At 47.3% G+C, this 58530-nt stretch overlaps 2 protein-coding genes across 2 annotated transcripts; one reads left to right on the plus strand and one right to left on the minus strand.

Moving 5' to 3' along the window:
* The first annotated feature begins 3094 nt into the window (after positions 1–3094).
* HSPB1 (heat shock protein family B (small) member 1) lies at positions 3095–4570 on the plus strand. Its single transcript, XM_059693514.1, has 3 exons — positions 3095–3615; positions 4104–4167; positions 4260–4570. Exons 1-3 carry the CDS (start codon positions 3246–3248, stop codon positions 4447–4449), a joined length of 624 nt encoding a protein of 207 aa, XP_059549497.1. The 5' UTR covers positions 3095–3245; the 3' UTR covers positions 4450–4570.
* A 14274-nt stretch (positions 4571–18844) lies between these two features.
* YWHAG (tyrosine 3-monooxygenase/tryptophan 5-monooxygenase activation protein gamma) lies at positions 18845–40995 on the minus strand. The gene is made up of 2 exons (XM_059693515.1): positions 40685–40995; positions 18845–22231 (listed from the first exon to the last, which is right to left on the minus strand). Exons 1-2 carry the CDS (start codon positions 40769–40771, stop codon positions 21575–21577), a joined length of 744 nt encoding a protein of 247 aa, XP_059549498.1. The 5' UTR covers positions 40772–40995; the 3' UTR covers positions 18845–21574.
* Positions 40996–58530: the final 17535 nt, after the last annotated feature.

Consider the following 58530-nt stretch of genomic DNA (forward strand, 5'->3'; position numbering starts at 1 on the left):
GAAGTTCTGACCCTCAGTTTCCTCATCTCAGTAATGGGACTCTGATAGGATACTTGGACATGCTCTAATGCTCATGCAACTGGGTAATTCTCATTAGTCTAAGTCTCAATATCCAAAATTAAAGGCCCTCTTTCCTTAAGGATTAACACGGTGAGCATCAGGCAGTTCACATGCATTCTTGCATCTGAGATTCACCACAATCCTGCAAGGTGGGTGGAATGCTAGCCACATTTTGCAGATGGGGACATGTGGGCTCAGAGAGGTCACCAGGCCAGTGAACAGCAGCACCCAGAGTCAAGCCCAGCCTTGTTGACCCCAAAACCCAGTTTTCCCCACAACCCACCCCCTCTTACCACGGGTAATGGGGTGTAATGGGAACGCCCCAGAGCTACCCATGTCCCCTCCCTTGTGACTGGCAGGGTGACCCAAGTCCCTCAAGAACTGGCTCATTGCAGATGAATGTTGAGTTCTCCGTTCTGCCGCCCACCTGCCGTGGGCAGAGCGCTCGTGTTGTTGCGCTTCAGGTTGTACAGCTTCCCCTAGCTGGGGCAGCAGGACAGATCCTCCCTGCCTGGTTTCAGACAAGATGAAGGGAGCTATGAAGGGAGCTTGTGTCTACAAAGTGCCCCCACCCAGAGCGTGGCTGGGCCTGGCAGGACCACACTTGAAAGCACCCATGACTACACCTGACAGCTCCCTCAAGGGTGGGGCACCTGGGCTCCAGTCTGGGCCAAGGTGGGCAGGCAGGGGCAGATGAGGGCCCTCCCTGGCTCCTGACTTCATCCTGACTTTATGGGGCTGGGAGTGCCAAGGAGTGAAAGCCTGGGGCTTCTTGAAGCTGAGACCCTTGGGGGGTGCAGCCAGTAGTTCCCAACTGAGATTCACTGGGCTCATGACAGGATCCAGCAAGGGAGATGGGGCAGAGGGCAGGGGTACTGTCTGCCTCCCACCCTTGGCTCAATAGAACCCCAGGGGCTCAGAGGTCTTTCCGGAGGTGACCTCAGATTTGTATGGCCCAGTCCCAGCTCTTCCCTGATGGAGAGCAGAGGGGTAAGAAGAAAAGGCGTCCAGGAGCTCTCTCTCTTGAAGAGGAAACTGAGGCTTAGAGATGGCGTGAGACTTGTTACTCCTTGTTCATCAAGGTACGTGGCCTGGAGTCTGGCTTCCAGCCCCTCAGTGTCCTGGGAAGAAGAGCCCTCCTATTCTTGTTGGCAGGGAGGGTCTCAGAAAGAGAGGAGGTAGGGAAACTCCAAGGTAAGAGCCCTTGAGGGTAAGAGCCCTGAGCAGTAGAGGCAAGAGGCTTACTCTGCTAAGTGTCCTACAGGAGACAGTGGGACAGTCACTCTCAACCTCAGTCTCCTCATCTAAGAAGATAATAGGACAGAGTCTCGAGAAGGAAGGCTGGACACGGAAACACCTCTGAAGGCAGGAGAGAGGGAATGTTAGGATTACGGCAGGAGCGTAGGGGCACCACTCTCTCCCAGAGGAGAGATATTGGGGACTGGATCCCATAGGTGGTCAGGTAGGAGGTGGGGTCAAGGTACAGGCCTCAGGTTATGAGCAAGATTGAGCAAACTGTACCATCTGGAGTCCCCGCCCCCTTTGTACTGTGGGAATCAAAAACAAAAGGGGCTTTGTGATTATAATTTGCAAAACGGGAAACTGAGGCCCAGAGAAAGAAGGGCCTTCTCTAAAACCACACAGTAAGCCAATGGCAAAGCCCAGACTGGACTCCAGCTTGCTGCATTTCAGGTTCCCTGTCCTCAAGGAAAAACAGATTTTACAGAGCAAGAGCAGAGCGGAATTTCTGGGCGCCTTTGACAATCCAATATGGAGTCACTGTCAGCTAAGACGGAGGTATGTCAAGACTGAGGTAATGGGGTGTAATGGGAACGCCCGTAGGAGGGGCCCAGAAGGCCCCAAACCACAAGTCTGGACACACAAAAGGATTCCTTTTGGACACCGCTATGCGTGAGACCTCCACCCCTGGTGACCGTAAGAATTCAGAGCTCCTACTACCTCAGGCTTGGCTACACCACAGGTCATGCTCGGATCCCTGCCAGACTTCTACTCCACCAGATGCATGCCACCACGGTAGCCACCTGGCTAGAGACTGAGGCCTGCCTCTCCGCCTGCAGACTCCCCCAGTGACGGAAACTTTGCTGTGCTCATGTAACCTCCCCCTCTCTTTGGATAGCCTGCGTGGGAGTCTATTGGCTTATTGGAAGGTCTCCCCTAATGAACTTGGCATTGTGGAAAGAACCTGGCATTGTGTAACTCCTTTCAGGGCTGCTCACAGCATAGATATCATGTAGAGATTGACAATAACCTTCCTCCTGACCCCCCACCCTCAGCACTGGACCTGGGGTTTCTCATCTGGGCCAGCCCCACTGCTGGGGGCAGGGGGAAATGGTCAGACCCATACATGCCACTGCCTCTGCAACAGGGATAGGTTACCTACGCCCTCTCCTCCCTCCTCCCTCCTCCCTCTCTTCAATTCTAGGTAGACAATAACAGTAATTAATTCTCATGTACCAGGCCCTGGGCGAAAAGTCTTGCTTGCATGAAGTCATTGAATCCTCACATCAATCCAATGATGTGAGCATCGTCATCATCATCATCTCCATTTTCCAGATGGGGAAACTGAGGCCCAAGGAGTCTAACTTGCACAAGTTCTTCCATTAATGGCAAAGCCAGGATTTGAACGCAGGCAGTCTGGTTCCATAGCCCACACTCCTAAAAACCACACCAGACTGCTTCTTAAAACATTCTATCACAGATAACTGGTTCAGATTTTGGCTCCGCCACTTCCTAGCTGTGTGGCCTGAGACGAGTAGCTCAACTTCTCTCATCTTTGTCCACCTGGACAAAAGAATGGGACCGTCCACAGGCAGTGGCCCGGGGCGTTAGCGCCCAGGCCTGCGAGTGTCCGGCAGTGGGCACTGCATCAGCATCAGCACTCCCGTCATTTGTTTTTTTTTGAACCAGAGAAGGTTCCAGATGTGGGCAGAACCTTCCTCGCCCCGCCCCTGCCCCGGTATGCAGCGGGAGGGGCTGCCCCTAACTAGTCATTGCCATTAATAGAGACCTGAAGCACCTCCTGCTAAAAATACCCGGCTGAAGCCCTTTAAAAGCTCCGCTGGCTCCAGCGCCGGGCAGTTCTCCGAGCCTCAGCGAGACGCGCAGAACCCAGAACCGAGCCAGCATACCCAGAACCGAGCCAGCATACCCAGAACCGAGCCAGCATGACCGAGCGCCGCGTGCCCTTCTCGCTCCTGCGGAGCCCTAGCTGGGACCCTTTCCGCGACTGGTACCCGGTGCACCACCGCCTCTTCGAGCAGGCCTTTGGCATGCCGCGGCTGCCCGAGGAGTGGTCGCAGTGCTTCAGCCACAGCGGCTGGCCGGGCTACGTGCGCCCGCTCCCCGCCGCCGCGGTCGAGGGCGCCCCGGCGGTGGCCGCGCCCGCCTACAGCCGCGCGCTCAGCCGGCAACTCAGCAGCGGCGTCTCCGAGATCCAGCACACGCCCGACCGCTGGCGCGTGGCCCTGGACGTCAACCACTTCGCCCCCGAGGAGCTGACGGTCAAGACCAAGGAAGGCGTGGTGGAGATCAGCGGTGAGAACCCCACCCCAGCCCGGCCCAGCGGGGGTGAAGCTAGCGGGGCGGGCGGGGAGCCCGGGCCGTGAAAACTTAGCCTCCTGGCCCCGAGGACACCCGCCGGTGCCCTCTTCTCCGGAATGGGGGGTGAGGATAGCTCCCAACGGAACTTCTGGCCCCCAAAACCGCTCTCTTAGGGGAAGAGGTGCCCTCTTCCAGCGGAGATTTTACGCCCCCTCAGTCCCACCCCCAGCGTCCAGGTTCCCCGGCGCTGTCCCTGCCTCTTTCCCGGCCCGTGGAGGGGGCGTGTGCGCCAGGCAAATGGAACTTTACCGAAGTCGATGAGGGCCTGGGACAGTCCGGGAGCGGGTGGGGGGGGGGGGGGGGCAAAACTCTCCACCAGTTTGCGTCGGCCATGAGCCCTGGCCACTAGGTGGGGCGTGTTTGGATGTAGCTAGCTGAGAGGCGGCCCCTCGCTCACCCTCTGACCTCCTTCCCTCCCCCAGGCAAGCACGAAGAGAGACAGGATGAGCACGGCTACATTTCCCGCTGCTTCACTCGGAAATACACGTGAGTTTGGGCACTCGGTGGTGGGGGTGGGGGGGGGGGGTTCGCGACTCAGCTGTGTGTGTGACTCTTGTCCTCCTTTTCTGCGCGTCCAGGCTTCCCCCTGGTGTGGACCCCACCCTGGTGTCGTCTTCCCTGTCCCCTGAGGGCACGCTCACCGTGGAGGCCCCTATGCCCAAGCCAGCCAGCCAGTCATCAGAGATCACCATCCCTGTCACCTTCGAGGCTCGTGCCCAGCTTGGGGGCCCAGAAGCTGGGAAGCCGGAGCAATCTGGAGCCCAGTGAAGGCCTTTGCCCTGCTTCAAACCCGCATTAGCCATCGCTGACCATCCCCACCTGCCAGCCTGTCTGCTCTTTTGATACGTTTATGTTCTGTTTTTCTCAAATAAAGTTCAAAGCAACTGCCCGCCACTGCCTCAGACCCTGGTGTGTGTGTAGGCCTAGGAGTTGGTGCTGTTTGCTGGCTCACGCATTCCTCATATGTGCCAGGGCCCTGCAGTGTACTCAGCCCCATGCTGGGCCCTGTGGGTACAGTGGTGTCCAACACAGGGCACAGCCCTGCTCTCCAGCCCTGTGTCCATTAAAAGAGAAGTAATGATTGTGACCAGCAATTAAAACTCCAAAAGCCAGGTGTGGGAGCCAGGGAAACCAGGAGAGGCTCCTGGCCGAGGCTTGGGTACTCAGGGACACCTAGCTGGGGGTAGGTAGACGGGGACCGCAGTTCCCCTGGGGATGGGAACTTCCTGGGAGCTCAGAGTCCGATACTGACTTCATCATGACTTTATTATTCTCCTAGAGAGGGACAGGGCCATTTAGCTGGTAGGGGAGGTGTGGTGACTCCAGGTGACTTTCTCAGGAGAGGTGGGACTATTCAGAGCACCTATTCCCCATCGCCCCAGGCCCATGCATGCGGGATGGGGCCTGGGCTCTCAGGCCTGAGGGTTTCCTCTAGATCAGTGGTTCTCAACCTTCCTAATGTCGCGACCCTTTAATACAATTCCTCATGTTGTGGTGACCCCCAACCATAAAATTATTTTCGTTGCTACTTCATAACTGTAATTTTGCTACTGTGATGAATCGTAATGTAAATATCTGATATGCAGGATGTATTTTCATTGGTACAAATTGAACATAACTAAAGCATAGTGATTCATCACAAAAACAACATGTAATTATAGATGTGTTTTCCGATGTTCTTAGGCGACCCCTGTGAAAGGGTCGTTCGACCCCCAAAGGGGTCGTGACCCACAGGTTGGCGACCCACAGGTTGAGAACCGCTGCTCTAGATACTGAGGCCTAGGTTTTGGTGGGAGAGAGGCAAAGACCCTGACAGAAGGGTTAGTTGGTCGCTCCAGGAGGGCCTACCTTGACTGGGCCAGGCAGGAACAGTCACACCTACCTTGGCCCTCTCCTTTGTCTGCCCTTGCCCAACCCACTACCCTCTTACCTGGCCCAAGGAGGGTTCTGAGGGACCTGGGAGAGGGGAAAAGCAGGCTTTGGAGCCCAGTCTCAAGTCCTCAAGAGCTTGAGAAACCCCACACTATCTCCACAGACGAGGAACCAGAGCCTGAGGCTAAGACAAGATACCCCTTTTCTAAGCCCACAGCCTTTCACAGGTGCTTGAGCGGAGCAGCATCCCACAGGGAAGGGCCTGGGCATGCATGTGTACACGCACATGCCACCCGCGACACGGCCCAGCTTCCTCATTTTCCCTCTCTAGCGCGGGCTCCTGTTGGGATACCATAATATGGAGCAGGCATAAAGCCAAAGCAGGTCTCAGCCCTCAGAGGCTTCACCAAACCTGGAGGGAAGCCAAGAGGAACATAAACACATGGAACAAAGGATTGTGCTGGCCCAGCTGGCAGCACAGGTCTGGGCCTGAAGGCCAGGGCACTACCCAGTCTACCCACCCTTCCACCTTCCACTCATTTCTTGAGCTCCAGCCTCCTAAATCTGCCACCCTCCTTCCAGACACACACAAACCACATCTCTGGTGTCTCCTGCACACCTCCATGATCCCGCGGCAACAACCCAGAGTCAGCCTGTCTAGTTCTCGCCCCTGCTCAGATCACCCGCTCCCTTGTGGTTGGCAGTGGGGTGGCCCTAGCCTCCACGGGTGTGGCTGCATCCCCCTGCCTTGTCAGAGAGAGCTTCCAGCTACTCCAGCAGTGCCCTTGAAGTGTGGGAAAGCTGATGCCAAGCCTTTGACAAGGCAATAATCCTCATCAGCCCTGGGAAAAGATGTGGTTAGTCCTGCTTAACTGGGCACAGCAAGCCTCAAAGAAGGGAAGAAACTTGCCCTCGTCCGCACAGCTAGTCCAGGAGGGGCGGCAGACATCTGTGTGGCCATAGGGAGGGCAGAGCAGGTTAGCTCAGGTAGGAAGGCGGAGGACGGGGTGGGGAGGGGGTATTCCACAGCTTAAAGTGCTGCAAATGAGGCGTGGTGGGCCCGCAGGAGGAGGAGGACAGGGATGCCGTTGAGCCCAAGGGCCACAGCCGTCCAAGGGAGCCAGGCTGCAAAAGGGCCTGGAGAGAGCGTCTAGGGGTCTCAGAGCCAGAGGCCAGAGCCATGGTCTGTGGCAGGCAGGGGTCAGCACCTGGGGTGCTGTCAGTGCTATAGGAGTGGGGTCCAAGAGCAGCAGCTTTGAGGTGCCCAGGGCCTAGAACAGGGGTGGGCAAACTTTTTGACTCGAGGGCCACAATGGGTTCTTAAACTGGACTGGAGGGCCGGAACAAAAGCATGGATGGTTTGTGTGAACTAATATAAATTCAAAGTAAACATCATTACATAAAAGGGTACGGTCTTTTTTTTCAATAGTTTTATTCATTTCAAACGGGCCGGATCCGGCCCGCGGGCCGTAGTTTGCCCACGGCTGGTCTAGGCCATAATCTGACACACAGCTGAGCCATGGTGTAAGTGGGAGGGAAGGAATTCACTCCCTGCAAAGGAAACAGGCCCCAGTCTCCATGGGAAACTAATGTAGGAAACTGAGGGTGATGGCCTGTAGCCTGCCTGGGCCACACAAGGGACAGAGGCCGAGGGGATCTGAGGTGGGCCGGCCCTATGCCCAGAGCTCAGCTTGGAAGATGTGGAATCTGAGGCAGCACCTCTGGGCAGAGTAGACAGGGCTGCTGGCTCAGGCCTGGGGGTCTCCATGGAGAGGGGCTGGCACTGGGCTTTGGGAGACCTGGTGAGTCCCTGCACTCCTGCTGTGATGCAGCAGCAGTTCCAAGCCTCTCCAGGCATTTCCCTAATTTTCAATGGGCCCTTCTCTAAAGGCCTCTGATGTTCAAGTCTGCAGACGCAGACATTGGCCTTGATTTGATGGATGTAGCATCTGGGCCTCTCTGCTCAGCCAAAGGGCATCTGAAGGGCAATACTCCATGCTCCAGGCTGATGACAAGGGCTCCCTTGAGGACCTCAAGTCCCTGTGGCTGCCGGTCACCCCTGGCTGGTGCAGTCTCCCCGAGGGATCTGTAGAGCACAGAAGCCTTCCTCTGGCCCAGGCTGACTCCCAGGTCTCTCCTTTTCTCTATCCCTCCCAGTTGTGAAATCTGCCCTCCCTGTTGGCACCTCCTCTGGCCCAGCACCCAGCCAGTCGGTCCAAGTCCCTGCTCTCAAGGGGGCAAGTGTAGGAAACAGCTCTGTGACAAGCAGCATTATGCATCAGAGAGAGGCTGGGACAGGCTGTGGCGTCTCAGTGGGGTGGGGAAAAGGGATTTCCAGAAGTGACCCTCGTGCCCATATGCCAGGGGGAATATCATGGGCAAAGGCTAGACGGCTGGTGCATTCAGGCTGGAGAAGCAGCAAGTACAGGAGAAAGAGAGGGCAAATGAGGGAGGTGATGGGGCCCTGAAGGCCATGCTTTGTAGGTTATGGAGTCGGGAATTGGTTTAAGCATCCCTGCCTTAGAAACCGCATCCAGGTCTTACAGGAGAATGTTTGGTAAGGAGCCAGCCAAGAGGCAGGGGGCAATGTGCTGCTGAGATGTAGTGGACCTGTAATGCCAGGAAGAGAGGGAAAGGGAACCAGGTGCCTGGATGTAGCAGCAGCAGGCTCTGCAGTGTGGAGTGACAGACGGAGGTAGAGGTATGGGGAGTGGGCAGGGGAAGGAGATCTGCTGAGGCCATGGTTCATTTCCTGGGGCTTGCTGACTTCATTGCCTCTGTAAGGTGGAGCAGACCCCAGACCTTGGCTGCTGGTGGAGTGAACTGTTTCCAGATATCATTATTTCCCTGCTACAGGATCAACCTAATGCAGGCTGCTCTCTGGAGAGGGTGGGGTGGGAGGCAAAAGTTGCCCAGAGGCCCCCAGTCCTGGGTCCGAATGGTATGGCCAGAGAACATTTGTGATGGGGGACAACCAAAGGAATAAAGATGAGGGTCAGGCCCAGAAACTGGCCACTGGGTTACAGAGACCTTAGGCCCTGGGTTTTCTAGAGGCCACCAAGCTTTCCGCCCCCCTGACAGAGCCCAGGACAGGGCAGAAGTCAGGCTGGCCAGGGTCCTATCTTAGACTCCCTGCACCCCACCCCACCCCACATGCACATAGTGGGACTTGGAAGCTTGGGACACCCCAAAGCTCAGGGCTTGGCCTCAGGCCCAGATTTGCACAGCAGCAAGGAGCTGCCAGCCCAGGACCAAACCAGGGAAGGAGAGGGAGGAAGCTGCATGGGTGAGGGCACTTAGCAAGCCTGGGCTGGTCTTCGCCAGAATCGGGCACTGGGTAAGATGGGGCTAAGCCCTGTCCTCGTGCTGCTCTCCCAGGGATGTGGGCCCAGGGAATGTGGAGGAAGCCCACCGTGTGCCTTCTACCCCCAAAGTGTGTACTGCCTATCAATCAGCCAGTGTCCCTGTGTGCCAGCCGTAGGAGCACAGGGTCCCGTGGGGGAGACCCACAAGTAAGCAGGAACTCACTCCATGCCTGGCATAATTCTCTTAGTCACGGGCTCTGGGTCCTCTCCCCCCTCTTCCACCTGGCCAGGTGACTTTGGACTTCACTGTGTGTATGCATATACACACGTATACACGACCCTCCCTCCATATATATAACCCTGCCCCCCAAGGATGAACCATATTCTCATGGACTTCTTTTTTGATAGTTCTGCCAACTTCTAGTTTGCTGGGAGAACTGGCAGCATGAAAAGTGGCAGGAATCCCAGGGTTAGCTGAGAAGGGATAGCTCCAGATCAATAGCAGAATCGCTGGATAGCCTCAGGTAGGAGCATGGAGGGTGGCAGAGCCCTGCGGGCCAGCCTGCCACCTCACTCTCCACTGAGGGTCAGACCGAGAGCTAGGGCTCCCAACACCCGCCCAAAGAGAAAAGGTCATGTCTGCAGCTCCTGGGGAAAACTGCAGTTACGGGAGGGTTCCTGGCAGCATAAGGGCCCCCTCCCGCCCTGCCTTCCAGCCTGGCTCACTTACCAGTCTGCTATACCGCCCTGCCCAGCCTAAGGTGGTGGTGGTTGGATCAAGATGCAGCATCGGTGGTTCAGGGACTGCCTCAGCGGAGGAACTTACATCCACCCCCGGGGGTTAACAGGGCAGAACCTGAACCTGCCGGGAAGGCTTGGACTAAATAATAAATAGAATAGAGGGGGCAAGAGCAGCGCTATTTTTAAGAGGCATGGCCCGGGGTCCAGCCCTGCTCTGGGCGGTTTCCCTTCTGAGGGATCTGGGCGACCTCTGAGGCCCCTCCTGCCCTGACTGCCTGTCCGTGTGGTGCAGAATGGGGATCGAGGTGGAATGAGGAAGACTGGCGGCCGCCCAGGGTCGGTCCCCTAACAATGGTAGGAAGGCCGAAGTCCCCGGGGCGGGGGGGGGGGGGGGGGGGCCCAAGGAGGCAAGGATAACCAACAAGAGGCCTTCAGGGGAAGGCTTCAGTCTTGGCCCTGACCCCAGGGCAGACCTGGGCAACCCTTTTCTTCTCACATCGTTTCCCTTCTACAAGACGAGTCCTTTAAGTCTGCTTTCGGGATGGCTGTGAGAGTCTGTGTTCAGACGTGGCGGGGGGGGGGGGGGGGGGGGGTTGGGGGGGGGTGGAGAGACAATGGGATAGGGAGACTGAGAACTTAATTAGGTGAATGGATGACAAGAGCGGTTATTGTGCCCTCTCCCCACCAAGCCCCCTCCCTCTCTGATCCCCACCTGACCTCTCTCTGAGCCATGGTGGCAGAGCTATCCTTTTACAATCCGCTCAATCTACCCTAGGCCCGACCCCCCTGAAAGCCTTGAACCCTGTGAGTAGTCTCACAGGCCAATCCCTCAGCAGGGGTTCTGGAGGCCCAAGGCAATGGCCTCTGGGTGAGAAAAAGAGTGATTCTGGAGGAGTAATCCATTACCACTAAGCAGGCAGCAGGCCTGGCCAGCTCAGGCCTCAGACCGTACTAGCCAACTCCAGAAATAAAGCCCTGGCCCCACCGGCCAGGGGGATGGAGCAGGGCCAAGGCAGCCCTGAAACTGCCTCCTGCAGGGTGTGCCAGGCTGAGCCCCAGAATTCTGTCTGCTCCTCCCCTACCTCTAGGCCAGTGGTTCTCAAGCTTCCTCATGCCGAAACCCTTTAATACAGTTCCTCATGTTGTGGTGACCCCCAACCATAACATTATTTTCGTGGCTACTTCATAACTGTAATTTTGCTACTGTGATGAATCGTCATGTAAATATCTGATATGCAGGATGTATTTTCATTGGTACAAATTGAACATAATTAAAGCATAGTGATTCATCACAAAAACAATATGTAATTATATATGTGTTTCCCGATGGTCTTAGGCGACCCCTGTGAAAGGGCCGTTCGACCCCCAAAGGGGCTGCGACCCACAGGTTGAGAACCGCTGCTCTAGGCCCTGATAGGACAGTAAGTGACTGCCCCCTGGTGCTCTACAGAGACATCCAGATACCTGACTCCACTCACCCCAGAACATTTGGGAATCTGTCTCCAGCTCTGGGTCCTGCCAGGTCCGGAGAAGAAATGGGCGCAGAAGACCTGGTTTTGGAAGACACTGACACCCCCTAGCCTGGCACCTACCATGCCTTTTTCTCTGCTCTGGGCCTCAGTCTCTGAGAGCCCTCAAGCCTCCTGAAAGTTCCCTCCTGAAGGACCCAGCTCACCCCCCTGGGAGCCACCCCTGCCTCTGCCTTTGAGGGCCTGGCAGCCAAGGCCTGGACCCAGAGTCCCTGCCCCACCCTGCTGCTTAGGTATTGACCACAGTTTCTGTTACTAATCACAACTGTCATGTGTTGGGCACCTGCTAGCTGTCAATCACTCCTTAGCTTATTAAATCCTCACAGCAACCCTATACTTCTGAGAGGCAGAACAGGATTGTGGTTATGCTTTTGGATACTGGTGTCAAATTGCCTGGGTTCAAATCCCCATTGGTCCACTTACTAGCTGTGGGATCTTGGGCAGGGTACAATTCTTAGTTTCTTTCTCTGCAAAATGAAGCTGATTATACGCATTAATACACATGAAGCCTTTAGAACAGTGCCTGGTTACTAAGCATATTAAGCACCAGATCAGTACTAGGCGTTTTTATAAAGTAGATTGCATTATTCCCATTTTACAAATATGGAAATGGTGGGATGAGAATTCACATGCTGAGCTCTTAAGCTTTCTATCACTAACAGCCCTTCATTTGGCAAATGACATACATTGCTGAGTGACAGAAATCTCACCTTTCTAAACAGTCAGTAGCTACTGAGAATGATTAAGTCCTAAATCTAGGTTTGATTGTGCCGTGGGCAACCCCTCCCCCCTCCCAGACCTCAGGATTATACAACAGCTCTATGTTGGGAGATGAGAAGGGCAGAGATTGGGGTGTCTGTGCTCCCTAACATTTCTGACAGCTGATTCTGGGGGAGAGCCCCGGGTGGCCACCATTCAATTTAAAGTTATTGTGAACGTCTACCCAGGAGTGCGGGGAAAACAAGGGAATTCATCGGGAGAACAGCACACGCACAGAGGATGGGGTCAGGCAGCAGGTGAGGCTAGAGCAGTAGAGGGGGGCCAGGCTGTGCCGGAGAACCTTGAGTGCCAAAGCGCAGGGGCTGTCCTCACTGCCCTCGGGACGGCAGGTTTTCCCTCTCACCCGGGGCTCTGCCATAGGACCAGTGTGTGAGGCGACAGGGCCCAAGCCAACCCCCTTTGAGCCCTTCCAACTGTTTTGTACAGATAATGCTGACCTCCTGGGGCACAACAAACCTACACAGGACCTTAGAGGGCGCTTCGTTAAGGAGGGGAAACTGAGGGCAGGCACGGGGTTTAGGGCGCAGCAGGAGCCTGAGGCTCCGCCCTCCCACACCAGCCCCTTCCGCCGATCAAGGCAATGGGCAACGCCAATACAAGTCGCTGAAGCCGTGTTAGGCTTCATGATGCCCTGCAGAGCTCAGGCCAGGTTACCCCGGGTGACAAAGACGCACACGGAGGGCGGTGGCGAGGGCGGAGGGCTGTTGGAAAAGGGAGGTTGCAGCCCGGAAAACGGGGGAAGGAGGAAGGGGTCCGGAGCGAATGGGAAGGGGCAGCTGCGCGGGCAGATCCTGGCGCAGGAACCCAAGTCTTAGCAACAGGCCGACCATTGGAGGAGCGGACAGATTGGCCTGCGATTGGCTGTCGCCAAAGCCGGTTGGGAGACGGGCGGGTCCGCGCTCACAGACCTTGTCTAGCGGGTCCCGGAACCTTCCGGCCCGGAGTCATCAGCGCCCCACTTGTTCGGAGCAGAGGTTGGCCCGGTCTTGCGGCGGGACCGGTGCGCACGACGGGAGAGCGCGTAGAGCCGTGCAGCTCACCCACGCAAACTCACCCGTGTGCCCTTGGGCCCACGCGGACAGCAAAATCCTTCGCGTGGGGTCTAGGTGTTTGGGAGGTGACGAGAGAGAAGCCAGAGGACAGCGCGCTGGACTGGAGGGCGCGGCTATTGTCTTGGGACCTTGGCCAACCCGTGTTGCATGAAGGCTTGCAGGAAGCGGCACCGGCTGAAACTTGGGGCGGGCGGGGCTCCGTGAGGACCAGCTGCAGAGCCGGCGGCGCCCAGTGGGGGACAGCAGATGACAGCACCACCGGAGCAAGCCCCTACCTTGCGGGGGGCGGGGGGGGGGGGGTTTGGTACCGGGCTCAGACCCTGTCCAGGATTGGTGCTGAATTCCCCCTCCTGATTCCAGGACCTTGCAAACCATTCGGAAAACCATATAATGGGACAGAGGCGGCCAGATCAGTGTTCTCTTGTACACATTGGGTGCTGAAGCCTTGACGGATGGGCCAAGGCTATTATGTTTGGCTACCCAGGTTCATTTTGGCTTCTATCACCACGAGGCTAAAGAAACTTAAATCCTAATATGCCCCTGGGAGCAATTATTACTCCCTTTGCTATCGTCTGGCAGTGGGATGTAGTATCTGCTTGATCCTAGAGATCTGGACTGCATTTAGGGAGATTATATGGAAAGGGACTCACCCAAGAGAGTCAGCCACTAGCTGCTCATCCTATATACTGGCCATTACTTCCTAAATCTTGTCTCTATTTCAAATGTAACCTAATCTAGGGCAAGAGAATATTTATCATTCTTAAGTCTTCCACTATTCAACCTAGACTAACTCAATACTAACTCACAACTTTCCCAAAAGGAATGTTTTTAAAACTGAGCAGGCAAAAACACCTATAAACCATGACATAAATCCATATACTGGGAGGCAAGGATTTTTGGAAGGCAATATGCTTTGATAGAATTCAAAATGTGCTTCCCATCAGGCTTTAAGGAACTGACCATGAAAACCCCATCCCTAAACTCTGGCTTCAAGCTGAGAGAAAGTGAAAAGAGGTATAAGGTGTTGATGTCTCTTCTTGGCCCCCAAGGAAGACCCAGTTAGTAGAGTGATTTGCCCATCATGGGAGGAAGAACCAGTTTACACTAAGATCATGTTAAAACAAGCCTAGATTCATTCTAGGGATGTAGATTCAACACGAAGGCAGCCAACCTCTGACATGCCTGCCTATTCCTAAGAACTCCTAAGTACCTGGTGGGCCGCACTGTTTCACCACCTCCCCAAGATCCAGGCAGAACAGCTGCAAGCCACCAGGACCCACCAGGCCAAGTGAGCGCAAGTCTGACATGGCTCACTGACTGGGCACCTAATACTGTTTCCATCCAGGAGAGGTAGGAGAGGGTTTTCAGGAGGCAAAACACCCCAGGTGGCAGGTACTCTAGCCTGTTGTTCAGAACTGCAGCTTAGTCTTCCTAAGCTTGGGTAACGCCCTGGTGCTGGCTGCTGCTGAAGATGACCTGATTCAGAGGGAGGGTGCTGGCCAGCCACTATTCCGCATGGAGCAACTAAGGCTGGAGGGACAGAATAAATCTTTATGCAAGAGGAAAAAAAGTACCCCAAGATGGCTGGGAACAAATTAAATGACACAGGAGGAAACCACTGGGCAAACCCAGAATGTGGGCCATTCCATAAGACCATTAAGCAGCCTGGTTCTTGAGAAGAGGTGAAAAGAATAGTCTAAAGAAACATAATGAAATCCAATTAATTAATTTTAATTAGATCCTATTTGGTCTGTGTGGTGTGTGTGTGTTTTTAATTATTATCTAAAGTTTTACATATGTCTCCCTTTTCCCCAATTGACCCTGCCCCCCGGTCTGTGTGTTTTGGGGTGGTTACAAAAAATGTCATTATTTTTCAAGGCTCTACAAGACGGAGAAATATAAAAATACAACAAAATTTAACTGTCGTATCAAGTAGTGGGTATTTGGTTGTCACTGTGCCATCCTTTTCAACTTTCGTCTTTGAAAATTTCCAAAATAAAGAGCTGGGGGATAAGAGGCCCAATACCATCTAGCTAGCTACCCTTTAACTTGGGGTTAAATCTAATTCAAGAGGTACTTATTGGGTTGACTAAATTTCAGTTATCCATATTTAAAATCACAAAGCAAAGCCTTTTATGAACCTAGAGCCACTGAGAGTTCAAAAGAAGCAAAACTCTTTCTTTCTCAAAGCCAGAGTTAAGTCTACTGTCGCAAACTGAGCCAGACTAGGAAGACTGGAGAATAGTGATTACCTCTAAGAAAATGGGTGACTTGGGAAACAGGCATAGGAGAGTTACTGATAAACCAGGAGTCACCAAACTACTGTCAAGATAGTAAATACCTTAAGCTTCATGGGCAACAGTGTCACTTTGTACTTTTTTTCTTCACTACCTTTAAAATGTAAAAACCATGCTTGGCTCACCCTAATGGGTGTGGCTCAGTGGATAGAGTGTTGGCCTGTGGACCAAAGGATCCTGGGTTCGATTCCAGTCAAGGACACATACCTCAGTTGTAGGCCTGCCCTAGCCTGGACCTTGGTCGGGGCTCATGCAGGAGGCAACCAATCAATGTGTTTCTCTCACATTGATATTTCTGCCTTTCCCTCTCTAAAAATCAATGGAAAATTATCCTTGGGTGAGAAAAAACCCCAAAACCATTCTTAGCTCAAAGGCAGTACAAAAACCTGTTTTAGACTACACCCTCTTGTATTTTTAACATGCATGTACTACTTATTCAAATAAAAAAAGAGTTCCCCAAAATAACTTTCCTCTCCCATACTGTGGATAACTGAGTGCCATTTGAGAATATTACTTAAAGTGGGAAATCCTAGCCCATTTTGTTTTGCCAGATGTGGATTAAGTCTGAAGATGGGATACCAACAATCCTAAACCCTGATACTAAGGATTCATCAGTGTTACCCAGACACTCTTGCCCCAGCTCTTCTCTGACCACAGGTGTCTATGGTTAATTAGAAGTGGGGTTTGTAGCCATTCAGATTCACCCACATTTATCCTTATCCAAGCTGGTATCCCACATTTTAATGATCTGATTAAGCTGGTGACCACTTAATGCCAACTCTTAGAAACAGAGAACAGTGTTAGCCAGCTAGTTTTCAGAATGTGTCGCCCAGCTTGCTTTGAGAACTGTGCAACCAAGCGTAGGTAACTGACATTCTTAGCCGCTCAGATCAGCCGTGAGTCAACATGCAGTTTCAGCTGAACAGCAGAGGCCAATGCATGTGGTAATGACACATAAATAGAGTGAAGGACAACCACTCACACTGAATAGCAAACTTACCTGCTACACTTTTCGGTCCCCTGCCATTAAATCTCATTTGGTGGCCCCTCCGCTCCCCCTGCAAAGTTCTAGGAATGGAGAACTGTGCTCTGTGGATGCCCAAGCAGAGTAGATCATTCACCCTTTATAATCACTCTCCTGCACCGCTCATCATCTTAATTTTATTTAATTACTTCAAACTATCAGTAATTTTTTTCAATTCCAAAGTGCGCTGAGGAACAGGACCCCTCCTTGGTGCCTAATCCGGTGCATCATGCAATTCCAGATATTCCTCTCTCTCCAAATACTTCAACTCACACAACACAGCACAATAGATCGAATGCTGGAGCAGCTATGAGTCCAGCTGAGCTCTACAAAGAGAACAGCAAAATTCTAAAATAATGCTATTGTTCCTATTTTTACTTTGGAAAACAATTACTTTTCATGAAATTATCTTAACATGTAATGTGTTATTATTTTAAGTAAATAAGTATTTTTAGTTTCCAGTTTTAGATACGCCCCCCATACACAAAAGCACTTAAGAGTTGTGTAGAGGGGTCCTAAGATGAAGAAGTTCGAGAAATGCTGCATTAAGGAACTCTCTAAAACTGGACAGAAACACAACAGACATTTTATCGCAGGGGAGATTTAAGTCAAGTCTGCTGAAATCCTGTCAAATTCCAGGTACTCATAATGGGAAATTACATGGAAGGAACAAGGGTGTAAAAATAGCAACTTTCAGGAGGTAACCCTTCTTTCTACCCTTGGAGAGTCTGTTACTTTCAATAAGCTTGACTCTACTGATCTTACCCGTATCTGTACTTTCCTGTTAGCAAGATGTCGGATTCATCTCTCTACCCACAGTAACTCCCACATTAAAAGCTCTCAGTCAGACCAATGTGGCTCAGTGGTTGAGTGTTGACCTATGTACCGGGAGGTCACAGTTCGATTCTGGTCAGGGCACATGCCTGGGTTGTGGGCTTGATCCCCAGTGTGGGGCGAGCAGGAGGCAGCCGATCAATGATTCTCTCATCATTGACGTTTCTCTCTCCCTTCCTCTCTGAAATCAATAAAATTAAAACAAGCAAAAACTCTCTGTGTGGCTGAATGTTGGCAGCTGCTCAGTTTGAGTCTCCTAGCTGAGCAGAAATAGCCTGGCATAGCTCAGGAGGGCCAAAGATTGGGTGGGGCTCCAATGTGGGCTTACCAGCAAGTTGAGAGACCTTAGGCACATTGGTCATTTCTATTTCCACAGCTATACTTGCAGTGGCACTCTCGGGATGATTTTGAGTGATGAATTCATAGGTGAATTCACTGACTACATAGGCAAAAACCTAGTCACACAGTGTTATTCCTAAAATAGAAATTACAGTTTCTCAAAAAATTAAAAAGCTATCTTTTCCCACTGTGTGAACCAGTGCCCCTTACCCCTTCTCTCCTTCCTTTGCTGGAGCATGCCCAAGTTGATGGAGGAGGAAAGCCTTTGGCCCTAGCATTCCTTCCTGTAGACACAGCCCTCTTTGTAGATCATGCTGGATAAACTGCAATGTTACAGAGTATCATCACCATTCAATCTTTACTGTCATCTGGATTCTGTTAAAGGTATTCATTTCATAATTGTAAGCTCAATTTTGGTATTAGCAAAAGCAAGGCAGAACACCCCATACACCAGGGATGCAGTTCAGGTGGTGGACACATTCTGACAGCTGCCATCAGCAACAGCAAGCTAACTATGGCTGCTGACCACTTCAGAAGGACTAAAAAGTCCAAAACAAGCCTCCTATATAATAAAAGGCTAATATGCAACTTGGCCGGTCGCTATGATGTGCACTGACCACCAGGGGGCAGACGCTCAGCGCAGGAGCTGCCCCCTGGTGGTCAGTGTGCTCCCACAGGGGGAGCGCAGCTAAGGGCTCACAGTGGGCGAGTGCAAGGTTAAGTGCAGTGGCAGCGGTGGCGGCAGCGCTAAGGATGTCTGACTGACAGCTTAGGCCCGTTCACCATGGGGAGCAGGCCTAAGCCATCAGTTGGACATTCCCTGAGGGTCCCAGACTGCAAGAGGGCACAGGCCAGGCTGAGGAACACCCCACCCCGAACCCCCACCCCCGCCGACTGCACAATTTCACGCACCGGGCCTCTAGTATATTTATAAACATTTCTAAGTACAAAGAACCACCTCATCAAACACATAATGAGATCTCCAACAATACTGGGCACCTAACTGAAAGATACTGAACCAGGCACATTACCCAATTTTAGACTTATACCCACCCCTAACCCCCACCACCCAAGGCTTAGAAGTTTAGTCATATGCCCTAACATCAGGAGGAGCCGTGATTCAAACTAAGGTCTTTGCACTTCTCACAAACTGTATGCCATCTTCAAAGATCTAGTTGAAAGCACTCTTTTTGTAGGAGAAACAATGAAGGTCCAAAAGGTGCAATGGTTTTTCAAGGTCAGTAAACCCATGTCTGATTCCTGGTAAGCGCTTTTCCCCGGAATCCAACCTCATTCTTTGAGTGGGGAGAGAGAGGATACCAACTCCAATCAAACCTTGAAAAGCAAAGGAAAATTTAAACTCATTAAATAATTTAAAACTATGCAGCACTGATGTCAGATCTGTAAGTTTATTTGCTCAATGTACGACAGCTACATAATGACTCACATTCATGATATTCCATCACTGAGGAAAACTGCTAAGAATGGTCCGTGTGTGAAATAATTCCTTAGAGAAACACGGAGTTGGAAAAATAATCACTGATTAGACCTTAAAAATAGTTCACTGCATAACATGACAAAAAGCACAAAGGCTCATTCAGAGAACATATTCATTGTTCTCCTACACTGTAATAGTTATAATTTCACCATGACGAACACCAGACATTAAGATTAAGCTAACACTGGTGTTTCTTTTGCCCCGCCCCCCCCCAAAAAACAAAATATATAACTGCATGTCACTATAGCAACATCCAAAACAGATCAATTTGTTACAATCACTATTTGGTAGAGCAAACTTTACCCCCAAAAGGAAAACTTAAATTAAAAAAACTTTAAAAAATTTGAAGACTTAATTTTTTGTCATAGGAATACATAACACCTATAGTATAAGTTAATAAATTTCAAGCTACTTTATAGAAATACAACACTAGCATGCACAATATTGTATCAATAGAGTAATGGAGGAATAATCATTTCACTGGAGAGACAATATCATAGGCAAGTGCATTTCTTTAAAAATAAAGAAAAGAAAAGAAACCATTCAAGCTGCTTAAATATCAAGTCTCCCATTTCCTCTTCATTTTTAGCCCTCAGGTATGATTTTATCTTGCATTATTCTAAAAAGCAGCCAGAGCCAAAGCTGAAAATTTAAAAAAATATATAGGTTTTGTAATTCCAGTAAATCATTTCCAAATGCTACAAGGACACAACACTGCTCACGGGACATGAAGATAAATTAAGGAAAGCCCCACCTACCCTCCCCCCTCAAATCTTTTTCCCTTCCATGGCATTGACTTTAGAGCCCTGTAAGGGCAAAAGAGCTTTTACAGAGCTTCTGGTAGGATTCAGTTAATTGGGACTTTCACTCTAGCATAGGAAGGGAACCTTCTAAGGAAAGTCATGCTGGATAAACTGTGCAATGTTACAGAGTATCATCACCATTCAATCTTCACTGTCACCTGGATTCTGTTAAAGGTATTCATTTCGTAATTGTAAGCTCAATTTTGGTATTAGCGAAAGCAAGTGTCAGTTTTCCTCAATCATTACTGATACCTCTCCTTGCCTAAATAAAACAAAGGAACAAGTCTGGTGTCATGACCTACCTTGGGAATTCAGTTACTGATTTAATAAAAAAGGCTGAATACACATGCAACAGATCATGTTTTCAGACAGGTTTATCCAAAATGAGAATGGAGAACCTAAGGCTAAATGAAAACAAATTTGTGAGGATAGCAATGTGGTTTCCTTCAATTCTGAAACATGCACTGATTACACAAGAAATGAATCTGATGTCCATGTTTTTGTTAAAGAGAAAAAAATATATCGAGAAAGTTTTGGTCAAATAGGAGTTTAGTATTTATTATCTGATAATGATTTTAGTTTGTGTTCCTGTAACAACTGATTGGGGGAAAAGTGTTTTCAGGGAGGAAAAACTGACACACTTACAAGGCTCCCAGAACCGGACGGAGTGTTTACGAACAGAGCTCTTCCTTTTGGATTTTCCTACCAGTAAGCTTCTAGCACCTGAATTTTCACACACTGCACCACAAACGTTCTCAAAAACGGCCACCCAGCTTCTACAACCCACACCTTTCCAACCCAACTGAGTGCGTCAGCATACGGTACAGTGGGGAAGACTCAAGTGAAGAGCAAACCGGCAGCGTAACCCTGAGGAAGGGGCTGTGGCGGCTCACAAATCAGGATTTCTCTGAAATATCAATGCAATACATGACACACAGACCCGAATTTTCTCTATTTTTTGTGGTGTTTAATGTTTCTATTAAAGTGATTAATAACTTTTGTGGTGGACTTAAGAGGAAAGAAAGATAAAAATCCCACAGCCACCTGCCAAGCACCTATTAACCAATACCTAAAGTAGCTTTGATGCTTCTCAGGCAAGCCTTTTTGGCCTAGGAGATAACCAACCTGGATATGGCTGAATAAGGATGTAAAGCCAAAATAACTAGCAAAGAAAAATACACAGTCAATGGCTTGATGTTACATATGGCTGTAATGTAGAAATACTGTAAACTGCAATTTAGTGTTAATACTGTCATCTAATCAGAGACTTCAGAAAACTAGCAAGGCCTAAAAACCATAAGGATAAATATACCTTATGTTCCAAGTCTGTCAGTTTGGGATTTAAACTATTCCATGTCTGGTAGAGTACACCCTGAAAAAAATGCACAGCTAATACAGATGAGATAGAAAGTACCCAAAACTTAAGACAAGAGCATATGTACATAAAAATCCTTACTGGAACCACAGAACTTACTGAATGAGGGCCATTCCACTGAAGTTTTCTTTCCATTTTAAAATCCTATTATCTAGCAATAAGTTAAATTAAAGATAGACAGCTCCACTTGCATTAATCTACAGAACAGTCCATATGCCGGTGTGAGGCTGCTATTCCAATACCAGCACAGCTAGCCTGACTTTCCACTAGTGGTATTTTGGCAAAAATGTCAAAGAGGCGATCAAAGACAGGATAGGTCGTGGGTTTCTCCCTAGGAAGGTCATCCCTCCCTTTCCCTCCCCCACCCGACCCCCAAACTCATGGGAAAAAAATAAAGACTGCAGTAGTAGCATCAGCGTGCGCTGCCAGTCCACCTGAGGGGCCTTAATTGTTGCCTTCTCCGCCATCATCGTCTTGCTGATCGCTTGTCCAGAGCGTTAGGTTGTCACGAAGGAGCTGCATGATGAGAGTGGAGTCCTTGTAGGAGTCCTCATTGAGAGTGTCGAGCTCGGCAATGGCATCGTCGAAGGCGGTCTTGGCCAAGTGGCATGCTTGCTCTGGGGCATTCTGGATCTCATAGTAGAAAACGGAGTAGTTAAGAGCCAGGCCTAATCTAATGGGGTGAGTAGGCTGCATGTGCTCCTTGCTGATCTCATGGGCTTCGCTATAGGCCTTCTCAGATGATTCCACAACAGTCGCCCTTTTCTCTCCAGTGGCTACTTCAGCCAAGTAGCGGTAATAGTCCCCTTTCATCTTCAGGTAAAACACTTTGCTCTCATATTGGGTCTCACTGCAATTCTTGATCAGGTAGTTATCTAGCAGGCTCAGCACATCCTGACATACCGCTTCCAACTCCTTCTCTATTTTTTCACGATAAGCACGGACCATCTCTATCTTCTTCTCATTACCATCTGCAGAAGTCTTCTGCTCAATGCTACTAATGACCCTCCAGGAAGAACGGCGTGCCCCAACTACATTCTTGTAGGCCACAGAAAGAAGATTTCTTTCTTCATTGGATAGTGGCTCATTCAGCTCTGTCACCTATTAAGAGGAAAAGAATAAAGAGTAGTTATGGTACAGATGTCAGTTGGGTTAATCATAACCATATACAGCTAAAACATAAACATCCATCAGATGATTAAAATGATTAATAGAGAAGTTATCAAGCTGTATGGGTATATGGAAGGGAGATGGAGGTGGAAAGAGCAATAGTAAAAAAAAAAAAATTGCAACTGGGTCAATGGTGCCTGAATCTCTGCTCCACACCTATAAAAGGACACATACTTATCACATAGCTGTTCCATGAAGAACTGTCAAGTCTAGCTATTAGATGACAAATCAAATTTTTATCTAAATTGCAAAAGGTCAACAGTTCTTTCATGTAACATTACATACACACCAATCATAGGGAATTCTAGTATAGGTGGCTTATATACCTCGTATATACCACTAGTGGCCCGGTGCACGAAATTCGTGCACGGAAGGTGTGTGTGTGTGTGTGTGTGTGTGTGTGTGTGTGTGTGTGTGTTCCTTCAGCCCAGGCTGCACCCTCTCCAATCGGGGACCCCTTGGGGGATGTCTGACCACCGGTTTAGGCCCGATCCCTGTGGGGTCGGGCCTAAACCGGCAGTTGGACAGCCCTCTTGCAATTTGGGACCACTGGCTCCTAACCGCTCACCTGCCTGCTTGCCTGATTGCCCCTAACTGCCTCTGCCTGCCTGCCTGATCACCCCTAACTGCCCTCCCCTGCGGCCTGATCTCACCCCCCAACTGCTCTCTCCTGCTGGCCTGATCACCCCAAACGGCCTCTGCCTTGGACCCACCACCATGGCTTTGTCCGGAAGATGGCTGGTCGACCTGGTCTAATTAGCATATTACCCCTTTTAGTACAGGTTATATAGGATAGGACTGCTTAAATGGGGGGGAGAAGGGGAACCTTTTTTGTCGGGAGATGCTCTTGGCAGACAAAAATACATAATCCCTGTATCTGGACTGATAGCCAGCTATATGCACTATACTGCCAAACTGGTCATTAAAAAATTGAACCACTTTCTTACACCTTACACCCAACAGCTGTTGCCCCTAAAACCCCTCCTCAGCCCCCACCTTAGGTTCTGCCTTTGTAGTTCACCCAGATTAGGTTCTGACTGGTCGGTTTCTATGCCAGTCAGCGTCAAAAGCTTCGCCTCCTAGGCAGCCATTGGCTCCTTACACTTCACCCACATTTGGTTCTGATTGGTCGGTTTCTATGCCAGTCAGCATCTCCGGCCTATCAACGGGCCTGATCAGAGAGGCGGGCCTGATCCACAGCACCCTCGGCAGTCAGTGCTTGGTCAGGGCGCCCACAGTAATGGCAGTGCTGGGTTGCCATGGCAACCCAGTACTAACTTCCAGTCGGTCGAGCCTTTGGTCATTTTGGATGTTATGGACCCTGGGTTTTTATAAATTAGGATTCTGTTCTCTTAAGAACAGAATAACAGCTTCTTTCTAATATTGCCCTGTCTGCTAAACTTCTGGGTGAGAATATTTTGAGTATTGGTTGAGAATATAGAGTCAACTTCAAACAGACTTTTGAGAAAGAAGGAGGCTTTTCTGCTCTTGTGTTAAGATCATGAATTATAAACCTCAGAAAGTCAAAACTGGGTACATGGGACTGAGATTTTAGAAACTTGGGGAACACATATTTGTTATAGTGTTTGACTGAATACAATTAGCAATACAAAAGAGTGGAGAGGTGAACAAAGTACTTTTGAACTGAGGTGGCCAATAGGAATTAATGCTTCTTTCAATATGTGCCTTTCTAAAAGGTCTTCATCATCCCAAAGACTAATGGCCTTGAGAAAACTAAAGCAATAGCACATTGAGAACTCTGGGTGCTCACCTCCTCCCATGACCACATCAAAATTACAACCTAAATTGTGGCAAAATTACAACGTATATTAAGAATCCAGAGGGAGCCCTAGCCGGTTAGGCTCAGTGCATAGAGAGAGTCGGCCCATGGACTAAATGATCCTGGGTTTAATTCTGGTCAAAGGCACATACTTCAGTTGCAGGCTCAATCTCTTCAGGGCACACGCGGGAAGCAACCAATAGATGTGTCTCTCTCACATCGATGTTTCTCTATCTGTTTCTTCCACTCTCTCTCTAAAAATATATATAAGTAAATAAAATTTAAAAACTAATCCAGAGGGATATCTTTTTAAAAAATATATATTTTATTGATTTTTTTACAGAGAGGAAAGGAGAAGGATAGAGAGTTAGAACATTGATGAGAGAGAAATATCAATCAGCTGCCTCCTGCACACCTCCTACTGGGGATGTGCCCGCAACCAAGGTACATGCCCTTGACCAGAATCGAACCTGGGACCCTTCAGTCCGCAGGCTGACACTCTATCCACTGAGCCAAACCATTTAGGGCCAGAGGGATATCTTAACTGCAGAGGTCTCCCTGAGAAGCAAGGGGTCCCAGCCCCATAATCTATGGCTGTAAGAATCAGTGGGGATTTAGTTGAGGTGAGATGAAGGGCTACTGGAGTCCCAGATGTTCCTCTTAAGAGGTCTGGCATGGACTTACTCGCTAACACACTCCCTCGCTCTGAACTCCAGTACTGGGGCAGCAGCTCAAAAGCGCCAGGACATATGGAAAGGAAATGAATTGTCTGGCTTTAGGGTATAGGATGGAGGAGCAGCTCTGGCCTGGACAAAATGCTGGCAGGTGCCACTGTTCTTTTGCTGCACCTTCCCAGGTGGGCACCTAATCTGTCTCCATCCAACTAGCTAATATCACTTGCTGGCCTCACCCTGATGATTATTTGAGACCTCATACACTAGCCTGAACCTCTTTCACAGACTGTTCCTACTGGACCTGGCTCAAGCTTTGGACTGTCTTAAAATCCCTCAAAGGTCACCCAGCTGGAGTGGCCGGTTAGTTGAACATCATTCTGTGCACCAAAGTAGGCCAGTTCGATGCCCAGTCAGGGCACATGCCTGGGTTGCAGGTTCAATCCCTGATTGGGGCATGTGCAGAAGGCAAACAATCAATGTTTCTCACATCGATGCATCTCTCTTTCTCTCCACACCATCCGCCCCGCCCCAGCCCTTCCTCTGTCCTTGGGTGAGGATTTTTAAAAAAACACCTCTCAAAGGTCTATAAACTCAAACAAGCAGTAGTTGGCCTCAGCATGCCCTGTATCTCCTGCTGAGTGGCACCTGGCTCTAGTGGCAGCTAGCCTTGGTTCATAGCATAGCCTCTCTTCCAGGTACCTCCAAGCTACCAACCACAGATTATTCTGTAGCGCCTACCAGGTGGCTCTAGGCCAGGCATAGGCAGTAGCTGAATTTGGCCTATACCAGAGCCCCCCCAGAACCAACATGCCTGGCTGGCTTCAGACCATACCAGAGAACCACCCAATTAGCTCCAAAAATGACACACCCTAAGGGTGAACTTGGCAGGCACCAGAGCCCTGCCAAGGCGAAATCCACTCTGTAGGGTCAGTTTTTATAAAACAGCTTGTCTGCTGTAGTCATGGCCAGTCCTCACAGCCAGTTAGCCTGAGGGTCAATCCCACCAACCTGCCAATTGCAATCAAGGCTCAACTACAATAGGAGGATACACACAACCTACATAAGGGATACCCCTGGAGCACCCAGCTCAGGTTAACAGGGAGACTGGGTCTCACAGGACACTTACTACATAAGGCCACCCCACCAAGACTAGGAGATGTAGCAGATCTACCTAATACTTTGAAAGAACAAAACAAAACACCAGAAAAATAACTAAACAAAATGGAGGCAAGCAATCTACCAGATAGAGTTCAAAACATGGTTATAAGGATGCTCAAGGAACTTAGGAGAATAAACTCCATGAAAACTTACACAAAGAGATAAAAACCAGTCAGAAATTTTTTTAAAAAATGAGGCTAGTTTAAGGGGCCTATGGAACAATATCAAGAGTAACAAAATCTGCCCTAGCTGGTTTGGCTCAGTGGATAGAGGGTCGGCCTGTGGACTGAGGGGTCCTGGTCTCGATTCCGGTCAACGGCACATGCTCAGGTTGTGGGCTCAATTCCCAGTGTGGAGAATGCAGGAAGCAGCCGGTCAATGATTCTCTCTCATCACAGATGTTTCTATCTCTCTCTCCTTCCCCTTCCTCTCGGAAATCAATAAAAATATATTAAAAGAAAAAGTAACAAAATCCACATTAATCAGGTACCAGAAGGAGAAGAGAAAGCAAGGGATTATAAACCTATTTGCAGAAATAATGACAGGAAATCTTCCCTAACCTGGTAAAGGAAATAGACAAATAAGACCAGAAAGTACAGAGAGTCCTAAACAAGATGAACCCAAAGAAGCCCACACCAAGACACATCGTAATTAAAATACCAAAGGTCAAAGACAACAAGAAAGTCTTACAAGTACCAGAAGAAAAGCAGATAGTTATGTGCAAAGGAGCTCCCATAAGATTGTCAGCTGATTTCTCAACAGAAACTTTGTAGACCAGACAAGATTGGCCAGAAATATTCAAAGTAATGGCAACCAACGACCTACAACCAAGATTACTCTACCTAGCAAGGCTATCATTTAGAATCAAAGGAGAGATAAAGAGCTTCTCAGACAAGAAAAAGCTGAAGGAGTTCATCACCACCAAAACAGTCTTACAAGAAATGTTTAAGACTTAAGAAAAAGAGAACAAAATTATGAATAATAAAGTGGAAATAACTATAGTACATAGTTGTCAGATGGAAGGGAGATTAAAGGGCTGGCTGAAAAAGATGATGGGATTAAGATGCACCAATTGGTAGTTACAGAATACTCATGAAGATGTAAAGTACAGCATAGGTAATATAGTCAATACTATTATAATAACTATGTACGGTGTCAGGTGGGTAGTAGATTTATTAACTTTGGATAATTTCACGTTACATAAATGTCTAATCATTATGTTGTACACTTGAAACTAATATAATAAAGAAATTAAATCAAATCACTAACACTACATTTAATTTATATAATTTGATTTCTGTGACATCAGAGCCATCCATATAGATAGAGTATCAAGTGTCTGACAACCATATGAAACAGAAAATTTTACAGGGGTAGAAGTCTTACTTTTTATTCCTATTCTGAGGTTACATTTTTTTTAAAATATATTTTTATTGATTTCAGAAAGGAAGGGAGAGGAGGACAGAGATGGAAACATCAATGATGAGAGAGATTCATTGATTGGCTGCCCCCTGCATGCCTCACACTGGGGATTGAGCCCACTACCTGGGCATGTGCCCTTGACCGGAATCAAACCCAGGACCTTTCAGTCCACAGGCTGACTGACACTCTATCCACTGAGCCAAACCGGCTAGGGCATGAGGTTACATTTTTATTTGTCTAGTTAACTATCATATCTAAACTGGTGTATACTAAGTCAATCACAACATCAAGAAACTCAGATCATTCACTATTTCCTAAGTTTTACAGCAGATTAGGCGGCTCCCTTGCCTGACCCTCTAATGTGCCTGTGCTCCAGCTGTAACATTAATTGCAAAACACTTCATACTTCTGCCCCTGCCTAGACTATTTTCCAGTGTTCCTGTCTGGAAAATACTTACACAATTATTAAGAACCAAGTTTATACTAATGTCCCCTACGAAATCTTCCCCCTCTCTCCTTCCACCTCCAGTTAAAACTGGCCACTCTCTAGAGGCCTCACTGTTTCCTGTGTAGCTCAACCATAGCATTTATACAACAACTTATTACTTACAGATGTGAAGGGTAGGGTGGATATAATCCAAAAGATCTGTTAAACTATGGAGGGGAGGAGGTTCTGCTGGGATGCCAAGAGACTTGTTTTCTATGAATGAATCATTTACACCTTTATAAAGGGGGTGGGGTGGGGAAGGGCTAAGCTTATTGAAACTTGTTGTGTAATTTAAATAGCATCTCTCAGGCCCAGCTGGTGTGGCTTAGTGGTTGAGTGCAGACCCATGAACCAGGAAGTCACGGTTCGATTCCCGGTCAGGGCACATGCCCAAGTTGCAGGCGATGATTCCCAGTAGGAGGCATGCAGGAGGCAGCCAATCAATGATTCTCTCTCATCACTGATGTTGTGTCTATCCTTCTCTTCCTCTCCCTTCCTCTCCCTGAAATCAATAAAAACATATTTAAAAAATTTTTAAACAGTATCTCTCAAAAATAATTAAATCAAAATGTAAACCAAATCATTTTTATTAGTTTATTGTAACTCATCCTTTAAATGAATCATGCTTTGCTAATTTTCACAATATCCAGCAATATACAAATATTTACTAAACTGATTATTTTTATGTTAACCTCTTACTATGCATTACTAATTCTCCATTATAATGCTAGAGAACACCAGTACCTCTACCAGACATGACCTAAGTGCTACAGACCACAGAGTGGGAGACTGGGTTTGGTATACTGGACTTCAAAGCAGAAGGAAACCAGGACAGAGGTGCTTTCTGCTCCATGATCCCCTACCACATCCCCTTACAGAAACACCCCTTCTCCTGAATAAGGAGGCTTGTCATCTCACATCCAGTTCTTTATATATTCTAGGCTTTGGAGACACTATTCTTAGCCTCCGGCCATTGCCATTCCTGTTGATTTCTGATATGTATGTTCCAATATCCCAGAAGACTGGAGTTTTCCCAGTCTCACCATTTACTAAGTGACCTTAGTCTGCTTATCTGTAAAACAGAGGCCTCTGCCTGTTTCATAAGGTTATTGTAAGGGTATATCAGATGAAGGATATAAACTGCTCTTGACACAGTCAAGTGCTATAGAGATGTGAGCAATTACTTTTGAGAATAACTTGAATAATTTTCCTTCATTTTAAATCGTTTTTTAAAAATATATTTTATTAACTTTTTTTTTTTTTTACAGAGAGGAAGGGAGAGGGATAGAGAGTTAGAAACATCAATCAACTGCCTCCTACACACCTCCCACTGGGGATGTGCCTGCAACCAAGGTACATGCCCTTGACTGGAATCGAACCTGGGACCTTTCAGTCCACAGGCCAAGGTTAGGGCAATTTTCCTTCATTTTAATTCTCACCTAGGAAGCCCCTAAATTTCTTAATCTCCAAACTTATCTTCTTATATCAAGTATCTCTTCTCCTTTTTATCCTGTGCTCTATTCTAAGCTGAAACTTCCTTATCTACCTTACACGACTTTCTTTCCATAAACTTTAGTATCATATATCTAAAAAAATTCCCCAGACTGGCTTTCTGTAGGCCTTGGGCCAACATATCACAGGACTCTAGCCTATATTCACTGAATGTGCAGATACAGAAGACTAACTGTCTATAGTGCAAACTGATAAATGTCTTCCATGCAAGGAGCCAGAGACAGAGTCCTGCCTGGCCTTGGAGACAGAGTCCTGGCCTTTCCCCTAAATCATGCTACCCTTATTTCAAGAGCTAGCAACTATTTAAAGCTCAAATTACCTCACCAGTATGCTATATACCATTAGCTCTCATACTGAAAATAAAGTTTGGTTGCAGAATCCAAAGGTAGCAATTTGTGCACATGTAAAGTTTGTCTAGTTGCCTCAGACAAACTGGAACATGGAGATTATGAAATAACAGTATCACCTTTAGATACAGTAACTCAACCACATTTGGAACATACTCAGATGTTCTCTGCCACTGAGAAATTGAATCAGAGGCAACAGCCTTTAACTCTAAAAAGTCTGTTCAAAGGAAAGCAAGGTTTCTCTAAAAACCTTAAGTCAGAATTTTGAAAAATCCTTAAGTTCAAAATGACTTGTATGAGAATGACTTTTACATTAAAATAAAGATCACAACTATACTACTTTTAACAATCAAAAGATAATAGTTAATTTTTTAAAAGGACAAAAAAATTCCCCGTGTCTAAAAACTATTCAATGTGGGAATTCGTGAGTTATACATCATTTGGGAAGGGAAGTAATGTTTTTCAAAACAGTTACTGAACTGTTTATAAGAATGCAGCATTTACAAATAATGGTCTCCAAATTTACTGTCATGGGTATTGGAAAATGTGGAAAGCTTGTATGTTGCAGTATTGTATGTTCTGCTTAAAAACAAAATTGAGGCTCCTCTCTTCTCAACTCTTACAATAGTAGCTAAAGTTCAAAGTTCTTTTAGTGAGTTGAAGATAAAGAGCTATGAGTAGCCCGGCCCGCGTAACTCAGTATTTGAGCGTTGACCTACGAATCAGGAGATCCCAGTTCGATTCCCCATCAGGGCACATGTTCGGATTGCAGGCTCAGTATCCAATGTGGGGCATGCAGGGGGCAGCCTGTCAATGATCCTCTCTCATCATTGATGTTTCTCTCTCCTCTCTCTTCCTCTCTGAAATCAATAAAAATATATATATTTTAAAAAGAGCTATGAATAAAAAGGCTAGAGAAATCTGTTATTCTCACCAACAGTTTAAGAAATATAACTCCCTAAATCCCAGAAACGAAGGAATTAGACATTAGTTAATTAGTGTCAACTGTTCTTCCCTAAGAATTGAGGAGAGAACTCTTTTCTAAGATTAACAACCCCTGAGATTATGGAAAGGTGTTTAGATGGCTTTCAGACCTTAAGTCTTAAAGCACTAAGTCATTCACAAATTCAACTTACCCATCACATCAAGAACACCTTAAACCATAACAAATAGAACTTTAAATGTTTAATCTTCTTAAATTAACTTACTACATTTAAAATGTATTTCTATATCTTGCAGAATCTAGTGTAGATGCTACAAAATAGCAGTTATGGTGATAAACATAAAACACATTTAAGCAAGCTGAAAATCTCCACAAAGAACTGAAGTTAACATTCAAAAAATAAGATAGGAGAAAAAAGGACTTGTAGGGCAGTGAAACTATTCTGTATGACACATGTCATTATAAACTTGTAAAAATCCATAGAATGGACACCGCTGAGTGAACCCTAATGTAAACTATGGACTCTGAGGTGATAATGACATGTCACGTAGGCACACTGACTGTAAATGTACCACTTGGATGCTGAAGGGGGGAGGCTGTGAGGGTCTATGAGAGCTCCACTTTCCACTCAACTTCACTGTGAACCTAAAACTCTTTAGTGAGTTTAAAAACAAAACAAAAAAGCTATTAGACACTAGGTATAATATATGGCCCCTTCATGCATTTTTTTGTCCTCCTAGGTTTGGAATACTATCACCTGAAAGGGCCAAGAAGCCATGAAAAAGGTAAATGCAGTGACTACTACATATGAACACCCCATACTAAAAACAGAAGAAATAAGATGACATGACAGTGTGTATGTAATGAACATGGTGTCTATATACTGTGTGGGCAGTGAAATAACCATTGTAAATAAATGTGACTGTTCTGCTTGAATACAATTAATCATGTAGTCTGGAGATGACCTGTTTACTCATATGAGTAAAATACCTTAAACTTTTCTGTGCAGAAAAGAGTAAACAAGATAGGCTCAAGACTGCTATCTTTAGAAAAGTCTACTTGCAAAACTGACCTTTGGCTGGCATCTGAGAACTTGGATTTTAGAAGAGTTCCCACCATTCCCGATAAGAATGGCTCACTGTCCCTAAACTGTGCAAATAATGTGATTTACTTTAAACACCTGTTTTCCTTCTAGAAGTCTCAAAGTTTGCTATGTGATGGGCAGAGAGTGCCTATGTGACCAGCCCCAATACAACTGTTGGGCACTGAGTCTCAAGAGTTTCCTTGGGCCCAGCCTCTGTGGCTCAGGGGTTGAGCGGCGACCAATGAACCAGGAGGTCATGGTTTGATTCCCAGTCAGGGCACATAGCCAGGTTGCAGGCTCTATCCCTGTGCACCAAAGAGTTGTGGGTTCAAGTCCCAATCAAGGGTATGAACCTGGGTTGAAGGTTCGATTCATAGCCCTGCTTGGGGAATGTGTGGGAGTCAATCAATGTGTCTCTCTCATCTCTCTCTGAAAATCAATGGAAAAAATACCCTCAGGTAAGGATTAACAAAAAAAAAAAAGTTTCCTCGTTATACATTTCAGACATGTCCTTCCTGTGTGACGCTGAGAACCCTTGAAAGCTTGCGCCTGATTTACTCTGATCTTCACCCTAAACATTTTTTCCCAGGGCCAATCTAGCTTTGTATCTTTCCACTGTAATAAACCATAGTCACCAGTGAGCCTATGCTGAGTCTGATGGCAAGGAAAATACTTAAAAGCTACTCCTTAGCAGGTAATTCATCAAGCATTCATTGAGCATCCTGCATGTGTGTCGCTCTGCACCACATTGTGCTGATGCAAACTCCCCGAGGAGGAAACGCACGCTTATTCACATTAGAATATCAGTCACAGAGGTATTCTTAAGGTAGCAAAACTATTCCTGAAAAGTTAGGGAATATTTTAATTAGAAAGTAACAACTTTAGCTGTGTTTTTAAAAACCAACAGCAGTCACCCTGGATAAAAACTACAGAAGGGAAAAACATTCCAGCAAGAGGGACATTCTAGAAGAGTCATGAAACTTCCATGACATATTCAAGGCCACACCCAAGGTCTGAGATGAGAGGAAAGCTAGATGAGCACCTGAGTTTTTCTGACACCACCAAGTCCTATGATCTTTGCACAACTACATACAGTGGGACATTATACGTGATACAGAGAAACGAAGTATTTTTCCTCAAGATTAACACAGTTAGTGACCCACCCAGCCTTTCAACCAACCCCTCTTGAGAGTAAAAGCTGAGGGTAAGGAGCACTTGGATGTCAACTGAAGGAAGCACTCTTCTTAAAAATCAAGGAAAAATTAAATTATCTGCCATCTGGATTAAATGCTTCAAGCAAGAAACTATACTTTTCAGTTGCCAAATCTGAATGTAGAAATCTTGCTGGTAATCTGAGCATGTGTGGCAAATAGGAGTAATTTTAGTTTGATAAAAAGCCATGTTCCAAGATGGCAAATCCCAAATGGGCTGCAAGAGTTAGGAAAGTATGTAGGTACAGTATTGGCCAATGTGCTGACAAATAATGAACCTGGTTATATGAAAGCATATTATACCAATTCACTTTATTTTGTATATACTTTAAAGTTTCTACATTAGTTGTTTTTTCCTTAAAATTTTTATTGATGGGGGGAGGGGGAAGGACAGGACATAGATCAGTTGCCTCCGGCACACAAGGGATTGAACCTGAAACCTGGGCATGTGCCCTGACTGATGTACTAGATCAGTGGTTCTCAACCTTGGCTGCACATTAGAATCACCTGGGAATCTTTTTTAAATCCTGATTTCTGGGCCTCATCCTCGATGGGGAATTTAAAAAGATTCCCAGGTGATTCTAATGTGCAACCAAGGTTGAGAACCACTGTACTAGATGCTCCAACCAACTGAGCCACACTACCCAGGGCTCCATATTAGTTTTTTAAGGCAATAATTCTAATCACCAGAAAGCAGAAAAAGGGAGACTGGCCACAAATAAGCTAGCAGTCAAGCTTTCACCCATTTGAACCTTTTATTTCTACTGATAGAGCGGTAGGGCATCCTTGAATTTTGAACCATGTGTGTATAATACCTACTCCAACAATTACATTTTTTTTCAAAGCTTTTAAGAGATCATACCTAGTACTAGTGATGGTTTCAAGATCCTTAAAAATTCTTAGCTATTCTTTCAGCAATTCTTTTGGGTCTCTGTCCTAATATCTGAACTGTTTGGGAGCTTTAGTCACAAAGATATTCATGGAAGTTTTTTTTTTTAGTACACTATTTTTATTTTTTTAAATCCTCACCTGAGGATATTTTTTCCATTGATTTTTAGAGACAGTGGAAGGGAGAGGGAGAGACAGAGAGAAACACCGATGTAGGAGAAACACACAGATTGGCTGCCTCACGCATGCCACCAACCACGGCCAGGAGCCTGTAACCAAGATAGGTGTCCTTGTCTGGAATCGAACCCAGGACCCTTCATTCCACTTATATCTGGAATCTAAAGAACAAAATAGCCCTAGCCAGTTTGGCTCAGTGGATAGAGTGTCGGCTTGGTGACTGAAGGCCATGGAAGTTTTATTTATAAATTTGGACAGTCTAAATGCTAAACAAAAAAATAATTAAATTATGACACACCTATAGAATTATTCAGCCAATGAAAATACTAATGACAGAAGAAGAAAATATCCTTGAAATCTTAAGGGAAAAAGACAATGTACAAAAGCAAGCCTAAACCTGTAGAAAAAGACATGATGGCAGTATCTGTCCATGGGGAATTATGGTGATAATACTTGTCTTTTCCCCCCATTCTAGCACCCTAAAATGCCAGACATTTTAATCATCAGTAGTCAGTCCCATTGATGACAGCCTTCCAAAAACCAGGCTCTTAGAAAAATCACAGCATCCCAAAATTTAAGATATTCTAGAATAGTCCTTCCCTGCTCACTTGCTTTGCTTGCCTCAGAATGCTCTTTACTATTGTTCCTCTCCTATCCTGTTAGTTCCCCTTGCCCTTCTGGACTGTCATTTTCAGCCTAGAAGAAAAAAATTCTAGTGTCTAAACTTGAGAGTTTTTATTTCTATACAAATGTAGTTAGAAAAGACCAGATGTAGTTCATACGTGAAAACTGAAGTATGATTTGGAAATAACAACCATCCCCACAGTGTACCCATACCGGGCAGGCCTAATGTACAAGCGTACTGCAGGGAGTATGGGATTGTTTGCCTAGCTACTATTCATGCTGGACCTCCACTACAAAGACATACTCATTCACTATTTCATGTTAAACTGCTACAGAAGGAGCATTATACTGAAATGAATGGTACCACAGTGAAACAATTCAGTTTAAAAATAAAAAAAATTTAAGCTTATCTCTGCATCTTTAAAGTACTGGCACCTTAGGCAACTTTGTTTCCTAGATGGAGGCTATTTAAATATGCCATAATTCCTTTCAGAAAGCTAAAGAAATTTCAATGATCTTCCAAAGCAAACCTGGTGGGAGAGGGCAACGGGGGCATAAAAGCCTTCCTCTCCTTACCTCTTAGTCTTCTCTCACTTCTCTATACACTGCAGCTGCTCTTCACTCAGCTGTGGGGGAGGGTGGATAAGGGATTCCTCTTGAGCTACTACTGTCATTACATATTCAGCTGCCCATTGCTGTCACTGTCATATTCCCAGCTCTGACACCCTGTTATAGTAACAGAATTATTAAGGACACTACACCTAGGCTCTACTCACTAAGTCTGGCTTTGGATCTCTCCAAAAAATATGATGCAATTCCAAAGAAAATAAGACCGGAGTTTATTTGGAAATGTTTTAAATGTCATGTTAAAAATCAATGTATGTCATGATGTAAAATACAGCATAGAAAATATAGTCAATATTGTAGTAACTATATATGGTGCCAGGTGGGTACTAGAAACGTTGGGGGAACACTCTGTTAAGTATATGACTGTCTAACCACTATGCTGTGTACCTAAAACTAATATAAAATATTAAATGTAAGCTGTAATTGAAAAATAAAATTTTTTAAATATCTATGTAATGGGGGAGGGTGGAGGGGGAACCAACCAATGAATTCATGAGTATATGCATAACCCATAAACACAGACAATAGGGTGGTGAAGGCTTGGGGGGAAGGGGATAGGAGAGGGCAATGGGAAAAAAAGGGACATATGTAATACTTTCAATAAAGATTTATTAAAAAATAAAATCTATGTAAGAACACTCATTTCTATTTACCTGTTCACAACCCAACTAAAGCTTTGTGGCACATTAAGAGTATTCAACTCAAGGTAAAGAAAAAGCTACCGCTTTGGGACACATCCTTACAAGTGAAATGCTGATGAAAATTTAGTTTAGACTTAAGCAGTTCATTTATTTTTTTAAAAAAAGATATATTTATTGATTTGAGGGGGGGGGGGGGAGAAAGAGATAGAAACATGGATAAGCAGCCTAATATATGCCCCCTACCGGAGATCAAGCCCCAAACCCGGGCATGTGCCCTGACTGGAACAGAACTGGCAACCTCTTGGTGCATGGGATGATGTTCAACCAACTGAGCCACACCTGCTGAGCAGTTCTTTCAAAAGGAAGGAAGAAACACTCATGCAAACTCTTTAAGATTTACAATTTTTATTGTTTCTGCAAATTCATGGGACCAGACCAGTTATTTAACCATTTATCTTAAAAATTAAAGTTTTCTTTTGGGAATTTTTGTTGATTACTTTTCATGTAACTTAACTATTCAAATTCATAAATTCGTGACATTAAAATAAAAAAAGCGTTTAAAAAATAAGACAAAAGATAGTGTTTTATATAGTGGTAATTCCCCCCCACCCTTGACTATTAAGCGTATAAAGTAGTCTTTGCTTTTCTTTCACATCCCTTGAAATCTGGTAGAAATACAGAAAAATGCCCTGCCAAATAAAAGGGTTAGGGCTAGTGACATGGGGATGAGAAGAAGCTTCTGGCAGGTTTAGAATCATCTAGCCATTGCATTTAACATCTTATTTATGGGAATCCCATCAGGTTAGGAATCCCATGTTTGAACAGCTCACCACTCTCAGTAATGCATAGGTTCATTAGGGGGCTGCTACCACACAACAGGGAAATCATCTGTAACAAAGTCAGCCTCGGGGTGGAAAATGAGACATAACAACACCAGCAAAATTTCTATGATCTCCAAAGTTAATAGTTTACTCTGATTTCAGGTAAAATTTTCTTATTTATTTGGGTAAGTTTTTAAGCTCTGTAATTTTTTTAAAATTTATGCTGAAAAGGTTCAGAAGTTAGAAAACAAAGACAAAGGGATACTGATTACCACTGGCTTTGCTGTTGTACTTCATTACTGACACATTCCTGAACCAGTCATGTTTCGAAATGCAGCCAGCGACAGCCAGACCATCATCACTTTTAAAGATAACATTTTCTCATTTTTTTTCAACTAGAGATGATGGTTATACAACATTGTGAATATACTAAATGCTACTGAATTGTACACTTGAAAATGGTTAATTTGTGCCCTGGCAAGACAGTTCAGTTAGTTAGAGCCCCCCACTCACCCCTGGTTTCCCCTCTCTCTAAAAAAGCAATGAATAAGAAAATTTGAAAAGAAAATGATTCGTTTGTTATGTGACTTTTACCTCAATAAAAGCAAGGTCGATGGGGGAAAAAGGAGACATTTGTAATACTTTAAACAATAAAGAATTTTTTAAAATGCAAGGTCATTTTCTCCACTTTTTTTTTTTTTTAAATAATTTAGAGTTTGGTGTAATAAATAAATAAGTATTAAGGGATAAAATCCTCCCCAGGGTCAGCAGTTAATTAATCCAAAAGATTAATGAAGATGTACATTTAGCAACATTATTATCTCAATATAATTTTTAAATAATTACAAAAAGCAGTTAACATTCATTTCAGTTATTGGGAAGGATAACACATAAAAAGCAAACTGTTATCTGTATTCTTTCCACTCCCAAGAAGAGAACAATTGAAACCACATGACTCAGAATAATGGCTGGCAGAACTCCACCTCTGAAGAGTCCACAGAGGTGTCATTACTCCATTAGAGATAATGGCTATTGATCTAGCCTCCTGGAAGAGCTAATAGGAAAAACAGTATTTCAGATGGCAAGAATTTTAAAGTCTATCAATTCTACTAGGAAGACTTAAAATACAACTAAGGTAGCCTCTTGTCACCAATGCCCCACCCACACACAGGAGTTAAACTGCTTAACCCAGTGACTTAAAATTAGTAGCCCAGAACCTTTTTCTCTACACCCACCCCAGGCAAATACTAGTAGCCTACTTAGAACATTAACTTCCCGGCCATTAAAATCCAAAGGACAAGACAGCACTGTCTTATCAGTAGGAAACATTTAGGTGTTCATTGTCTTCTTAAATGCAAGACTGCACATTTGTCTTAGAAGACTAAATTTCCCTTTTTCTTCCTTTCCAAAATACTGCATATTATTTCTAGCCTGGTTATCCACATACAACTACCACTCTGCACAGACCCCAACAGTGCTATTACTAGAATAATTTCATTAAATGCAAATAAGTCCCTCTAACATGTAGGACTGAGTATTTTTTTTATCTTCCAGTACTTTCCAAAATTCCCCATGACTTTTATTAAAAAACAAACACACCCAAAACCACAAAGTTTTATAAATAGTTTCCATTTTGAGCACCTACTGCCTTTATTTAATCCTTACAACTTTTTCAAGTAGGTATTGACCCATTTTACAGATGAGGAAAATGAGGTTCAAGGTAAACCTCCTTCATCAAAGTCACAGTAAACAGGTTTGAAAAGAGGTCTGCTTTATTTGACAGTGTTTTTTCCTCCAACTCCATCAAGGAGCAGAAGCATAAATATAGCAAAAGAAAACTTTTCCAATCCCAACCGAGTGTTTTGTAACATAATATTCCCTAACATTTACTGAAAATGACCGAGTAGGAAGTCATATTTTGTTAAGGTTTTTAAACCTGCCAAGTTAATAACAGGCAATAAACCCAAGTATACAGCCCATTCCTACTCTATGATCATAAAATATATTGTTTAAAATTTCTATCTTTATTCCATCACTGTCCCATTTTAATGGTGAGATGAATGTTTAAAAATACAAATGTCTTATATACTCTTATGAGAAAACTAGAAATAGGAAAATGAATAGGCCTATCTAGAGGTCACTGACCTGCATGTGTAAGGGTAAATAAAATTATTTTTTGCACTAATCCTCATCTGCAGGAAGATGAAGTGTTCAATTCCACCTGGCTTATCTGCTAATTTCTGCATTACCTTGGACAAATGCCATTTGCATACTCCCTACCAGCCCTTAGGTGCATTGCAGCCTCTGTGTCATTGTGTGACATCACTGGGTTGCTTTGGATATAGGTGGGAGGTCACTCGCTTTTCTGTGAAACTAGAAGTACGGAAAAATTAGAAGAGTCTAAATAACAATATATTTCCAATATTTATAATTATTAAAAATGCAACTTTTGTCATTTGAGCTTTAAAATGTTTTAGGATAGCAACTGTGGCAATATATTAATTCATTGGTCCTCCCACTTTCAGAACCAACTGTCTTGCTTAATGAAATAAAATTTTGTTCATGTAGCTGACTTAAATATAAAGGCATCAGCTTATCTTTTGTGAATTCGTAGTTATTTAGTAATCTGTAATACTTATACTGCTTTGTTAAAAAGATTTTAACATGCATGCTACACATCTAAATCCACTTCACACTAAAGATGCATTTTTAAAATCTTTGTTACATAAGGTAGGAAGTTAAATATTAAGATATTGGGAGACCTAAATCGTTAATTGGGTTAATTTTCCATGTTTCATTTAATAATGCTCAATACCTTCCCCCTCCTCTAATATCAAATTCGTTGACAGCCCATTAGATAAACGTAGTGTTACTGACAAAATGGTGCAATACAGGCAGCAATCTGCAGACAACTGGAGATCAGTATTCCCTTTTCATTAGCATGAAGATGTGCTAGCTTGTGTGTTCCCTGCTCAAGCCTTAGATTTCTCTAACAAAACAAAAAAATTTTTAAAAACACTTTTTCCCATTTAAAGTAACTCCTCCCAGCCTCCACCCAGTCTAGGCTCTCTGCAATATGACAAATGCAGAATCTTCTGGAATGACTTGATACTGCCTCCCACCACCGCTTTGTTTGCAATAACAGGTTAGAGAGAATATTTTTTTTTCAACTTAATAGGCATTTCAACAGATGTGTGCCTGTATTTAAAAAACAAACAGCATATGTCACAAATTGAACCAGTCAGATAAATTCACAACCTTTATTTTAAAGACAATACCTACCGTTTTCAATACAAAACATTCGGGAAAAATGGAGATGACATGTCGAGAACAATCGTGCCCCCCTTGCTAACAGCACGAGGGCTTTGCTTTGGGAAACGGAGAAGGATGCTTTTGTTAAGAAAAACGTGGGGAGGGTTTCGATTCTGCACCACTGAGCCCGGGTTTTCGGGGAAGCCTACATTTCCCTTAGGGAGGTTCTACGGGATCTGTCGGGAGGGGCAGCGGGAGGACGGGAGGGGCGGGGGAGGAAGAGGGGAAGATGTTAAGAAACCCGGAGCCAAGCCGAGTGAACGCGAGAGGCGCCGCCCAGACACCAGGGAGAGAAAGAGGAACCGCATCCATGCGGTCCCCCGCCCCCACGCCAAGGCTGGGAGGAGGGGAAGTGGGGCACAAAGGATGCGCAAGACCCCCGCTGGGGCCCCCGGCAGCCCTGGAGACGCGGGGGGCAGAGACCCCACTTGAGAGATCAGCCCCGCAAACCCCGCCCTAGCCCGGGGAGGGTCTAGAAGGCCGCGCCATCGGGCCTGGGGGACACTCTGGGAGAGGCCGCGTCACAATCCGGGTCCCCACATTCGCTATCGGGACCCTCCCCTGTCCGCTTAGCGAGCGAGAAGGCCCTGCAGTCACCACAGGCGACTAATCCACGGGTCGTCCACGCGTCTGCGAAGGGGTTGGGGCGAAGCGGGGGAGGGGAGGAGGAACTCACGTTCTTCATGGCCGCGGCCATGTCGTCGTAGCGCTCCGCCTGCTCGGCCAGCCGGGCTTTCTGCACCAGTTGCTCGCGATCCACCATCTTCGCGGGCTGGGTCGGGCCGGGCGAGAAAACCGGGGAGGCCTGAGGGCTCAGAAGGCGGCTTCGGCGCGGCTGGAGCCGTGTGCCGGAGGGGCCGACCACGCAGCGGGTGACTGAGGGGATGAAGGCGGCGCGAAGGCTGCAGCTCGAGTTGCAACCGCGGGAACGGGCGTGAAGCGGCTGCGACTGCAGTGCGTGCCGCGGACGGACAACCCCCTGCGGTCCCGCCCACGCCGCGTGACGCACAGGGCCCGCCCACTCACGCACGCCGCCAGGCTCCGCCCCAGCTCTTCCGCTTCTCGGGCTTCCCCTCCCCAAATCAGCTCGCCGCCGCCTTTAGGGTGTCCCTTCCTTCCTCTCTGCCTCTCAACACCCGCGGTTCTTCACTGCACCCCGGTTCCAGCGCCCCAGCTTCTCCAGATGCCTCCCCGCCTCCCCCCTCAGGCCCCCGCCCTACCAGGCCCCCGGCGCCTGGGCCCCTGGGAGTTGTAGTTCATCCACTGGTGAGGTGATACATTGGAGAGATCAAGGACAAAGGGGCGGTCAACACTACATCTCCCAGTGGTCATAGCGCGCAACCGCAGGGAGAGGATGGGCTGTAATTCCGCGGCCGCTGGGGACCCCTGGTGGGGACGAAGGCTGCTTCAGCCCGAGCTAGTGCTGATTCACGGCCCCGCCCCATATTCTCCAGGAAATTACAAAGGTGAAGGGCCAGGGCCTCAGCCCTGGGCCTGGTCTCCGAGGTCAAGCAGCTGGCCAAGGTGGTTCACCGGTGAGGGGGCTCGTCTACTGTAGATCCAAACTGTCAAGGTAATGCCCTCCCCTGGGGTAGGTGAATTAAGGAGCTAAACTGTTACCCTCCCTCACAAGATTCCAGTTCCCCAACTCACCTTGAGGTTTTTGGATCTGATGAGGTGAAAACATGAAAGGGTAAATATTGGCCAGGCGTACTGGTTAATTTATAGAAAGGATGCAGCTGTCTGCCGGCTGACCCCTGGGAAGCCCTCCTTCCTCTCCAGGATGGGGTGTTACAGATTCTGTTAGTGAGAGCCTCCTGTCTGCTTACCACTGGGCTGTGTCTGGAGTTAACCAATCCTCTCCACCGAGGTCAAGCTGACACATTCTTGCTCGTGTGCTTCCCTTTTTGACATTCCATGTAGCTCATACAGCCCGTAGTTCTGACTGCACATTTTATTTACTTCATTGATTGAGCAGATATTGAGCACTTACTGTGTTCCAGCACTGTCCTAAGCAATGGGGTACAGCAGTGAACAACAAAAACAACAACAATAACAACACCCTACGCAAGAAAATGGGCAGGATATAAGTACGGGTGGGCAAAAATATATCTACAGTTGTACAAATAAATAATAAAATACTAATAATACAAGAATAAACTCATGTACTCAAACTGTAAACCTACATTTGCCCACCCCTGTATGTAGAGTATGTTAGAAAGTGATAAGGAGTAAAAATATAAAGTAAGGGATGTTAAGTGTGTATGAGAACCTAGAATGAAGGAGTGTCTGAGGGAATATTCCAGGCTCTATGCTAGATGCTAGGGGGAGAGGGCATGGGACCCTGCCCTCAGGAATTTGGAATGTGTTGTGTGTGTGTTTAAATTGATTTTGGAAAGAGCGGAAGGGAGAGAGAGAGAAACATCCTTGCAACAGAGAAACATTGATTGACTGCCTCCTGCACAGGATCAAATCCTAAACCAGGGCGTATGCCCTGACCGGGAATTGAACTGGTGATCCTTTGGTGCATGGGAAGATACTCAACCAACTGAGCCACACCAGCCAAGGCCTAACTTTTTTTTTTTTTTTAATATTTTATTGATTTTTTACAGAGAGGAAGGGAGAGGGATAGAGAGTTAGAAACATCGATAGGAGAGAAACATCGATCAGCTGCCTCCTGCACACCCCCCATTGGGGATGTGCCCACAACCCAGGTACATGCCCTTGACCGGAATCGAACCTGGGACCCTTAAGTCCGCAGGCCAACGCTCTATCCACTGAGCCAAACCGGTTAGTGCCAAGGCCTAACTATTATTATTATTATTATTATTATTATTTTGCCCCCCCCAAAAAAAAATTATTTTGGGCTGGATAGGAATAGATTCTGAAAAGCTTCTCCAGAGAGGTTGGTAACATTTCCAACTCAGCTCTTAAAAGACACATAGGATTTGAGAGCACGCAGAGGGCACAGGCAAAAAAAACTCAGAGGCAGGTTCCTCCCTTACATATATATTGATAGACAGAGAATCCAGTTTTTGTTGCCTAAAGTGATGGATAGTTGGGCTAGGGATGGAGTCGGGAGCCAAAACATGGGGAGCCTGAATGGCAGGCAAGGGAGTGAAATCTTTATTCTGAAACATAGAAAACCTGTGAGAGATTTTAACAAGGGCAGAAAATGAGATTTGTGTTTTGTCGTCTTCATCATTACCTCCTTGGTTCTTAGCATAGTGCCTGGTGCCCAGTAAATATATAGAACATATTAAAGAAAGGAATGAATGTGACTGAGTGAGGAGAAAATCTAGAATGCTCTCTTCTCCCCCTCCTCCAACACAGAATTCAGCCCCTCTTCCCTAATACACCACCCAGCAAAATGCAATCCTGCTGGTGAATGAACCCTCCCACTTCCTTCTGTCTCTTATAAAACTGTTCGCCAAGTCATTCCTCTTCCTGCCTGCAGGCCAGCCCTGACCTATTCTGGCCTGGGCACCACAGGTTCCCTTTCAGCCAACCCTGGTTGTCTATATGTGGATTAAATGTGTCAATGCTAATTCTTGGGAACTTCCTGACACACTTCAGGCTGCTTCCCCTACCTCTCCACCTCAGTTCCTTCCCCTACCAGTCCAATGTGCCTAAAAAAGGGGGGGGGGCGGGCGGAGAAAGGAAAATTGAAGCCAAATCTGTTTGGGAAAAGTCAAGCAGATGCAAAGGAAGGATGTTCCAAAGCCAAACAGTAATGACATCTGCGATCTCCACATCAAGGCTCCCCTCCAATGGTGCAGGGGAGACCTGGCCCTGCCCTCATTTCCCTTTTGATTTTGATTTTTTTTAAGACTCTAGGCTTAAAGCTGCAGCAGCCCAGAAGCCCTTGGCTTTTTAGAGGACTGCTTCCGACGCATGGTGACATTATACTAAGATTAATGATATAATGGCTTAATACAGTATTCTGGCTTCCTCCTACATGGCCTGGTACTGCTGAAAGAAACCTGAAGCAGGGATTTGGGGAACTAGCATTCTGGCTTCTGTCTGGCCTCCAACTCAATGCGCAAGGCCTGTCCCCCATCCCTGGGTCTCAATTTACCCTCCTCTGAAGTGAGAAATTAAACTAAATGAGAACTAAGTGCTCCACACAGCTGTGATGAATCATAATTCTAGATTCAGCATGTTTCTCTTCTGAAAGAGAAAACTATTGGTGTTCTTTAACTGTGGAAACAAGGGATCTATACCTAAGGACCTGGGAGATGGTCGAATTCCAAGGATTGAGAGGCTCAGAATCATCCTTGTTGTTGTGGTGGTGGTGGTGGGTTTTTGTTGTTGTTGTTGTTAGTCCTCACCAGAGGATATTTTTTCCCCCATGATTTTTAAAGAGAGTGGAAGGGAGGGGGTGAGACACATCGATTGGTTGCCTCCCACATGCACGGTGACCCAAGCCCCGCCCCCATCAAGCCTGCAACCAAATTATGAGTTACTAATGAGTTATGTGCCCTTGACCCTTGACCAGAATCAAACCCAAGACCCTTCAGTCTGAGGACCGATGCTCTAACCACTGAGCAACTGGCTATGGCAGAATCATCCTTTTTTTTAGGCAAGAAAGTTGAAACACAGTTGCTGTGTGACCAGTCACAAGTGACTGATGGAGACTGAATTCAAAACCAGGCAGATCTTCTGAACTCCCCTTAGCCAGGACACCCTTTCCTACCCAGGCTATGAGGATCTACCCCTTGGCATGTGCTCAGGAAAGGAAGGGCTCTGCCCTCTGGTGGCCGACCTGACACAAGGGCACTGGCAGGCACTCGGTATGACTAACCGTCCACCCCATCTCCATTGTTGGAGGCCATGACCTTTAGAAGCATCCTCTCTGGCTAAGTAGGCAGACAAGCAGGCTAGTCAGAGACATTAGTGTCCTGCTGTTTCTGTGCCGTCATAAACCACCGCTGCTCCACCCCCTGGCTCCTGGCTTCCTCCTGTGGCTGGAAAGCTCCCTGATTGGTGTAGAGGCAGCAGCAGCCCAGCTTCAGAAGCAGCTGGGCAGTGCTCCCTGCCTTGTCCTCTGGGGACATTTCCCTGTCACTGCCCTAGCAGGCTGGTCTGCAGTAGGGGCAGAGCACAAGACAGTTTCAGAGGCAAAGGACAACAGGGAAATCTCAGTGGGCTGTCTCTCTTCCTGAGGATACTGGGACAGTAGAGAATGCCTGTGCTGGGAGGCAGGTGAAGCCTTGACTTTGCCATTAATCTTGCTGGGTGACCTTGAGCAAGTCACTTTAACTTTTGGGCCTCAGATTGCGCATCAGTACGATAAAAGAATTGGATGGATGTTTTTAAAGTTCCAGCCTATAACAACAGCCATTTTAAATTTTTAAATATGTTTTTATTGATTTTTGAGAAAGAGGAAGGGAGAAGGATAGAGAGAGAAACATTGATTGGCTGCCTCCGGCATACCCCCTCCTGGGGATTGAGCCCACAACCTGGGCATATTCCCTGGCTGGAATCGAAACAGCAACCTCTTGATTCATAGGCTGGCTCTCAACAACTGAGCTATACCAGCTGGGCAACAACAGCCTTTAAACTGCTCTGCCTCAATGTCTTCCCAGCCTCCCCAGTAAAAGTATGAAAGATCTTTCCAAATGTACATCTGATCTTCTCCTTCCCTCACCTTGGCTCCGCTGTGCGATGCCTCTCCCATTGCATATGGGCCAAAGGCCCTGCTTCTTTGCCTGAAATTCGGGCCTTTTCTGAGGACCCCTGCCTACCTCCCTAGCCACATCTCACACAGGGCACTTGACACATTTTTGGAGCACGCAGTGCCATCTTCCAACTCTGGGCCTTTTCAAAAGCTATTCCTTCTGCTGAGAATTCCATCTACTCCCCCCCCCCCCCCTCAGGCCCCCGCCTCCCTATTCAACTTCTATCTCCTCATCTTTCAGACTCAGATGCTATTAGTTGAACTGATGGCTCCTCCTTGGCTCCCCTTGGCCCCAGCCCCATGCTCAGTACTTCCAGCCTAGGGTCTAGACCTCCGAATTGCACTTGTATGTGTATAAGTCTGTCTTCCCCTGGGGTCTTACAAACAATTCCTCAAAGACAAAGATCTATCAGAGTCACCTCTGCACTCTAACCTTGGCATGCTCAGGGAAGTTTTGTTCAATAAAAGAGACTCTCTGCTTCAAGAAAGGATTGACTTAGTGATGGTCTTACCTTTGAGAAAGATTTCAAAGGTTTTGCCCCAAACAAGTGGCCATTGCCAAGTTGTGGCAAAAATTCAGGAAGGCAGAACTGTAGATGATCCCAGGAACAAAAAGGGCCATAGGCCAGAAAGGATGATCTTGGAGAGGATTCAGACAGTGGATTTTGAAAAAGAACCTGTTGACATAGGGCTGATGACCCACAGATGCCCTGTTCTGAGCACCTGGGGCTGGCTACCCCTCACCAACCAGCTCCCGTAAATCTAGGGCCTGATTCTTAGATCCCCTGAAACTGATTGGGCTGGAAAGACGGAGAGATTTGAAAGTCTACTACATCTTTACATTTTAAGTCTTACCTTTCCCTATAAAGAGCCAGCTTCAAAATTTAGCACACCAAAGGAATGTCTCTCACCATAAAAAAAAAAAAAAAAAAAAAATGAGGACTATCTCAAAGAGATGAACTGTCCCCATTCTTAGAGACCATCATTTGAGGGCAGAGGAGCCTAGACTAGAATCTTCATTCCAAACTCAGCTGTGTGAACTTGGGCCAAGTGCTTCACCAATATGGACCTCAGGTTCTCCACTGAATCTTTTTTCTTTTTAAAATATATTTTTATTGATTTCAGAGAGGAAGGGAGAGGGAGAACGAGATAGAAACATCAATGATGAGAGCGGATCATTGATCGGCTGCCTCCTGCATGCCCCCTACTGGGGATTGAGCCCGCAACCCAAGGACATGCCTTTGACTGGAATTGAACTCAGGACCCTCCAGTCGGCAGGCCGACGCTCTATCTACTGAGCCAAACCAGCTAGGGCTTCCCCACTGAATCTTAAAGACAAGTCTCCACCCTGCCGTCTGAATCAGACTGTGACAGGGATGCATTCCTTGACTTGGTAGAGGGGTCTGAAGCAAGTGTTGTGATGCTTAGAACTCCAACAGAGGGCAAATGACTCATGGGAATCCCACAGTGATGGGGATGGTGGCAGCCTGCCAATCACATGGAGTGAAGCAGTTGCTTTTTGTTTTTAGAGGACTCCAAGCTGCAGAGAGCCCACCAGCTTTAGCTCATTTCAAGGAAGCAATTTCTCCATCAGCTGGAACTGTTCAGCTGATGGAGAAAGCTGAGTTTGGAGGGGGTAGGACAGATATCAGGTCAGGGGCCAGCAGGAAAGCAGCCTGAAGACCAGGCAATCAGAGATGATGCTGAGCAGTAGTTCTCAACCTGGCTGTGCATCACACTCCCCCAATACCTGGGGGAAGCCTGTTTAGAATACAGTGTCCTAGGTCCAATGTAAGAGGTCAGAATCTCCAGCAATGAGGTCTGGGAACCTGTATGTTCTCAAAGCTCTCTGGGAGATTCTTCCACCACCAGAGGCCTGCCAGGGTAACCTCAAAGTCTCTGGCAACTCTGAAGGAGGCCAGACTGGGTTGCCTGAAGAGGAAGTGGAGTGTCTATGAAGCCTTTTGAGATCTGGATGGAAGAGGTGAGGGAACTAGCATTTTCTTGTGTTGGCCATTCTGCTGAGTTAGCCCTACACTAATGCTTCCAAAGTGCAAATCCCACTTGGTCATATAATAGGAATTCTGATGCTGACACAGCAGGCAGACAAGAGCCCAGGCTGTATCCGTGGACAGGAGGTAGGCACAGACATTCAGCACCAACTCCTTGCTCTGCGCCTGGGGACAGGCAGGAGCAAAAGGCACCCCCTCCATGCCGCGGTATCGGAGCTAGCTAGATTTCCTCCTAGTCTCCCTGGCGTTTGGGGTTGGTAATTGGAAGGGACAGCAGGACACTTATTCCTCCAGTAGAGGGATCCCTTTTGTAGCACCCCTTCTCTTGGGTGGCAGCCCTTGCTAGCATACCGCCAACCACAGGCTATTACCATTTCCTGAGGTCTTCCAGCAATGGGACAGCTTTCACATTCCTAGACCCATCTGCCCATTGTTCCTCATTTGCCTTCTGGTTTTACAAGAAAAAGGAAAACCCTTCTCCCCACCATTCTTTCACATTTGAGATAAGAAAATATAAAGCCCTTTTGTCTCCGTGTTGGACAGTTTTCCCAGGAGCAGAGTCGGTTTGAGCATGTGCTTTATCCATAATGCCTGGTGGGAATGGAGAAATGGCCAAAGAGATGGATCACCAGGCCATACTGAGCTCTTGACACCTACCCTCCACACACACACACACACACACACACACACACACACACACTTGAAAAAGGTGTGCCCAGAGGGTTATACAAGGCCTAAGAACACTTCACGACAAGTGGAGGTTTGGCTGCCAACCTCAGGACAGTCTTCCCCAGCCTAGGCTGGGCCAGGTGCCTACATCAAGGCTGCCTCAGGACCTATAACCAATGCTTCGTCCACCTCCTACTCCTACGTCCTCACCTCAGTTCTAACACTCAAATAACAAGGAAAAACCAATAAGTGGGGGGGGGGGGGGGGGGAACAGGAGAGAAATGTGTTTGCCCCATGCCCTCATAGACAGTAGAGGAGCCACGCTTCAGATGAGGAATTCAAGGCACAGGAAGGTTAAGTAACCTGCCCAGGTCACACAGCTAGGAAGCGAATCATAAAGGAGGGCCATAAAGGAGGCTCATGTGTCTCCTGTGCCTCATCTCACTCTCCAGAAGTACCACCTCAGTGGAGAGAATTTCTTTTTGTTGTTGTTGTTGGCCCCTTTTCTGAGCCAGTAAAGGCAGGCCTGACTCCCTACCCACAGCTGGGTTTATTTCTAACCTCTCCTGTGGGAGGATGCAGATAAAGCTGACGCGAGGGGGACAAAGGGAGGAAGTGAGTGACCTGTTCACTCATGGAAGTGGGTAGGAGTGTGCTCTATAGGGGGATGAGTCAAAGACAAGGCCCTTCTGGAGCTGGAGGGACAGCAGTTTCCAGGTGTACTGCCCAAGTCTGTGGCTGTCCATGCTGGATTTAAGGTCCTGGGACAGAAAACAGAACACAGTGACTTGCTGAATAACCTTAAATAAATTATTTCTCTTCTCTGGATCTCTGTCCCTCCTTTGCAAAATGAGGAACCAAGGACCTATCAGCTCAAAACAAGCTACTTGGGTTAATACTAAACTTTTGCATGTTCTTGTTTTTGTTAAAATGATCAGAACTCCAGTTACCCTGTGTAGATCAGGATATCTCACAGTGCTATCATAGGGGTTTCCTGGATGTCTATGACATCACAGGGACTTCCTGGGTTCTAGAGGAAGGGGAAGGGAGGATAAATAAAAGAGTACTGAGAGGCACCAAGTTTGGGAATCTCAGAATGGATCAGATACTGCCCTTAATATTTTAGTCAGGAGTGATTTTGGTTTTGTTTGTTTTAAAAAATATATTTTTTATTGATTTCAGAGAGGAAGGAAAAGGGATAAAGAGATAGAAACATCAATGATGAGGGAGAATCATTGATTGGCTGCCTCCTGCACACTGGGGATTGAGCCCACAACCTGGGCATGTGCCCTCGACCGGAATCGAACCTGGGACTCTTCATTCCCCACTCTATTCACTGAGCCAAACCAGCTAGGGCAGTCAGGAACGATTTTAAGCAAGAGAGAGATGGGGTCAGATTTGTATTTTAGAACAGTTGCTCTGGCAGCTAGGGCAGCTGGTGAATTGGATGGGAGGCCAGAGGAAGAGAGAAATTTGGGGGGTTCCTGTAATAGCTCCTCTGAGAGGTGGTGAGGGTTAGGTTAGAGCAGCAGTGGTGGCTGTGGGAGGAGGGAGATGATCAGAGTGGCTCCTAGGCAAGTGGGTGGACTGAGACGATCCCATTCTCCTAGACAGAGCAGGGTTAAGGGAAAGATCACAGGTCCCGTTTGGGAAGTGATTTAAATGAGTGTAAAAGGATATATTGGTGAGATGCCTGGGTTGGGTCTGGACGTAGAATTGTGAGATCTCAGTGGGAGTAGACTCCGGGGCCTGAGAAGAATGTAAGTGCACAGGGGGTGAAGTGGCCGGTGAAGATGGGCTCAGGAGGAGACCTAGAGGGAGCATCAGGAAAACCATGTGACTCGGGGATCGCAGAAGAATGTGGCCATCCAGCTCTCATCGTGCCCCATGGTGCCTAATGCCTCCAGAAACTCACGTAAGGACAGAAAAGAAGGCCATTTCACGAGTGAGGGCATCTCTAATGACCTTGGTAGGTGCAATTTTGGTGGAGCCCAACTACAGTGGTTCAGAATGGCAGAAGGTAGAGGGGCAATGAATTAGGGTTTGGAGATGACTTTTCATTGGTAATTTAATGGCCAAATGAAGGTGGGAGAAGCTGTCATTACTGGTGACTAAGGGCAGAGGGAGGGTTTCATTTGTCTGAGACTAGGAGTTATTTAAATGCTCAGGGGAAAGAGTGTTGAGAAAGAGGCTAGAAGGATGGGGCAGGTTGAAGGGACAGGTAGACGAATTGAGGTGGGGTTGGGAGTTAGGAGCCCTGGAAGAGAAGTTAGCTGGGATGGAAGGCAGGTGGGATGGACTGCTGAGTGGGAAGAAGAGAGGTTCCTGGGAACCTCTTTTTCTGAGAAGGAAAAGCTTAAGTCATCTGCTGAGTCATGGGAAGAGCAGGGGAGGAGGTTGTGAGCCCATGAAGGTTGGAGGGAGCCTCTGGGGAGGGTGGGGGAGTGAGCTAGGGAAAGGCTGACCATTTGAAGACCTGCTGGGTCTGGAGGCCACACGCAAGGGACCCCATCTGCTCTGCCCTGTGGTTTTCTCCATACTGTGGGCCAGGAGCTAAACAGGTCGAGGTCAGACCACCCAGAGCAGGCAGGGGTATAGGGAGCCCAGTGCTCGTTCAAAGGAGTGAGTGCCAGGATTGGCCAAGGACAAGGTGAGGAGGGGAAAATAAAATCCAGGGAGCAGGGGAGTGGGAATGCCAGAGGATCAGGAGAGTGAGGAGTCATGATTCTGGGAGGCTACCCAAGACCCACGGAAAGTTCTGGGGAGTGGACGTGGGCTAGGGCTGGGGCCCAGGTGTAAGGAGGTCCCCCTGAGAGGCGCTGGTGGGAGATGCTATGTTTTATGGATGCTGGAGACCCCCAGGGTGAGGCAGGGCCTGGAGAAGGAGGCAAACTGCAAAGGGCACCAAAGATCTCAGGAATGCCACCCAGGAATGCCAACAGGCTGTACGGGCAAAGGGACAGTTCACAGAACCACAAGGCCTGAGCCCCAGGGAAGGGAGTTTGCCCAAGGCATGTGGAAGGATTAGTGTGCCAGCCAGCAGGAGAGCTAGTGGCTTGGACCTTTGCACCTTTCGGCCCTACCTGGCACAGAGGCCCTGCCACCCTCACATCTTGCTCCCCTGACTCTAATCTCTGGGACAGCACTTCCGCCTCTGTGAGGTGAGGACAATTAGAGCTTCATAGGGAGGGAAGACGTAGCTAAGGGCTTGAACAAACGGGAGCATGACAATGGTTTTCCCCTGCTTTATAATTTTTTCATCCACTGCGTCTTGCAGGTGACTGAGGAGAGGCAGCAGGCAGAGTGGGGCATCCATGATTCCTGAAGGGCTGAATGTCTTGGGGTTACTTCTGGAGCAGGGGAAGAAGGAGATTACTCCTGGCCCCGGAGGAGGCTCCGGGGCAGACCAAAAAAACAGAGATGACAAAAGAGTAATGACAGAGAGACAGATACACAGTGGCAGAGACACAGACCCAGTAGAGAGACACACGTCCACATACAAGGATCCGATAAAGGGACGATCAGGAAGACAGACTGCCTGAGACGGAGATGGGGAGACAGAGCAGGCTGGCCAGGTGCCCACGGCTCATCCTAGAAGCTGCTGGGCCAGACCCAATCAGTATAAGATGGATGGCTGCTCTGGGAAGGCAGAGGCCGCCAGGCCAGGCAGCCGGGCCATCTCTTCCACCTACACAGCCTGCTGCAGAAAGCCCAGCCAGGTGACCCTGTTTGCCCAAAGCAGACTAAGGAATGTCGCCTGAGGGCTTCCTCGGGGGCAGCAGGAGGTCCCAGACGGGGGCTGCTTTGAAGGCCTGGGCCCCTGCTCTGCCTCTCACTAGCTGTGAAGTTTGGCAGCCACTGAGCTCCCTGCATCTTCATTCCCACCTGCCAAATGAGAACCACCCAACCCTCAGCGATCCTGACATTTTCACCTGCTTCTTAGAGACAGGGACCTGGATAGCCTGGGGCATTAAGGATTGTCTTTTAGGTCCAAAAAGAACTTGGAGGTTCCCAGCCTCTGTTCCCAGCACCCTGTGGGGATAGTTCCAAAAATCTGGCCAAGCAGATTGGGCTGAGGGTGATGAGTCATGAGAGTAGATTGTGACCCCAGCGCCCAGGGCTGCATAATTGATAAAGATCCCACCAGTTAAGGGTTCCTAGCCACTTCCCCTCACACTCAAACCCCAGCACTGAACCCTTATGCTGGGTGTCAAGCCCTGTCACAACAAGGAGGAAAGGATGTTTTATTCCTCTGTCCTAACCGTTCAAGGGATCTGCCCCGATGGCAGCCCTCCACATGGGACTAGAAGAGACTCCTGATCACCAGGGCCACCTGCACACTGACTTCAATCCTGCCTCTCCACCACTCATTTGCCCTTTCATTCATTCAAATGTGGAGTGCCTACAAGGTGCATAAAATGTGGTAGGGGAGATAAGTAATATGTGTTGAGAGGACAAGCCCAGGATGCTGGGAGAGGATATAGAGGAGATCCATCCCCTATCCAGGCCTATCCAAATCCGTGGTCTTCAACTCCAGTTCAGTGTAAATGTTCCCTCTTCCAGAAGGCTTCCCAGAACTTCTACAAGGAGTGACTTCTTCTGCCTCGAAACCTCATACATTGGGATCTTATACAAGAGCTAGTACTGTATATGCATTATGTCCCTATAGATTGTCTCCTCTTTGGCGCAGAGCCCAGATCCCATTCATCTTTTCATCCTACCAAGCCCAGCACAGTAGGAGGGCATCAGAGTTCAATGGATACATATTAGTTGTGTGTCTTTGAATCTCAAGGGAGTTTAATATTATGCATATATTATGTCTTTAAGCCTCAGTCTTTTCAGTTGTAAAGTGGGGATAATAATGTTCACTTCCCGGTATGGCCGGTTGGAGCAAATGAGATATTGCATGTGAAGTTCCCTGGCAAGCTGGAGGCTGTACAGCTCAGCGCAGCCGTGGGCTGTTGCTAATAATATAGCAATCTCGAGGTTGGAGCTGGACACAGAGGCAGAGAGCAGGCGCCCCTCTGTCTGCAGTTTCTCCTCCGGCCTGACACTGGTGGCTCTCTGAGTCTGAAACAACCCAAATGTGGGCAGCTAGACTGCGGTGGGAAGAGAAGCCAATGGGAGCCCAAATCTCCAAGTTCCAAGTTTGCCTCTAGCTCAGGATAGGTGACCTTGGGCAGGTCAGTCCCTATTCTGAGCATCAGTTTCTCCATCTACCAAGTAGAAATCATAATATCTGGCTGGCTGGCAGCAGAGATGAGGTGAGGCCTGGTGAGAGTTGGAATACATAGGATCTCTCTCTCTCCTTTCTCTCTCTCTCTCTCTCTCTCTCTCTCTCTCTCTCTCTCTCTCTCTCTCACACACACACACACACACACACACACACACACACGTCCAAAAACTATGCAGTTTCCCCCCTCCCCCCCATACACACACACACATTAACGTCCAAATACTATGCAGTTGTGGGGTCAAAGTGAGGTTACACCACCCCTCTGCAGACATCACCCCTTCTCTCCCACACCCTGACTGGGTCAGGAAGCAGCCCCTTTCCCTGGGAGATGGCATAATTTCTGGCCCAGAGTGGTGCTCAAATATTTATTGAAGAAGAGAATAAATGAACACATAAATGGGGCCACTGCGAGTCTCCTGAAGCATTATTGCCCCCTTTGGACAGGTGAAAAAATTCACCCTCTGTTCACTGTCTCTGTTTCCACCAAGTCCAAACCAGCATCATCTCTCCCTGCATATTGCAGTAGTCTCCAAACTGGTTTCCCTGCTTCCATCTTATTCTCCTACTAGCATCTACCTCTTTTCCACAGGATTTCCAGAGTGATCTTTTTAAAATTCAGATTTTATTATCTCTCTCCCTCCGTTTAAAACCCTCTGGTTAGCTTCCTGCTCCCTCAGGAATAATGTCAGTAATCTTTTTTATTTTTCCTCTGCCAAGGATATGCTTTTATGAGAGAGAGAGAGAGAGAGAGAGAGAGAGAGAGAGAGAGAGAGAGAGAGAGAGAGATGGATGAGAGAGAAACATCAATTGAACCTGGACTCGTGGGCACCCTGACCAGGAATGGAAGCTGCCACCTTTTGGTGCATGGGAGGATACTCCAACCAAATCAGCCACCTGGCCAGGCAACCTGCCTCTGACTGAGCACTCTGTTCTTTCCCATCCCAGCTCTCCTCTGGCTTTGATATAACCATTGGTCTGTCTTCTGCTAGACTGCAAATACTAGAGGAGCGGAGAGAGGCCTGGTTTGCCCTGATTGGCTTTTTCACCTCTGCCTGGCACAGGAAGGAGCTCAAATACTTGCTGAGTAGCTGAGTGTGCTGAAAGGAAGAAAGACTGAAAGTAGCCTTTTTTTAAAAAAATATGTATTTTATTGATTTTTAGAGAGAGAGGAAGGGAGAGGGATAGAGAGATAGAAACATCATTGATCAGCTGCCTCCTGCATGCTCCTACTGGGGATGGAACCTGCAACGCCAGGCATGTGCCCTGACCGGGAATCGGACCGGTAACTCCTGGTTCCTGGGTCACCGCTCAACCGCCGGGCCACACCGGCAGGGCTGAAAGTAGTCTTTGAGAGCAAAACAAACTCCAGCTGACCAAGACACATCAGGAGCAAGGGTGGGAGGGTGGTGTGTGTGTGTAGAGAAAGGGACAGTGCCAGAGGGAAGGTGGGGTGGGAGGGGCGTAGGCAGGGCATCAGATCTTGACTATGAATCTGAGAAGCAAACCACTGAGATCCAGAGACCAACACCCTCCCTGCCTTATGTACATCTCAAAGGCCCTCGGGGCCAACTCTGGAGACCACAGGTGCCACATTCTCAGTGTGGCCCCGCACCCCCATGCCTCCGCTGAGGTACCTCTCAGCAGCTGGTGGTTAAACTCTCAGGCTAGTGCGCAGGTCTGTGAATGTCCGCACCTTTCTAATTGCACTTTCGGTGAACACTGGCCTTTCAACTTTAACAGGCCTCGCTCTAGGTTAACCTCTGACAGCAAGAGGAAAGATCCCAGCCCGGCCCAATTGGGGAGGCCAAACGCTCTTTTTCAGCTGCAAATGGCCGCTCAGACTAGAAAAGGCTCCCTTCCCCCAAGGCTCTTAGGGAGCCCTTCCTGAGCCTTCCTAGCCGTCCCCTAGGAGGCCGCACCCTGGGTTCCCCCGGAAGATCCCAGGGGCGCGCCCAGGAGGGGCTGGTTCGAGGGGAGGAGAGGGCGGCTCCTTGCCTTCCCGGGCTTTCCAATCCAGCGGCGGCCGCGGAGTCAGAGGCGGGGCCTCGGCTCTCCAGCGGGTGGGGCTCCCACTCGCCCCCCTTTCCCCGCCAGCCCGGCCCCGCCCCGGCCACAGCCGTGACTCAGCGGGAAGGCGCGACCCCGCTGGCCGCGAAGGGCCGAGCCGCACCCTCCCCTCCAGGTCCGCGCCTCTGAGCTTGTGGGGCTGGAGGGAGAATTCGTGGGCTGAGGTGGGAGCTCCCGTTCCTGGTCCTTGAGCTTTCTGTGTGCCCCAGAAAAACCGACCCTTCTCTACCCTTGTTTCCTTTCCCTACAGCGGAGCTAAGAACAAGCACCTCCCAGGTGGTCAAGAGACAGGACAGTATTAGTTCCGAAGAGTGGGGGCTTTTTGAAGTTTGTTCAGGGTGTGAACGCCGCCCCCTAGTTGCTAGCTGTGTGATCCTGGCCACTCCTTCAATCCTTACGCGTAAACAGTGCAATAAGACAGTGCCCACGAACGGGGAGAGAACATAAAACGACTTGATTTCCATAGGTGGCTGCAGAGTTCTAAGGAGGAAGGCCAGCTTTGACTAGCAAAACAAAAAGGACAATTTCAGAAAGCTAGTCCTGGAGGCTAAGTAACAGACAAGAGAGCTAGACAGTTCTGTGTAAGAAATGAGCAAGAACCCAATTTAAAAATGGGCAAAGGACTTGAATAGACATTTCTACAAAGAAGATATACAAATACTCAATAAAGACAAGGGGAGATACTCAACATAACTAGTCATTAGGGAAACCAAACCCAGTAAGTAACGCTTTAATTTTAGCCGCTAGGATGGCTAGATTTTTTTTTTTAAAGGGGGGGGTGGTGGAGGTGGGGAAATGAGAATTAGCAAGGATGTGGAGAATTGGAGCCCTTGTGCTTTGCAGGTGGGACTGTACAATGGTGCAACCATTGTGGTAAACAGTTTGGCAGTTCCTCAAAATGTTAAACATAGAATTACCATATAACTCAGCAATTCCACTCTCAGGTGGTATATATCCAAGAGAATTGAAAACAGGTTCTTAAACAGATATGTGTACAGGAATATCCATAGCACTATTATTCATAGTGGCTAAAACGTGAAAACAGCCCGTGTCCATCAACAGATGACAGGATAAACACAATTTGGGAAGTCCATACAAAGGAATATTATTTCACCATTAAAAATAATAAAGCAATGATACATGCTACAATCCAGATGAACCTTGAAAACATTATGCTAACCCTAGCCGGTTTGGCTCACTGGATGGAGTGTCGGCCTGCGGACTGAAGGGTCCCGGGTTCGATTCCGGTCAAGGGCACATGCCTGGGTTGTGGACTCGATCCCCAGTGGGGGACTTGCAGGAGGCAGCCGATCCATGATTCTCTCTTATCGTGGATGTTTCTATCTCTCTCTCCCTCTTCCTTCCTCTGAAATCAATAAAAATATACTTTAAAAAAAGAAAACATTATGCTAAGAAAAGCCAGACACAAAAGGTTGCATAGTGCCACAATTCCATGCCTATGAAATGTCTAGAATAGGCAAACCCCATAGACAGAAAGTAGATTAGTGGTTGCCAGGGACTAGGGGGAGTAGGAGTGGGGAGTGACTGCTAATGGATATGAGGGGATTTTTGGTGGGGGTGATGAAATGTTCTGGAATTAAAATAGTGGTGGTGGTCACACAACCCTGTGAATAGACAAACCCCTACTGAATTGTATACTTTAAAAGAGTGAACTTTATAGTATGTGAATTATATCTCAATAAAGCTGTTAATTTTTTTTTTTAAAGAGCAAAAATGTGGGAGTTGGATGTCTTGCAAACAAGGGAAGAGAAGAAAGGAGGTGGCAGGAGAGAGGGAGGGTCCCAGCTCCCAGTGTTTGGGGTAGACCATTAGGGCTAAAGTAAAGAAAAATCAGTGAGCCTGGCCGGTGTGGCTCAGTGGTTGAGCATCAACCATGAAACAGGAGGTCACAATTTGATTCCCGGTCAGGGCACATGCCCAGGGTGTAGGCTTGATCCCCAGTGTGGGCTGTGCAGGAGGCACCTGATGTGTGGTTCTCTCTCATTGATGTTTCTATCTCTCTCTCCCTCTCCCTTCCTCTTGAAAATCAATAAAAATATATTTTAAAAAGAAAGTGAAAATCATTTGGGAGTGTGTGTGTGTGTGTGTGTGTGTGCATGTGTGCGCGTGTGTACAAGGACTTTTTAAAAACGGTATTTTATTTTACTTGTTTTTTAAAATATATTTTTATTGATTTCAGAGAGGAAGGGAGAGGGAGATAGAAACATTAATGATGAGAAAGAATCATTGATCAGCTGCCTCCTGCATGCCCCTCCCCCCTACCCCCACTGGGGATGGAGTTGAAACCCTGGGCATGTGCCTTAACCAGGAATAGAACCACCACCTCCTGGTTCATAGGTCGATGCTCAACCACTGAGCCACACCTGCCAGACCAGGGTATCCAATTTTAAATTTTCAGTTGCTTGTTGGGTCTTTGCTACACATCATCAGCCAGGTGTGCTACATGCATGGCATGGAATTGGTGGAACTTTTGGAGTGAAAGCTTAGTCAGTGACCAGGAAAAAGGAGAGCCACAGAGGAGGCAAAAGCAGGTGGGAGTTTCAGAAATCAGTGAAACTCAGAGATTCAGCAGAATCTAAACTCCTTAAGAATTCCTGAGGTTTTTGGTAGGGATGCTGGGAATCCTACTTTCATAGGAGATACCTGGCTGGGTCCTTTTAATTAAACCTTACGAGGCAAGGTGCTCTCAGCAAGTTGAATGAGGTAGGAGATATTCAAGAGGCTGACATCTGGGGCACCTATATCACTCATTTTCCAATGGAGCCTCTTCGCCCTTAGATAAAACTCCTCCCATGGCCTAGAAAACCCTGAGTGGTCTGGTCCTTCCCAGCTTTTCT

The sequence above is a fragment of the Myotis daubentonii genome, chromosome 4 (genome assembly GCF_963259705.1).
Source record: "Myotis daubentonii chromosome 4, mMyoDau2.1, whole genome shotgun sequence".
NCBI lineage: Eukaryota > Metazoa > Chordata > Mammalia > Chiroptera > Vespertilionidae > Myotis > Myotis daubentonii.

What these genes read in the sequence shown, in the direction of transcription:
- HSPB1 (XM_059693514.1), top strand. Translation starts at nt 3,246, where the DNA reads ATGACCGAGCGCCGCGTGCCCTTCTCGCTCCTGCGGAGCCCTAGCTGG. An exon ending in AGGCGTGGTGGAGATCAGCG is followed by an intron (nt 3,616 to 4,103) that starts GTGAGAACCCCA and finishes TCCCTCCCCCAG; the next exon opens with GCAAGCACGAAGAGAGACAG. An exon ending in TGCTTCACTCGGAAATACAC is followed by an intron (nt 4,168 to 4,259) that starts GTGAGTTTGGGC and finishes CTGCGCGTCCAG; the next exon opens with GCTTCCCCCTGGTGTGGACC.
- YWHAG (XM_059693515.1), bottom strand. Translation starts at nt 40,771, where the DNA reads ATGGTGGATCGCGAGCAACTGGTGCAGAAAGCCCGGCTGGCCGAGCAG. An exon ending in TGGCCGCGGCCATGAAGAAC is followed by an intron (nt 22,232 to 40,684) that starts GTGAGTTCCTCC and finishes TCCTCTTAATAG; the next exon opens with GTGACAGAGCTGAATGAGCC.